Raw genomic sequence first — 72089 nt, 5'->3', positions numbered from 1 at the left:
ACTAGATGGTATGGTTTTTACAAACTCTACAGATGTGGTTAAGTTTCTGTACTAAAGTATTCAAACCTGCAATTGAATGTTTATTTCTGTCTCATTGGAGTGTGTGCATAAATAGTCAATTGCTGCCTTTCTTTTGTTTTAACCCTTCCCTGAACAATTGCATCAGAGAGCAGTCTTTCTGGTGAAATAAAAAAAATCTATTATCAGAAAATGTGACAGGATATTCAATTTGCTTACATGACATACCAACATGAGGCTATGCATTCTAAGGACCCAAGTGTGTGTTCACTTAAGATTGATAAAAACACAATAAAATGCAATGCCCATTGGGGAGGCAGTTTTCTTGGTATAAAAGACATCTGGCATGATTATTTTCAGCTCTTCAGCTAATCCTCTAACTGTAAACTGAGGAAAAATGGGCCAAATGGCTTTAGAGCAAGACTGTGTTTTGGACTTGTGGAAGATTTAAATTAGTTTTATGGAAATGTTAGAGGCATTATTGGAAAACGCAGTGAGACAATTGTAATTAGTTTTCAGCCTGTCACATTTATAATCATTATCCCACTTTAGACATGGCAAATTTTCAGTCACGTTAACCATCACAACCATAGAGAAGCCACATCAAATACAGCCGGTTTTTCAATGTTTTGATGTGCCTTCATCCTTGTTGCCATGTGTTAGATGTTTGATACTGTATATGGCGTTGAGATGGAAAACGCACATGAGTCGTATGCATGCCATTCAGAGGTGGCCCTGCGAGAACTAATCTACTTGTCAGAGTTGACTGCCAAGCATATCTGCCAACACTCACTTTACAATATGACTTTATTCATACTGAAGATCTGGGACATAAACTGTTCCTGCCCACAAGAACGAAACACACCCACCAGCCTCGATGAAAAGGAGAGCTACATTAAAAGATGTGAAAATGCTGCCAAAACATTTATTCTTGTCCACTCAGATAGCCGCGTTTATCAAGGTGAGACCCAAATGCAGACACAGGAGGCAGATGGTTGGAGTCTTACAATGTTTATTAATCCAAAGGGGTAGGCAAGAGAATGGTCGTGAACAGGCAAAAGGTCAAAACCAGATCAGAGTCCAGGAGGTACAGAGTGGCAGACAGGCTCGTGGTCAAGGCAGGCAGAATGGTCAGGCAGGCGGGTACAAAGTCCAGAAACAGGCAAAGGTCAAAACCGGGAGGACTAGAAAAAGGAGAATGCAAAAAGCAGAACGGAAAAACCGCTGGTTAACTTGGAATCATACAAGACGAACTGGCACAGAGAGACAGGAAACACAGGGATAAATACACTGGGGAAAACAAGTGACACCTAGAGTGGGTGGAGACAATAACGAGGACAGGTGAAACTGATCAGGGTGTGACAGCGTAAGCAAAAGCTAAATTGTGTTGCTGCACACTGGAGCTGAAAAGATTGTGTTGATAAGAATGAAGCACAAGGTGCTAGTTCTTATAACTCCCAAAATGTTCTTACAATATTGAAAACTGACCTCGCATTCATGAAATGACATATTATATGTATGACACATAGAAACTGTATATGATTGTTTGTTTTTCCATACAACCCAAGATGTAGCATAGTCCTCGCCACATAGTAGGCGACACATATACAACAATATGTTTCTTTGTAAAATAATGGAAAAGATTTGAATAAGAAGTTAAAAACATTTTTTTTTGCTGAAATGTGTTATACACATTGCCATGTAGTTGGCAGGCAAACAGACACATTATTTAGCTGTTTAATATATGATACAACATTTTATATATTATGTAAAATTGTGTAGCTAACTCCAATCTCCTGAGATGCATTTGATAAAGGTTGTAACGGTCCAATCACAACAATAATAAAACACCCATGATTGATTGGGTTTAGGTAATGGCTCTTCATGGCTATTTAATAAATCTCCAATAGGCCAGTGACCTCAGTCTCCAACACATCATAAATCTATATAAACAAAATTGCAGCTTTATATAACACACATCATATGGCAAATATGTCTAATATCTGTTTGCTGCTATTTAAGGAATGCTTTCAGGTCACAAAGGCAAGGTTCCCATATGCATAAAATGCCACCTGTCGGAGCAATCTTTAGGAAGTAATAAATTCCTCTCTTGATTAAGAAGAGAGGAGATGAGGACATCTGCTGATGATTATAGTCTCATAAATGTACAATGAGAATACTCTTGATGTTGGGTGTAAGTGCAGAGTATACATCATGGTACACAAGGTGTGCTACTACTTACAGTAAGAGGATCCTAGATACTTATAATATTGGTTCACTTTTATCACATCCTCTGTTATTGAGAAGTTAGCTTATATGGACATGGTTATACATAGATTCATATTGTGGGCGTGATCATTTCATGATTGGTCACTTCCCAGTGATGAATGGTTATGAGTGCTTCAATGCATATTTAACTGTATTATTAATCCCATTTTGGAACAAGACTAAATTAAAACAATATCAAATCCAAAGTAATCTTAAAATGATTCATATAAACCAACAAATAACATTTGTGTAGTAATTGATAGGCCTCCGGGCAAAGAGAGGAGCTGCCTACCAAGACACAGTCCCAGTGTGTGCCACAAGGTGCAGAGTTTGATACTGAAAATATAAAATTACTGTTAGATTAATCATCACAGTAATTGTTGAAATATCCCCACAAACATGAAGGGACAGGAAGGATTCAGAGAACTGCTGGTGGTTTGCAAGTAGCCTACTTTATTATCCTTGAAAGAGAGGATGAGGTAAGACCAGTTAATCATCTTCGTTTATGATGCCTTTCCTTGTCGGTCTATTACTCAATATTAAGTGTAGCATAATCCTGTTTTAATGACTTGAGTGGGCAGTGGTTACTTCAATGCACTTGTAGAGAGTTTTGATACTTGTACTTTAGACATAAGCCCAGCATTGTGTTGTGGATGCATATTTCATTAAGTACAATGTTTCTAACATGAAATAATTTCCTGGGCAAAAATACATTGTTTTGCTGATGGAATAAAGACTACATGGCACACTATTGTAACTCGGTACTGGTGCCCCTCGCATATCGGCAAGTTATCGTTACTCATTGTGTATCTATTATGACTTTTTATTATTACTTGTTTTACTTTTCTATTAATTCTCTATTTGCTTTCTCTCTGCATTGCTGGGAAGGGCCCGCAAGTAAGCATTTCACTGTTAGTCTACACCTGTTGTTTATGAAGCATGTGACGAATAACATTTGAATTCTGCACCCAGAAGGGAAGCAAAAAGTTAGCAATGGCTTTCGGCATGTAATTATAGTGTCCTCTTTCTCCAAGGCATGTATCTCAGTAGTGCTATTATATACATAATTAATATGGAGATTGTCTCCAGATAATGAAAGAACATTTTGGATGGTAACATCAGAGATACTTAATGTGGTTGGAGATGGCACATTGTCATAATCAATCTGTGACATTATACCGGAGGCCGGTCAAAGGTCAGAGAAATGAATAACAAGAACAAGAAACCCAAGATGACCAAAGGCCTATTTACTTTAAACAGTCTTCTATTCATTTTCTAAATGCCATTAAAAGTGGCCCAGGGGAATGTTAAATATTTAATGTTGCCAATTAATAGCTTCTTAGTGGAATCAAGTTATTTGAATTAGTTGGAAGCCTTGCTCTCCTTTTTTAATTCTTCAGATTAGATTGTTTCATATTAAAGGAAATGAGTGTGCAGCTCTGGAAGAAGAGTAGTGAGGGAGGGATAGAGAGCGAGAGGGGAGGGAGGGACAGAGAGAGACTAAGGAACAGAGTGAGATAACAGTATGTAATGTTTGTATGTATGTTCAGGTAGGCCAGTAGCCTGTATAGTACATGCGCATGCATACAGCGCCTTCAGAAAGTAATCACACCCCTTGACTTTTTCCACATTTTAATGTGACAGCCTGAATATAAAACGTACCAAATTCTGTTTTTGGGTCACTGATTTACACATAATACCCCATAATGTTAAAGTGGATTTTTGTTTTTAGACATTTTTACAAATTAATTAAAAATGAAAAGTTGAGTCAAAAGGTATTCAACCTCTTCTTTATCACAAGCCTAAATAAGTAACAAATCACATAATAAGTTGCATGGACTCAATAATAGGGGTTAACATGATTTTTGAATGACTACCCAATCTCTGTACCCCACACATACAATTATCTGTAAGGTACCTGAGACGAGTAGTGAATTTCAAGCAGATTCAACCACAAAGACCAGGGATGTTTTCCAATGCCTCATAAAGGGCACCGATTGGTAGAATGGTAAAAATAAAAAAAGCAGACACTGAATATCCCTTTGTGCATGGTGAAACTGTTAATTAGGCTTTGGATGGTATATCAATACACACTGCCTTTACATTTTGTTAAATCATTTCTCTTCCACTTTGACATTATAGAATATTTTGTGTAGATTGTTGACACAAAAAGGACAATGAAATCCATTTCAACCCCACTTTGTAACAACAAAATGTGGGAAAAGTCATTGGGCGCGAATACTTTCTGAAGGCACTGTACATGTGTGAGTTGCTTGGTGGTTGGGCTAGGGGAATCAATCTGTATCAGTATCTAAATCATCAATAGACCCAATTAAAACAAAAAAGGCTGTCCGACAAAGAGGGTCAAAGAGGGATAAAGAAGGGGGGTTATGAGGGCATGGAACTCGATAGCACAACTCAAAAACAAACAAAAAAACACTTGTTTGCAGATTATTGTCTTAAATGGAGGCCTGGGAGGCCACTCTTTATGGTTGGCTTCACGTGTGGGCCTGAGCCCTGATGTAAACTTTCACTACCAATCCTCAAGACTAGCCACAGTGCTTTCAGTGAAAGTGAAGGGATGTAGTGTTTACAAAACATATTAGTTAAACTTCACGTGGTCAAAATCAATAAAGGTGTAGTCCCTTTTTAAACCCAAATAACATACTACTAACAAACACCTTACATATGAACTATCTCTGCAGTGCTTACACTAATTGTAACTGTTATTTAGCTGTTTTCTACAACGGCATAGTCAATATTTAATACTAATATTCTCTGGGAAACTGAATATATTTGTTGACTAACAGCATGGATGGCAGGGTTAAATATTAAACATCTAATTCTCGTTTAATATTTTCTCGATCTTTATGCAAATCAGGGACATTAGCATAATCACATTTGAGAAATACATCCTCATAAAGTGAAAAATGATAACCTATGTTTTAATACATTACCAAAAGTGTTCACATACTTTTGTATATACAGTGCATTCGGAAAGTATTCAGATCCCTTGACTTTGTCCAAATTTTGTTACGTTACAGGCTTATTCTAAAGCGGATAAATAAATAAAAAATTGCTCATCAATCTACACCCCATAATGACAAAGCAAAAACAGGTTTTTAGAAATGTTAGCAAATTTATAAAAAATAAAAAAGAGAAATATCACATTTACATAAGTATTCAGACCCTTTACTCAGTACTTTGTTGAAGCACCTTTGGGAGCGATTACAGCCTTGCGTCTTGGGTATGTTTGGCAAACCTGTATTTGGGGAGTTTTTCCCATTCTTCTCTGCAGATCCTCTCAAGCTCTGTCAGGTTGGATGGGGAGCGTCGCTGCACAACTATATTCAGGACGCTCTAGAGATGTTCGATCGGGTTCAAGTCTGGGCTCTGGCTGGCCCACTCAAGGAGATTCAGAGAATTGTCCCTAAGCCACACTGCGTTGTCTTGGCTGTGTGCTTAGGGTTGCTGTCCTGTTGGAAGGTGAACCTTCGCCCTAGTCTGAGGTCCTGAATGCTCTGGAGCACATTTTCATCAAGGATCGTTCATATTTCCCTTGATCCTGACTAGTCTCCCAATCCTTGCCACTGAAAAATATCCCCACAGCATGATGCTGCCACGACCATGCTTCACCGGACGGATGGTGCCAGGTTTCCTCCAGACGTGACGCTTGGCATTCAGTCCAAAGAGTTCAATTTTGTTTTCATCAGACCAGAGAATCTTGTTTCTCAACGTCTGAGAGTCCTTTGGGTTGTTTTTTTTTATCAAACTCCAACTGGGCTGTCGTGCCATTTACTGAGGAGTGGCTTCCTTCTGGCCACTCTACCATAAAGTCCTGATTGGTGGAGTGCTGTAGAGATGGTTGTCCTTCTGGAAGTTTCTCCCATCTCCACAGAGGAACTCTGGAGCTCTATCAGAGTGACCATCGGGTTCTTGGTCACCTCCCAGACCAAGGACCTTCTCCCCCGATTGCTCAGTTTGGCCGGGCGGTCAGCTCTAAGCAGAGTCTTGGTGGTTCAACACTTCTTCCATTTAAAAATGATGGAGGCCACTGTGTTCTTGGGGACCTTCAATGCTGAATAAATATTTTTGGGTACCCTTACCCACATCTGTGCCTTGACATAATCCTGTCTCTGAGCTCATCGGACAATTCCTTCGACCTCATGGCTTGATTTTTGCTCTGACATGCACTGCCAACTGTGGAACCTTGTATAGAAAGGTGTGTGCCTTTCCAAATCATGTGCAATCAATTGAATTCCAAATCAAATCAAATCAAATTGTATTTCTCACATGTGCCGAATACAACAGGCGTAGACCTTGCAGTGGAATGCTTACTTACAAGCCCATAACCAACAATACTTCTTAAGAAAAAGAAGTGTTAAAATAGATCAGAAAAATGTTTAAATAACAAATAGTTAAAGAGCAGTAGTAAAATAACAGTAGCAAGGCTATATACAGGGGGTACTGGTACAGAGTCATAGTGTGGGGGCACAGGTTAGACATAGATAATAACCAGAGAGTAGCAGCAGTGTAAAGGAGGGGGGGACAATGCAAATAGTCTGGGTAGCCATTTGATTAGCTGTTCAGGAATCTTATGGCTTGGGGGTAGAAGCTGTTAAGAAGCCTTTTAGACATAGACTTGTCACTCCGTACCGCTTGCCGTGCGGTAGCAGAGAGAACAGTCTATGACTAGCGTGGCTGGAGTCTTTGACAATTTTTAGGGCCTTCCTCTGACACCGCCTGGTATAGAGGTCCTGGATGGCAGGCTTTGCCCCAGTGATGTATTAGGGCGTACGCAAAACCCTCTGTAGTGTCTTGCGGTCGGAGGCCAAGCAGTTGCCATACCAGGCAGTGATGCAACCAGTCAGGATGCTCTCGATGGTGCAGCTGTAGAACATTTTGAGGATCTGAGGACCCATGCCAAATACTTTCGGTCTCCTGAGGGGGAAAAGGCTTTGTCGTGCCCTCTTCATGACTATCTTGGTGTGTTTGGACCATGTTAGTTTGCTGGTGATGTGGACACCAAGAAACTTGAAGCTCTCAACCTGCTCCACGACACCCCTGTCGATGAGAATGGGGGTGTGCTCGGCCCTCCTTTTCCTGAAGTCCACAATCATCTCCTTTGCCTTGATCACGTTGAGGGAGAGGTTGTTATCCTGGCACCACATGGCCAGGTCTCTGACCTCCTCCCTGTAGGCTGTTTTATTGTTGTCGGTGATCAGGCTTACCACTGTTGTGTTGTCGGAAAACTTAATCATGGTGTTGGAATCGTGCCTGGCCGTGCAGTCATGGGTGAACAGGAAATACAGGAGGTGACTGAGCATGCACCCCTGACGGGCCCCCATGTTGAGGATCGATGTGGCAGATGTGTTGTTACCTACCCTTACAACCTGGGGGCGGCCCATCAGGAAGTCCAGGATCCAGTTGCAGAGGGAGGTGTTTCGTCGCAGGATCCTTAGCTTAGTGATGAGCTTTGAGGGCACTATGGTGTTGAACGCTGAGCTGTAGACAGTGAATAGCATTCTCACGTAGGTGTTCCTTTTGTCCAGGTGGGAAAGGACAGTGTGGAGTGCAATAGAGATTGCATCATCTGTGGATCTGTTGGGGCGGTATGCAAATTGGAGTGGGTCTATGGTTTCTGGGATAATGGTGTTGATGTAAGCCATGACCAGCCTTTCAAAGCACTTCATGGCTACAGACGTGGGTGCTATGGGTCGGTAGTCATTTAGGCAGGTTACCTTTGTGTTCTTGGGCACAGGGACTATGGTGGTCTGCTTGAAACATGTTGGTATTACAGACTCAGTCAGGGACAGGTTTAAAATGTCAGTGAAGACACTTGCCACTTGGTCAGCGCATGCTCGGAGTACACGTCCTTGTAATCCATCTGGCCCTGCAGCCTTGTGAATGTTGACCTGTTTAAAGGTCTTACTCACATCGGCTACGGAGAGTGTGATCACACAGTTGTCCAGAACAGCTGATGCTCTCATGTATGCTTCAGTGTTGCTTGCCTCGAAGCGAGCATAGAAGTCATTTAGCTCATCTTGTAGGCCTTTGTCATTGGGCAGCTCGCGGCTGTGCTTCCCTTTGTAGTCTGTAATAGTTTGCAAGCCCTGCCACATCCAACGAGCGTTTGAGCCAGTGTACTATGATTCAATCTTAGTCCTGTATTGACGCTTTACCTGTTTGATGGTTTGTCTGAGGGCATAGTGGGATTTCTTATAAGTGTCTGTGTTAGAGTCCTGCTCCTTGAAAGCAGCAGCTCTACCCTTTAGCTCAGTGCAGATGTTGCCTGTAATCCATAGCTTCTGGTTGGGATTTGCACGTACGGTCCCTGTGAGGACGACGTCATTGATGCACTTATTGATGAAGCCAGTGACTGATGTGGTGTACTCCTCAATGCCATCGGAAGAATCCCGGAACATAATCCAATCTGTGCTAGCAAAACAGTCCTGTAGCTTAGCATCTGCGTCATCTGACCACTTCTTATTGACCGAGTCACTGGTGATTCCTGCTTTAGTTTTTGCTTATAAAGCAGGAATCAGGAGAATAGAATTATGGTCAGATTTGCCAAATGGAGGGCGAGGGAGAGCTTTGTATGCGTCACTGTGTGTGGAGTAAAGGTGGTCTAGAGTTTTTTTCCTCTGGTTGCACATTTAACATGCTGTTAGAAATGAGGTAAAACGGATTCAAGTTTCCCTGCATTAATGTCCCCAGCCTCTAGGAGCACCGCCTCTGGATGAGCGTTTTCTTGTTTGCTTATGGCCGTATACAGCTCATTGAGTGCGGACTCAGTGCCAGCATCGGTTTGTGGTGTTAAATAGACAGCTACGAAAAATGTAGATTGGTAAATAGTGTGGTCTACAGCTTATATTGAGATACTCTAATTCAGGCGAACAAAACCTTGAGACTTCCTTAATATAAGATTTCGTGCACCAGCTGTTGTTTACAAATATACAAAGACCACCACCCCTTGTCTTACCGGAGGCAGCTGTTCTATCTTGCCGATGCAGCGTAAACCCCGCAAGCTGTATTTTATCCATATCGTCGTTCAGCCACGACTTGGTGAAACATAAGATATTACAGTTTTTAATGTCCCGTTGGTAGGATATTCGTGATTGTAGCTCATCTATTTTGTTATCCAATGATTGTAAGTTGACTAATAGGACTGATGGTAGAGGCAGATTACTCACTCATCCAGAAGCTCTTTCCGGTCATAAGAGACGGTGGCGGAAACATTATGTACAAAATAAGTTACAAATAACGTGAAAAAACACACACAATAGCACAATTGGTTAAGAACCCGTAAAACCCGCCTTCTCCTCCGACGACGTTCAAGATGCCATTCAAAATGAATTTACCACAGGCGGACTCAAAGTTGTAGTTGTAGAAACAACTCAAGGATGATCAATGGAAACAGGATGCACCCGAGCTTAATTTCAAGGCTTATAGCAAACGGTCTGAATACTTATGTAAATAAGGTATTTGTGTTTTCTTTTAATACATTTGCAAAAATTTCGAAAAAAACTGTTTTTGCTTTGTCATTATGGGGTATTGTGTGTTGATTGATGAGGACATGTTTTTATTCATTCCATTTTAGAATAAGGCTGTAACTTAACAAAATGTGGAAAAAGGGGAAGGCGTTTGAACACTTTCTGAATGCACTGTATAGTGTATATATCTCAATGGTATATTGAAATGTTAATATTTTAAAAGTGGTGTGCAACTGTGAAAAAAGGAGGCCCATTTACATATGCACTTTTGAGCATAAGCTGTTCCACTCTACTTGACAAGATACAAAACCTGAGCTAAAACCTCCATGATGGAAAGCATCCAACAGCTTAAATGTGTTATCAGACATGAGAAATTAATTTAGTGGACCATGAAAACAACTGTAAACAGTCTCTTTGTGCCATTTGCCCATGTTACACACATTCCCCCTTGTTTCTTCATGGTATCACTTTTGGTATCACTTTTTTTCTTCTTCATGGTATCACCTCCCCAATACTGTATACGTGACAAGTAGACATTTGATTTCTATGGAAGAGAGGAGAGAGTAGAGAGGGAGAGAAAGAGGTAGGACATTATCTTCAGGCATTTAAGTGGAAACGGGGCCTGTTATAGCTTTGACGAGATATCGAGGTGGATAAAGACGTAGGAAAGGGCCGTTATGCTGCCGAGGGGACTATCTCTCTCTCTCCATCCCTCTTTCCCTCTTCACATCCACCTTGAACTTGTCAGGAGTTCAGCCGTCTCTGTGACTACGGTCCATACCAGGCTCCTGGAACGAGAGTGCGGTCACTCAAGCCCGTCCGACCTGCCACCGAACCAGCTCCATTTCACTAGGGCTAACTTACCTATTCATTTTCAATGGGACTTAAACTTTATCTCTCACCGTAACACAACATTACCTACCAAAAAGCTGGAAATGTATTATCAGCCCGCCCCAAAGCTTTGGGATTGCTTCCCTCATAAATAAGATCATTATACTAGTGGTAATCCCATTAAATAGATCATTTTGCAAATATCTAAATCCAATTAATAATGTGTTTTTCAGAGGGGGGTGCAGAAAACACTGCTCTTTAGAAAGCTGACATGCTGGGAGTCAAAGTCCTTTGTTAGTTGCCACTGCCTCTGTAGCTAGCGTGGTATTAATAAAGTACAAACTTGAAGCCTGAAGCCTCAGTCTAAAGGAAAACAGCAAGATAAAGGCTTTTGCTTATATTCTCATAAAATAAGACATCTATTGACATTCCTTAGACTATTTATCAACACATCTTAGACAGTGCTCAGGACATTCCACTCAAGCCATCTCTAGCTATTTGCTGCGAACATATTGTACATAAAACATTTGAAGTCATAAATCATAAAACACTGACATTTTCTCTCTATTACAAATACATGTGTACAGTTTAAAATTGTTATAATGGCATCAGATGATAGAACTCACGTAACCCTCATGAGCCAAGTCAAAAGTGTTCATCTTAGACCACATAGTTCAATAAATGAATAACCAACCATTGAACCATGCTAAACCATTTAGGTTTAAACTTAGGTAAACTTGGTTTATAAATTCGTCATTTATAGGATTAATGGGGATCACTTAATTGGGAATAGCTGAGAATTACGAAGTCATTGCAAAAACTCATCAGAGAGAATACCCTCTAAGTGTCCTTTAACAACCTCACTAACTTAGAGAATAATATTTTAAGATTTAGAAGTAATGGTGACACTTTACATTTCGATGCAGTTATAATGCATTGTAAGACTTTTATTGAGCTTGCATGACCCTCTTATAATGTCTCATAATCACTTCATAATGATCCTGACTAAATACCGACATAACAATTATAACACATTACAACAAAGACCCATGTTCTTTTAAAAGTTATAATGCACGGTCTGCAAGCTCTAAGTGTTACCAAAATAGAATTATAAATTATTATTATTTTATTTTATTAAAACAACATTACAATACAACATAAAGACAATATGAACGGCCGCTCCAATCAGTGGGTGCTCTGGTCAGTGGGTACGCTTTCCCCCACCAGCCCCGAGACGCCGGCAGGGCCTGAAGGGATTTTCGAAGGACGGGAAGGACAAAGCCCCGCCCGTCGTCCGGGTGGGCATGGAAGCGAGCACACCGATAACCACCAAGACATTTTCCGTTTACCAGGAAATTATACCGTATTCCAAGCAGCTATCAGAGCAAAGGATTTATTGCAATTTAACGATACAGTAGTTGTCCCTGAAGTGGTTTTGTATGTTACACTAAACTAATAAGTGTGTAATCCATTGAGAGATGATATCCTGAGCTTTTATTCTGCCTGAAGTGGTTGTTTTACCTTTGTAGAAATCACATCTACTATGGTGAGGCTGTTTTCTTCCCATGGTTTTTAATCGCCAACTGAAGCAGGTAAGAAAACACTGTTGTGGTGAAATGAATTAGTGTGGCGCGCCCCTGGGCGAAGTTAACACATTACACTCATTTCATCCAAAACATATGAAGTCAACTGCCAATGAAACAGCTGTATTTCACTGTTATGCATGCTGATTTGACAAAATGAAGGAACCTACAACCTTGAGAGATTAGTTTCTGCCTTCTGTTTTGGTATCAGTTGACACCATTGCAGTATTTCAAGCTAGGGATAAAATCAGGTATTTTCCATGAGAAGAACTCAACATACAAAGCTCTATTGCACCAACAACAATCAATGTGGGTGTTTGCATGCGTGTGCTGTGTGTGTGTGTGTGTGTGTGCGCGTGTATGCATGCATACGTGTGTGCATGTATGTGTGATTCCTCTGGGGAGTTAAACACTTTGGGCCACCGTCCCACCAGATCATATTACGTGATGCAGCCTAGGAAGGAGAGAGGTTTGCGCACTGCTGCAGACCCCTCTTCAGCATTCGAATGACAGTATAATTGGAAGTATCATTGTGGTAATTATTATTTTCATCTGAAGGGAAGTCTGCAAAGTGGGTGGGTGAAGAACCCAGGTTGAAGGTTGCCAGAGCCCTCCTCTTTCAGTCCCCCTGTTTACCTGTCTAATCTCAATGTTTCTCTAATGGAAAGAAGGAAAGACAGAACAAGAGAGAGAGAGAGAGATGTGGTGATTGAGGTCACCTCCCCCTTGCAGGGTCAAACTCAAGTTATACCTGGTGTCCAACACAGCACACAAACTCCGCTGAGCTCATCACACTAATTAAACAGACAGACATCCTCTCTGAGCTCCAATGGCCAATCGCTGCCAGCTAAAAAAGCAGCTAAAAAAGCATGGAGCCTGGCAGGGTGTGTGTTTGGGGTGAGCTGGGGAAATGCTACCTGGCCTTGCTCGGTTTGATTAACGTGGGGAACAATGGCGCTCTTGTGGGCCGCCAGCCCCACGCTCCACTTGGTTCTGGTTCAGAGCTCCCGGAGAGGGGACTTGATGTTCCAAGTTCATACCCACTAACCCACCCGCAACTAACCACCCCTCTATCTATTTCTTCCTCATCTCAGCCACTCTGTTCACTACGTCCATCTCCTCCATCCATGGATCTGTCGTGGTGTTTTGAACGTTGTGATATCATTTTAACACACAGTAGCAAAGGAATGTCCTAACGGACCTTAATCACTGATAAACCAATGTGGATGATAGTGTCCTCCATTTTCCAAAATGATTGGAAATGATTGTCATTTTAATGAGCACAACTCGTATTACAATACTACTGAGCTACTCTCTATGAGAGTTATATATTTTGGTTTAGTTCCATTATCTACTGTACTGTACTGTAATACTTGAACGAATTTGGTGACACCTACTTTATTTTCTTATCCTCCACATCAGGCAATTTAAGGGTTATCCTTCTATGTTCATTTACATTTCTCAACTTTGCTATTCATCACAAGTGGAAGAGAATAATGGATGTTTTCATCCCTTCTCTCTTGCTCCCGCCGTCTAACTGACAGCTAGCAATTATCTCTCAGGGATAAAATTGTCAACATCATCCTTCTCGGAGACTGACGGCATAATGTTATGTTTGTCAAAACTGGGCAGACATAATTAATTGCGGCACTTCTTCAACTCACAGAGAAACTCCTAGAACTCACTCCTCACTCTTAGGCTCACTGCCTCAATTGTATTAAAACGAGGAGACAAATTGAGCAACATGTTTCCAAAACAGACCCCGAAGCCTCATTTCACTTGCAAATCAAGGACGTTTTTGGAGGAGAAAAAAAAAAGAGAGAAGGTCCACAAAGGTTAGCTAGAATACAGCCAGCTCTGACTTGATGGGACTTCATGGAGCTATGTGACACTTGGAAAACATTGGAGACTTTCCATCTAATTTCAGGCTGGAAAATGAGCATGTGGAGCCCTAATGAGAACATATGGCCTGAGAGTATGGTGCTGGTCATCTACGCTGGGCTGTTTGGAGAAATCCTTCACGAGGATCTGCCATGCACTTGACTTGTGTTTAAATAAATAAACCTCGGCATGTTCTCAGGCATGCTACTGAGAGGGACAGTGAAAGCTTGGTTTGTTGGACGTGAATAGGACTTGGATGATCATTCCTCAAGTCGACTCTAAGATCATTTACAACGTTTATATTAAAGCTGGGCTACATGAAGAATAGAGGTAGGCTGAAGTGGTATTAGCATTCACAATTAAGTATCACCAAAAGAAAACTGCAAACCTGGAGCACTTCTGCTGAGAACCTTGAGAGCACATTGCTGCTGCATAATTGAGCTTGCTCTTGACACTATGTTAACCATACTGCTAACACTAATCTTATCAGAAAGGTTAACTCTGAAGCCTTGTTCACATTGGCAGTTTGAAGTGACTCAAATCCAATTTTTTTGTAGGGGGTTTGAAATCAGATCCAAATCTGATTCCTGGCCATGTGACTTGTGTCTGAACGGTCAAATCTGATTTATTTGCCATCAAGTGTTTTTTTTAGACTGTTATTTGGAATAACTTGTTGCTAGCTACTCTGTTTACAGTTTGACAAGAACATGTGGTAGCTAACTAGCTTGTTAATTGTTTACAAACAAATCAGTGAATGTGCAAAAAAGCTAAACAGCTACCTCGCTAACTAGTTGACTGCTGTAGCTAGCCAAAAAGGACTTGTTCGAAAGTTGGATCATCTTATCCTTTAAAGCTTTAAAGGTGTTCTTACACTATGATTAGGATCATTCAAAGCAACTGGGAAACATCCATGGCAGGCATTGTTGTCACCTTCTCTTGGTTGCAAAATAACTTCTGCGTGATAGGAAGCGCGAGCATCACCACCAATCAGCCTACACCACCGCGCACACCCGCCGTTACTATGGCAACTAGCATAACCATGTCAGCAAATGACTGTTGTCTGAACACACTCAAATCGGATTTGTCACTTGTGACTTTCTGTTTGGACAGTCCGTATTCCAAAATGGATTTGAAATACAAAACTGATTTGAGCATTATGGCCTGCAGTGTGAACAAGGCTTTAGAATATTTTAGTGTAGGTTTAAAATGGAGAGAGAGAGAGAGAGAGAGAGAGAGAGAGAGAGAGAGAGAGAGAGAGAGAGAGAGAGAGAGAGAGAGAGAGAGAGAGAGAGAGAGCGTGATGGGGCGGGCCCATCGATAAAAAGTTATTATTCGGTTTGGTGTTTATGGTATTGTAATCCTCCCTGGAAGCAATTTTGAAATGGAGTAAACTATTATTTATCTCAGATTAATTTGATTAAAGACCCTTTAAATCTCGTCTGCTGTGGAGTGCCCATGGAGCTTCTCTTTGTGCAAAGGATAAACACCAATGGATCTTTCCAGCCAGTCATCTTATGTAGATTAAAGGATTGTAATGAATTGGCTAATTGTTCTGTTGCTTAATTAGGCACCGCAGAGGAATAATTGTCTTCACTAAATGACCCTCATTTAATGTGCAAAGCACCAAGGTGTAGTTTCATTACCTCATTCATGCAAGCCACATTCAGCATAACTGCACTAGCTCACAATACAGTATTGCACACATAGGCAACATAACAGACAAATTACAAAATGGGGGCAAATTGTGGAATCATGCCATTGTTTTGGGTGAAAATATCTGTGTATCTGAGAAATCCCATCACCTCTTGTGTATTCTCTAATATACACATGGTGAAAAGGACAGTATTCACATCTGATTGACTGTTATGATCAAACACATAGTGAAGGGTAATAACTGAAGTTATTTACAATACAAAACATTACGAGGACCTGACTTGTTTGTTCACCTGCTGGAACTAAATAATGGGTAGTTTGAAAAACGGAACACTATAACGTAGAACTTTCAAATCAATACAATACAAGAAATATGCAAACAAATATCTGTGAATTAGCGTATAGGGCAAAACAGTCTAATAAACTATACAAACCATTTCAACAAAATAAGTTGTATTGAGTATTTTGCAGTTAAACATTGCATTTAAAATGTTTTTCAAAACCTTACATACAAACCCTTTATTTTATTATTCCTAACTAAAATGTACAGCTTTGTAATTTTGTTAGTTTGATCCAAGGTTCTACACAAATAAACCATTGAATTGTCACCTCCTTGGATGAAACTCCTCCACTCCGTGGCGTAGTTAGTGGAGTACCTCAGATCAATCCTTTGAACAAAAACAATTTTCGAAGAATTTTGAAGACTCCAAAAACTACGGTAGAGTATCGTCAGCTGAACCACCATGTGATGTCATGGCCTGCAAACAGGTGAATATGCACAGCCTAAACAGCAGCTTTCACACTTTCACACTTGAACAGTGGTGCTCTGTGCAGAACTACGAGGGTTAACTGTCGAGCCAGACACTCAAAGACATTGGCAGAACACTGAGTCGAAGGTAGCCCAAATATACAACGTTTTCCTCTCAAACCTCGGCTTGTTTAGCTGCTGGCAAGCAATACCAGCCGAGCTGAAGTCTGTACACAGTGTACATACAGTGGCATCTCTACTAGCACTCCTCATGCCCTCACTGTGTCTACCTTGGCACTTTACACATTTGATGGAAAAAGTGACACATTGTAGCTGACAAGTCAAGTGCCAGACAACATATTTATACATCTTAATTAGCAATAATGAGGGGTGCTATCTGCCAACATCTGATGCCAGTGTTGCCAAGCGTTGACTGTGTATGTCTGTTGTTTGCCTGTTACTACAGTAAATGCTAGATTCATTTACCAGAATAAAATGATTGGAATGTTTCGACTTCTTTGTTTCTCTGTGTAAATTGTAAATCTACATGATTTTATTCTGTGGAAATGAAAAAATGTCCATAGACTTGATTTGCTCGTAAGGTAAGTAAACAGTTTGAACTGAGGGAGAAAAAGACTTAGTTGTAACTTGCCTTGTATTCACACAGGATTATGAATTGTCTTAAATTATGATTTATATTGCTCTTGGATTTGACATCTCACACATCTCTTGTTTCAGCGGACCTGTTACGACAGGGCAGGGAGCCACGTTACTCTCAAGACATTTCCTCAGAGATCTCCATGATTTGAGGCCATGTTTTGACGTAAGCATGTTTCGATTTGCCAACGGTGATAACTTTCAGCTCTGCAGAGAAACAAGTTCTAACGACAGTTACGGAAACGAGGACAGCGTGGATTTGCTGTAAAATACAGCCACCCCAGTGACATGTGAATTTATGTCTGGGTAATTCCCCACTAGAGTAATTTGGCTGGTACATCTGCAGCTTAGCAGCATTCCAGCAGAGCTTCCCTGCCCTGTGAAGTCAGTGAGATGACTGATTGATTGTATTACTCCCAGTTTAGCGTGTGTTTATACTGAGCAAGCAATAAAAGTTCAAATGCAAACTACCTGCGAGCAACCTGCGAGCATAAGTCTGCTGCGAGACTCACAAACCCATGTTGATTATGCTAACCATTACTAGTATGTTGGTACCTTGACCGGTATGGCTGTGCAACGTGAATAAACATCATACAGATTCCACCCATCTAATTAACCTGACAGAGGTTAGAAGTGATGAAATGTCACTTCTGTCACATGTAGAACATTGGTTAACTCATCTTCAGTGTTGACCTGCTGTCTGAGAGATCATGAGCACCCCTAATGAAAATCCTGGTCGACAATGAGATCATCATTACCTTGTAGTTTGCACTCAAACTAGCTTTCCTACTGTGTTTCACACTAATATAATCCCTCCCAAGAGCCTTTGTGGTGCCAATTACAGGATATAAATGACTAAACACTACAGCCTGTAGTCTCCTCATTGAGCCAGCTCATGTTTCATAGCTTTTGGATGATAAGTCTCATCAGGCACATGCTGGTCACACAGTGCTAATAAGGAGAGAAGTCGCTCACCAGCTTGCTGAAGGATGTTTTTTTCCTGACACCTCCAGAATGGCAGTGAGTAGGCCTAGTTGCACGAGCTTAATCTGTTTCGCCACAACAGTTACACATTGATAGGGCATGGATCTGGGACGCTGCTGCTGTCAAGGTGTGGTGGAGCAGCCTTTCCATGGCTTCTGACAGGATGGATAGCCACAAAGAAAGTCACAAGGCCCAGCTGAAACGTGACACACTGACCACTGAGGCTGGACAGACTCAGTCCTTGGCAGGTGCTTTTCTTGCTCCATTGTTCCTAAAGGCTCTATCTTTTAATCATTATTTCTCGATGATACGCATATTGCCAAGAAATTGTGTGATATCTGCTCAATTTGTTATGAAAAAAAAGGAAGGGTAAATTGCAAGTAGCATAGAAATGAAACCCATGTCACTTTCTCATTGAATACTGTGCATTCTCTAACAGTTACGTCAGGATATCTACAGTAAGATCCTAAGGGAATACAAGTCAACGCGTGTACATTTTTAGCTTTAAAGACGTTAAATACTCATTACTTCAGCATGACCCTGTTACAGAGAGACATGGTTACAGGGTGTCATCTGGCTTTGTTCATCTGATCCTAGACCTGTGACAGCGATCAGAGGCAGACAATAGAGACACAATGTACAGGGCTCGGGTCTTGGCTGAAGTGAGCGGAAAGTAAGCTGCTGCGGCCGGGGGCCCCCGACAAAAAATTATTACTTTTTAAAATGATAATTATGTTTTTAGGAACTCAGTCATGTTCAGGGTTAGTATAGTATAATACGCAAGGTGGAATTTAGAAATTTGGTTGTGCATCAGCAGTTTTTCTCTCACTGACAGGCACTCAAAAAGCCCATGTCAGCTAAAAATGTTTTGATTGGTAAATTAGTCTAATCTAAACTTTGTAATAATCATGGTCAAATTATCGACTGTGCACACAAGGCATGGGCTCAGGGGCCCTGACGTCCAGGGGGCCCCCATTGATTTTGTTAGTCACTCTCACTCAGATATCATATTAACATGACATAAGTCAATGCAAAAAAGTATGGAATTGCAGGAAATTAGCTTTAAAATGACAAAAGCTTTTCTCCACCCCATGGAAAAATATGTACAATTGCAGGAAATTAGCTGTAAAACTTTTTTTGTCTCTACTCCATGATACAATTATTAGAATTGCAGGAAGTTAGTTATAAAATTGCAAAATGTTCACTCCACCCCTTGAATTATTTTGTACAAAACTTGCTTTAAAACTGCAACATTTTCTCTATGCCTCATGGCTAAACGTGTGTAATTGAAAAAAATTACAATGTCAAGTAGGGGGCCACTAAAATGTTTTGACTCCCCCAAACCAAGTCTCGTTTAGGGCCTCCAAAAGGCAAGGGCCGGCCCTGGTGACACATTTTACACCTGATATCTCTTGAACGCCTATTCAGATCAGCTAACTATCTTTTGTATGGAGCCATGGAGGCTCCATAGCGGGCGGGATTGACCTTGACATCTGGCCCCTGTTCACCTACCTTGTCTGGGTCAGCGGCCCAAATATAGGTCTACATTCTCCCTCAAAAGCACCTAATCCATCTAGTAAATTTCACCTCAGAAATTATTCATACCCCTTGACTTATTCCACGTGTCGTGTTATAGCCTGAATTCAAAACGGTTTAAAAATACATTTTTCTCACCCATCTACACACTGTACCCCATAATGAGAAAGTGAAAACAGTGAAAACAACGTTTGCCAATTTATTGAAAATGAAATACCAAAAAGTCTCATTTACATAAGTATTCACACCCCTGAGTCAATACTTTGCAGAAGCACCTTTGACAGCGATTACAGCTGGGAGTCTTTATTTATTTTCAAAATTATTATTATTTTCAAAATTCTTCAACCTTTATAAAATTGTTTGTTCATCATTGCTAGACAACCATTTTCAGGTATTGCCATACATTTTAATGTAGATTTAAGTGAAAACTGTAACTTGGCCACCCCGGAACGTTCACTGTCTTCTTGGTAAACTCTAGTGTAATTTGGCCTTGTGTTTTAGGGTATTGTCCTGCTGAAAGATCAGTTCATCTCCCAGTATCTGGTGGAAGGCAGACAATCAGATTTTCCTCTAGGATTCTGCCTGTGCTTATCTCCAATTCGTTTATTTTTTATCCTGAAAAACTCCCCAGTCCTTAAAGATTACAAGCATACCCATGACATGATGCAGCCACCACTATGCTTGAAAATATGGAGAGTGGTACTCAGTAATGTGTTGTATTGGATTTGTCCCAAACATAACCCTTTGTTTTCAGGACAAAAAGTGAATTGCTTTGCCAAATGTATTGCAGTATTACTGTCTTGTTTTATTCTGCACAGGCTTCCTTCTTTTCACTCTGTCATTTAGGTTAGTATTGTGGAGTAACTACAATGTTGTTGATCCATCCTCAGTTTTCTCCAATCACAGCCATTAAACTCTGTAACTGTTTTAAAGTCACCATTGTCCTCTGTGAAATCCCTGAGCGGTTTCCTTCCTCTCTGCCAACTGAGTTAGGAAGGACACCTGTATCTTTGTAGTGACAGTGTATTGATACAGCATCCACAGTGTAATTAATAACTTCACCATGCTCAAAGGGATATTTAGTGGCTGTTCTTTTTCTTTTTGCCCATCTACAGTGGGGGAAAAAAGTATTTGATCCCCTGCTGATTTTGTACGTTTGCCCACTTACAAAGAAATGATCAGTCTATAATTTTAATGGTAGGTTTATATGAACAGTGAGAGACAGAATAACAACAAAAAAATCCATAAAAACGCATGTCAAAAATGTTATAAAATGATTTCCATTTTAATGAGGGAAATAAGTATTTGACCCCTTTGCAAAACATGACTTAGTACTTGGTGGCAAAACCCTTGTTGGCAATCACAGAGGTCAGACGTTTCTTGTAGTTGGCCACCAGGTTTGCACACATCTCAGGAGGGATTTTGTCCCACTCCTCTTTGCAGATCTTCTCCAAGTCATTAAGGTTTCGAGGCTGACGTTTGGCAACTCGAGCCTTCAGCTCCCACAGATTTTCTATGGGATTAAGGTCTGGAGACTGGCTAGGCCACTCCAGGACCTTAATGTGCTTCTTCTTGAGCTAGTCCTTTGTTGCCTTGGCCGTGTGTTTTGGGTCATTGTCATGCTGGATTACCCATCCACGACCCATTTTCAATGCCCTGGCTGAGGGAAGAAGGTTCTCACCCAAGATTTGACGGTACATGGCCCCGTCCATCATCCATTTGATGCGGTGAAGTTGTCCTGTCCCCTTATCAGAAAAACACCCCCAAAGCATAATGTTTCCACCTCCATGTTTGACGGAGGAGATGGTGTTCTTGAGGTCATAGGCAGCATTCCTCCTCCTCCAAACACGGCGAGTTGAGTTGATGCCAAAGAGCTCCATTTTGGTCTCATCTGACCACAACACTTTCACCAGTTGTCCTCTGAATCATTCAGATGTTCATTGGCAAACTTCAGACGGGCATGTATATGTATTCTTGAGCAGGGGGACCTTGCGGGCGCTGCAGGATTTCAGTCCTTCACGGCGTAGTGTGTTACCAATTCTTTTCTTGGTGACAATGGTCCCAGCTGCCTTGAGATCATTGACAAGATCCTCCCGTGTAGTTCTGGGCTGATTCCTCACCGTTCTCATGATCATTGCAACCCCACGAGGTGAGATCTTGCATGGAGCCCCAGGCCGAGGGATATTGACAGTTCTTTTGTCTTTCTTCCATTTGCGAATAATCGCACCAAATGTTGTCACCTTCTCACCAAGCTGCTTGGCGATGGTCTTTTAGCCCATTCCAGCCTTGTGTAGGTCTACAATCTTGTCCCTGACATCCTTGGAGAGCTCTTTGGTCTTGGCCATGGTGGAGAGTTTGGAATCTGATTGATTGATTGCTTCTGTGGACATGTCTTTTTTACAGGTAACAAGCTGCGGTTAGGAGCACTCCCTTTAAGAGTATAAAAAACACCTGGGAGCCAGAAATCTTTCTGATTGAGAGGGGGTCAAATACTTATTTCCCTCATTAAAATGCAAATCAATGTATAAAATTTTTGACATGCGTTTTTCTGGATATTTTTGTTGTTATTTTGTCTCACACTGTTCAAATAAACCTACCATTAAAATTATAGACTGATCCTTTCTTTATCAGTGGGCAAACACAAAATCAGCAGGGGATCAAATACTTTCCCCCCCACTGTACCTCATAACCTCTCTGGTCTTTGTGGTTGAATCTGTGCTTGAAATTCAATGCTCAACTGAGGGACCTTAAAGGTAACAGCATGCGGGGTACGGAGATGAGGTAGTCATTAATAAAAATCAACTATTATTGTACACAGAGTCTATGCAACTTACGTTGTAAAGCAAATGTTTACTCCTGAACTTATTTAGGCTTGACATAACAAAGCCGTTGAATAATTACTAACTCAAGACATTTCAGTTTTACATTTTTTACTAATTTGTCTAAAAACATAATCCACTTCGACATTATGGGGTATTGTGTGTAGGCCACTGACCCCCCCCAAAAAATCTACATTTAATCAATTTTAAATTCAGGCTGTAAAACAACATGTGGAAAAAGCCAAGGAGTGTGAATACTTTCTGATGGCACTCTTAAGTGTCTTCGTGATTGCAGAGGGCATTCCCCATTCATCGACTCGTACGGGGTGATATTGATCCTCGACCGCGCCACCCATCAATTTTTAAAGGGGAGCGCAGGTGACCTGTATGTGGCCCCACTCTGGCAAGTGTCCTCTTTACCTTCACACCGTGCTGTCCAGTGGGCAAACTCCCTACCCAAGCTGTTGTTACCCCTGCCATTCACTTATTTTCATACATAACATGTTTGGTCATTTTTCTCAAATTTCAGCAATTTAATATACACTAATAGAATGATCGAACGGCTTTCATTTTTGGAAGTGTCCAGGCGACACGTGCCATCCAAAGCCTGGCCTATGTGAAACTTTATCTTCTGATGAATGTGTATTGGTAGCAGTGAGTGTTCAATTAGCTCCTCATTAGATCAGATGACACCTAACACATACTGTAAGGACCATTTAATCAATGATTATGACATATGAAACATACTATACCAAATTATGCAGCAATTCAAAAGTTAATAGCAACAAATACATATCAATGACTTTGAGATTGTCTTGGCGGAGGATGTAAAATGCATAACGGACCTAAAATAAATGAACTGAAAGCAGTATATAAACGAGCCACACCACACACTCAGTAACTTGGGATATTTTAGCAGTTGAACATTCATATAATAAGTGTTAAGAGGTGTGAATGAACAGTTTATTCACAGTTCATAGTCCCCAGTCTGAGTAAATCCCATCTCAGAAAGATTATGGGTAATGGTTTCCAACAGAGTATCGTAATTATTACAGCATGATAAAACATATTTGTCAAATATAATAAGCCATTCAGCAGACGATTTTATCCAAAGGGACTTACAGTCACTCATGCATACATTTTACGTATGGGTGGTCCAGAGAATCGAACCCATTACCCTGGCATTATAAGAGCCATGCTCTACCAACAAAGCAACAAAGAGCTGATTGTATTTACACTGAACAAAAATATAAACACAAAATGTAAGTGTTGGTCCCATGTTTCATAAGCTGAAATTAAAGATCCCAGAAATGTTTCATACGCACAAAAAGCGTACTTCTCTCAAAGTTTGTGCACAAATTTGTTTGCATCTCTGTTAGTGAGCATTTCTCCTATGCCAAGCTAATTCATCCACCTGACAGGTGAGACATATCAAGGAGCTGATTAAACAGCATGTTCATTACACAGGTGCACCTTGTGCTGGGGACAATAAAAGGTAATTCTAAAATGTGCAGTTTTGTCACACAACACAATGCAACAGATGTCTCAAGTTGAGGGAGCATGCAATTGGCATGCAGACTGCAGGAATGTCTACCAGAGCTGTTGCCAGAGAATTTAATGTTAATTTCTCTACCATAAGCCACCTCCGTTGTTTTAGACAATTTGGCAGTATGTCCAACCGGCCTCACAACCGCAGACCATGTGTATGGCGTCATATGAACTGTAATTCAGTGTGTGCAAGTAGTTTGCTGATGTCAACGTTGTGAACAGAGTGCCCCATGGTGGCGGTGGGGTTATGGTATGGGCAGGCATAAGCTACAGACAATGAACACAATTGCATTTTATTGATGGCAATTTGAATGCACAAAAATAAAAATATGAGATCCTGAGGCCCATTGTGAGGCCCATTTTCTTTTAAAGCTATCTGTGACCAAGAGACGCATATCTGTATTCCCAGTCACATGAAATGCATAGATTAGGTCCTAATTAATACATTTCAATTGGCTGATTTCATCATATGAACTGTAATTCAGTAACATCTTTGAAATTGTTGCATGTTACGTTTATATTTTTGTTCAGTATAGATAAATAATGTGTGTATATATATTAAAACACACACACAGTATTCCAAACATTAGGAACACCCACCTAATATTGAGTCTAACCCCTGCTTCCCCCCCAATTCGTCAGGGTATGGATTCTACATGGTGTCGAAAGCGATTCACAGGGACGCGGGCAAATGTAGACTCCAATGCTCCCCACAGTTGTGTCAAGTTGGCTGGGTGTCCTCTGGTGGTGATACACAAAGGATAGTGTTTAAAAGTACTTAAATCTTCCGTCTTGCCAATTCACCCTCTGAATGGCACACATACACAATCCACGTCTATATTGTCTCAAGGCTTAAAAATCCTTCTTTAACCTGTCACCTCCCCTTCATCTACACTGATCGAAGTGGATTTAACGAGCGACATCAATAAGGGATTATAGGCTTGTGTGTGATATATATATATATATATACACATACACACACACACCTTTTTTCAAAGAAGCAATATGTTATTTGTTAAAACCTTTTGGAGATTGGTTTGCTTTAGTTGCCTCCAACCAAACATGTTCCCATTGTTAAAATACTTGTACTTGAGCAGGTCAAAACTTCATTCCACAGTTCACTAATGATTTTTGTGGTATTACAAAATAAACATTTTGTTGAATACCACAATCAAAACATGTATTCACAGAGAGCAAGGAGAATTGTATAAATGTTTTACCCTAAAAACCTGGTAACAAGTTTTTTATTGAATTGGGTCCTTTATCTCCCTCTTGTTCTTAGTTCTATTGAGCGTGAACAGTTCTATTGAACAGTAAAACTGTAGTCTTTGGTTTTAACCTGACAGCTGTCTGAGAGCTGGGATGTAGCCTACTGCCTTTGGGTGCTGGCCGGGGTGACAGAAGAGGGGTCATATGTTAACTTGCTATTTGGAAAGGTGAAACAAAACCTGCACATAAAAGCACCAGTTTGTAAACAGAACAAGTGTTGCTTTTCCTGAATGATTTCACACACACTTCTTATACGCATAAGCAAATTAGATGCGAAGTTTAACGAGCAACCTTGCCACTCACAATTGTCTCACCACACCACTCGTTTTTTCCAGGGAAAGCATGGGAATTTCTCCGGAACAAAAACAGCCACTCAACGGTAGGCACAGAAAGTTGGACAAGAAATCCAACACAAATACAGTTCTATTCATGAAATCTGAGTACTGCATTGTATACCGAAATGTGTATAAGGACTATTAATACAGGAATGGAATGTAGGGAAATGACTTTCCTTTTTATTCAATGGACTGGTGATTACAATGTATGTACAGTGCATTCGGAAAGTATTCAGACCCCCTCACTTTTTCCACATTTTGTTACGTTACAGCCTTATTCTAAAATTGATTAAATAATTGTTCTCACCAATCGACACACAACACCCCATAATGACAAAGGGAAAACAGGGTTTTCAAAGTTTTTGCACATTTATTTCAAATAAACAGAAATGCCTTGTTTACATAAGTATTTAGACCCTTTGCTAAAAAGACAAGACATTGAGCTCAGGTGCATCCTGTTTCCATTGATCATCCTTGAGATGTTTCTACAACTTGATTGGAGTCCACCGGAGGTAAATTCAATTGATTGGACATGATTTGGAAAGGCACACACCGGTCAATAGAACAGGTCCCTTCCAACAGGACAACGACCCTAAGCACACAGCCAAGACGACACAGGAGTGGCCTTGGGACAAGTCTCTGAATGTCCTTGAGTGGCCCAGCCAGAACTCGGACTTGAACCCGATCGAACATATCTGGAGAGACCTGAAAATAGCTGTGCAGCAACACTCCCCACCCAACCTGACAAAGCTCGAGAGGATCTGCACAGAAGAATGGGAGAAACTCCACAAATACAGGTGTGCCAAGCTTGTAGCGTCATACCCAAGAAGACTTGAGGCTGTAATTGCAGCCAAAGGTGTTTCAACAAAGTACTGAGTAAAGGGTCTGAATTATTATTTTTTTTAAATACATTTGATAAAATGTCTAAAAACCTGTTTTTTCTTTATGGGGTATTGTGTGTAGATTGATGGAGGGGGGAAAACAATTTTATCAATTTTAGAATAATGCTGTAATGTAACAAAATGTGGAAAAAGTCAAGGGGTCTGAATACTTTCCAAATTCACTGTACTTTTGCAAGGATTTGTTCATAATGGTGTGTAGTGTACATCCACATTTGTTTCTGTATTTTGTTTGTGCCTACATACAGAAAAAGCACATTGTATTATAAATAATCCTGAAAATAAGCAATATAGCTGCATTAGTAAATTCATTAAAACAACTGGTATTTTCTTTAAGAAGTACAGTGTATTTATTGAAAAGAGCAATGCAATCATCTTGTTTGTGGCTTCCAATTTTGTTATCCAATGGATCACTGACAATTCCTAAAACATTTCTACTCTAAACACATTCATGTAAGTACATCCATGCCACATGCCAAAATTGTTTAAATAGTTAGGAAGCAACCAGCTTTTGGTGGGACAGTGTGTGAGAGAGAGATGGACAATAAAGATACAGTTCACACTGAAAGCTTTTGAAGCAGTCATGTCAAGCAGCACCATTCTTAGCTTTTTACATAATCTGCATTGTTGTCCCCAAAATTATACCTTGTATACCAACATAGACATGACATTCATTTTTTTTCACAATCAACAGTTTTCCAAACAAACCAATTTTTCCCCTCAACCCCACATGCCCTCACACCCCGACACAAACTTTTGCATAAAGTGAAAAATGGTATTGTCTTGTGCAAACTTACACCCGCCTTCGTGAACTGCAGCTAAGGTTAAAGAAATGCATAAGGAAAAGTTTAGTGCCGTTGCCACCATACAAGGAAGAGGTGTTTGGAGACACTCCTGCTCGTATTATTGTACAATCTCGAATTTGATCAAATACTGTTCTTTTTTCATACACATATATGAGCAACTGTGATGGCTCTCTAAACAGAAAGTGATACAATTGTATGAAGCTGTATTGCAAAAATAACTGACATGCAATTTAGGATGGAAGCGAACTGCAGAGTTAGTGAATCATTATCTGAGTGCTAAGTAAAAGGTACAAAGATGTGCTATGGAATTAACTAATGGAGAAAAGGTTAGAATATTAGCTGTATAGCAACACAATGACAGGATTTTAAATACTAAACAGAAACAGTGATTGTGGGCTTGAAACTGGTATTATAGTTGTATTATTTATTTGTAAGCGTAACAGCCTTCATAGAGTTCAGTGCTTTCAATGATGCCGTCTCCATGGAGATCTCTCAATGTAGTCATTGTCAGACTTCAACATCAACCTAGTTGTCGGATGCTGAAGAAAACACCTATTACCTCATTTAGCATGAAATGAATATGCCCCCCAAATCCTATACAGCCATTTGAACATTTAATAATATTGTCCTAGCTTTTTCACATGATTGAATTCATGAGATTTCATTATCATCACATTTTTCAATAAAAATGGAAGATTCATTGGAGCAAGAGTATTAGTTCTGCTATAAATGTCGCTGTAAAAATTCGAACAAATTACCTTTGAATTTACGGCGCAACACAAACATCTGTTGTTATTCGTTAGCATGTGTGTTACCCCATCTTATTCTGGATAAAGTCATTTCTGTTGCATCAAAACACATTCAAAGTCAAATACAAACAGCTAAATAATGTATATGTACATGAAGTCATTTTGAATTATGGTAAAAACAGTAGCTGAATAAAGGTCTGGATAAAGGTCAAATTTTAAAACATGAGGAAGAAATGTTGCTTAACTATAATCAGTATAATGAACGAGTGCACACTTTAGAGCCTACATTCAATAGAGGATGATTTAGATAAAGATTGAGAATAAAAACAATTTTTTGGGGGGGAGCTTTTTTCAAAAATAAAATAAATGTAAGAGGCTAAGAATCTGTACACAATAGGTGCAAGAAAACAAAAAAAGTGTGTCTCAGTGATGCTTGCTAGGACAAGCTTTATAAAAAGGCAGCTTTTGCATTTTGTGGAATACCATTAAATTCTCTTTGTCCTACTTTACTGTGACTGAATTGGGACGATTTTGCAGTAAACTGTGTTTGTTACTTAAGGAAAAAAAAGCAATGAGATAGCCCTTTTTAATGTAGAGTGAGTCATCCAAACAGTTCTGAAATTGAAGCCTCTGGCGGTTTTGAACTTCCGAAAAGGAATGTCGTAAAATTCTCACATGTTCACTTAGGACTGTATCCTGACTTGATATGTGGACATCCAGTAACTTTACAAATAAAGAATATAAAAATTAGAAAGTAAAAGTTTACCAAATAAAAAAAATAGTAGACAAGACAGGAAAAAGCAACAAAAATTGTCTAAAATGTGTGACTATGCAACTCAGTGTGGTCAATGTTTTAGACTTCTGAAGAATCAATAGTTCACAACAGGGGTCACAATACAATTAGTACACAACTTTTGTAACATTAATCTAAAATACCAAGCATATAACACTGGAAATGGCACAACATTCTACAAAAAGAAAAAAACGTGACAAAAATGTAAACCGTTCTGCTAATTAGGTGAGCCATGTTTGTCATCACCGGCATTTGCTCTAGGAAAAGAAGTACATCTTGAGGGGAAATATTTCAGTAACACAGTAATAGTTTGACCTACTCACAGCAATAAAGTAATAACTAAGCAGTAGTAACCTTTTTGAAAAGCATTACAGTGTATGTAACTATTAAAGAAAAGTAGACTCAGAAATATGACAACGTACAGAGCGGGGCAACTGCCTGCTTAAAGCATACATTGATACTTGGCAGTAAAGGTAACAGCAGAATTTGTGTAGGCTATGTAGAACAGACATTGTATGTGTTATGAAGCGATATGCCACGGTGACACAAATTATTCAAATTGAGGGTGGTCCGTTTTTTGACAAGCTGATACTGTTTGTTATGTCGTCGTAGTACTATTTATGGTAACATTTCATAACAGAGTTAGCCTACATTGGTTGTAAAACTGTCATGATACGTTATATATTTGGCCTTGCTTTGGACAGTGTGAAGGATGTATGACATTATTCAGTAAAACATGAAAATGTCATGAATAATCACATATAAATTGTAATGAACAGGTTAACTCGAGCCCTTGTTACAATCTGTACTGATAGTTTGGTTTTCTGGATGTGTTAAGTTAGTACACAGTGTATTACTAGTAAAATATAACCGATAGCCTTTGTGGAGAGCAATTAGTCAAGAGCACTTTGATCTGTCAATGGGCAGTGTAACATTTTAACAAAATCAATACATTAAAATCAGCCTGCAAATGCATTGCTATGTAGCTAGGTACCTTGATTATATTTCCGTCAAAATAGTTAAAACAATTCAAGCAAGAAATCAGTAAATCTAAAAACTAACAAAAATGTAACCACTTCTACCTAATGGAATCATATTTTCTCGCTGTTGACAAACAACGACAGATCACAAGTGTAGAACGGCTGTCACTCAGACGTGTTCCACTTGAGTACACAACATAATGATTCAAAGTGTAAACAATTTGTGGACACCAATAGAATATTAAACATGTTGCTAAATTATGATTGCACTTCATCTTTCTGTCTGTGTAAAGCCATACAAGTAGAGTAAAGCGAGAATAACTTGACCAATGGTTTATACACATTTTTGTATGACAATGTATGAGCCTACACTTAATGCAAATTAAGGTCGTACAATGCGCTTGATCCTAAAAACAAAACAATAGTCATCAAGAGTCACTGAAAAATCTAAAATAACAAACCCAAAAGCGATGACTTCAGAGTTGATATGCCGGACAATGGTAGCTCTTTGAATGAATTAACTTTGGTGTAAATATTAGGGAGGCTTCAATAGCAGTGTCTTTAGTTTGCCTCCACTCAATTACATTCTGCACCTGCACGATGCCCAGACATTCCATATCATCAAAATTGACCAGAGAATACAGTGTTGACATATTTTTTTAGTTTTCACTGCAAGGTCACAAAATTGGAATGCAGTGTCACATTGTTTTCGGATGCGTGCTTGGAAATGCATGCCTTGCGTAAAAAAATTCAGTAGTACCTACTCTCATAAGAGTACCTTTAAATAATATATTTTTGTACTAAGATGGCAAATGTCAACAGATACTGTAGGTCCAAACCATCCTAATGCCAAAAAGCTCACATCAGTCACAGACAGGCAATAACAGCATGTTCATACCTGCATATCAACACAATCTTGTATTGCAGTAAGCGCAGTGGCGGGCTGATTGGCAGAGTGTAGAGCTTGTGTCATAATCCTGCGTCTTGGTCTGAAGTGTAAACACAGTCATTAATGCTCTGCAGTACTCAACCACTTGACCACTGCCAACAGCACACGACTGCCTCTGGAGCATCTGGTAAACATATACTTGACTACATTCACATTATAAGAGCATCTGGGTTGAATAACGCATCAAGCGGCCATATTTGTTATGGCTATATGTTGGTTCACGCTTTCATATCAGACCTATTAGAAATTGCAAACCCTATTCAATTGACCCTTCACTAAGCCCGACCGCAGAATTTGGGGCAATCAATCAAAGCACTCCAATAGATAGAAAGTGTTGTCAAGACCGACCCCTCGGACAAGCTCACGTTTTAAAACGCAAGGAAGCCATTGAGGGCATTGCAAAAAGTGAGTTTATCCAAAAACAAAATGTTTAAAATGGCTAAATGACTGAACAGTGCACCAGGAGAGCTTGCTTCTGTGATTCCTGAAAGGCAGAGCCTGTTGGTATATTTTTTGATTCCCGAAAAAGTACTTTTGTTACATTGTTTGCTAGCTCAGTTGGTTTTTAGTACATCACTGGGACCGTGCTCCCACCCATCCAGGACATCTACTCGAAACAGTGCCTGAGGAAGGCCTGCAGCAACATCAAGGACCCCACATACCCCAGCCACGAGCGGGTCACCCCTTCACCGTCGGGGAGACGGTATTGGAGCATGAGGTCTGATACCAACAGGCTCAGAGACAATTTCTAAATAGAAGCCAAAAGAATGCCGCCCTATGGGGCTCCCCGAGTGGCTCAGCGGTCTAAGGCACTGCATCTCAGTGCTAGAGGCGTCACTACAGACCCTGGTTCGATTCCAGGCTGTATCACAACAGGCCGTGATTGGGAGTCCCATAGGGCGGCACACAATTGTCCCAGCGCCGTCCGGTTTGGCCATCATTGTAAATAAGAATTTTTTTTTAACCGGCTTGCCTAGTTAAATTTAAAAAATCCGGAACACTTGATCTGGACTGACCACCTGCACTGAGTCACCGCAACATGCCCTTACTCACGCGCACACCCACACAGATACACTCATCCACACCCCTAGACCATGACCTTTTGGTTTCTTAACAATTGTTTGGATACGTTTTAACACTTAGGCCATATATATTTTATTAACTGTTTAACGGATAATTTTTGGGGGGAAAAGTGAGGCATGCAATCAAATAAAAAAGTAGACCCTTTTATTAAAATACTACAGCAACCGTAGCCTAATAATGGACTAAGGTTACTCCTTGTGGTCCAAAGACCTTACATGTTCTGTTGGCAAATTGGCACTGGTAGCCAAAACATCCATCTTCCGTTTACTCACAGGTAGATATCTAATTAGGACAGGTACGCCTCGGTCTTCCTTCTGTTTTCCGTAAAAAAGCACGGTAACATGGAAATATGGCCGTGTGGGAACCCTAACCCCATAAACATTTAGTTTTTTGAAAATTATTTCTCACTGATATGAAAGATATGTTTATGTTTCACAAAACCGTACCGCAAGCGATGCATTTTAACGTTGAGAATGAGTGTCGGGGATTTAAACAAAACTCCTCCAGTCAGTTAGCAATTATAAATGGGGTACAGTAACCTTAGTTCCACACCTAGCGACTGGGCGTAGGTATAGGGCACCCCTCAACAGGAAAAACACAACTAGACAATCATTTGTGCCAGGTGTGATATCCCTCCTAAATAGCTCGGGCTAATGTTCCTATCGACCCAGTAAGGCCAGAGGCTAGTCTCTTTTTATTGGTATGCAACTGTTATGAAAGTTGTATTGTCAATTTGTTTTGTATTTAAACGCCACTTTAAACGTGTACATGACACTGCAACAAAACCTCTCCACGGGGACAATAAAGTCAGTAAAGTAAAACAACCTAATCAAGAGATTTTAGTCACTTGGAAAGGCTAAAAGAGGCATTGTTCAGTCAATCAGAGAAGTTGTATCTCTTTACTAGAAGCTCGAGGACATTATTATTTTTTAAATCTAAATCGTGCAATTTTCCAGTACAACTGATTTGAGAGAGGTGAAGAGGTGCATCCTTTAAATATTTAATTAAAATCTAGATAGCCTTAGTGTTAAAACGCAAATCTAGCTTGATGGTGGTTCTATGTTCAAACAACCGCTCCAGAAGCGGTCTGGGATTTTCATGTTACGTGTGTGAAAGTGCACTAGTGGGGCTATACCACGCCTGACCGTTTCCCAAGGCCTTTAATAGTGTATGACATGGATACACTATTAAAGGCCTTGGGAAACGATCAGGCGTGGTATAACCCCACTAGTTTGTTCTTCATCATCTCATAATAAACAGTGAACGTAGTCAACACAGTGATAGCTCATTTGAATCCCACTGGTTTCTGCTAAGGTATTCTGATGAATTTGTGAGATACATTATGTAATTTCCCATTCTTTCAATTCACCAGAATTTGAAAAACATAGGAATGCCATGCAAAGAACAGAGTAGGAGGTACAAAATGTAAAGGGATGAGTGGATCGACAGAGCAACTGATTCAGAGGTTAGTCTACATATCATAATGGGACAGCCATGGGGTTAGTTATAATGCAAGTCAAATATTTATGTCGGCGGATGTACTTCACTCCACAATAATATTCTGCTGGGGAAACTGGTGTAAACTCAAATCACAGCATACAAAACCTATAAGCTGCATCAATGCAGTTTCTGTAAAGAAATCAAAAACGACTGATTTGGCATTGGTCAATCCCCCTTATCTTCATTTTTTGTTCCATACCCACAATACATTTTAAAAAATGGCTAGGCCGTGACATTACTGTTACAAGCCTCTATTTTTGACCTTTCTCTACCTTGGCTCTACTTCTTTTTTGAGATTTTCCCCGCTTTCCTGTTGGGCTCGTAGGGTGTCCGTAGGATGCTCGGCGAATCCTCCATAACGCGGACCAGCAGGTTATCAATGTAGTCTTCCAGTTCACGGATATGCGCGTCCTTCTTTTTCACCACCTCCTTCTGCTTGATGAGCTCACGCACCACCTCGTCAAAAGACAAGTTGCTATAGGAGGCCACGCTCGGCTGCTTCGTCTCCTGCGGGGGGCAAACCACAGATATTGTGATGAATTCAACCATGATAGCACCATTTACAAATACCTCAGTAAAAGTGGATTACTCCAAATGCGGCTTGAGATACGAGACAATTACCAACAATTGCTCTCAAATGGGTATTATAGGTAGATGGTATAAATAGACAAAGCAAAAGGTAAAAATCGGTGCTAAAGAGTATCTAAAGCAAGACTAAAGGTAGGCTAGGCCAGGGAATCCCACGTATTATGGCAGATAGACTAATTGCCTAATTAAAGGTGTTTGAATAATGTTACAAACTATGTCATTACTGCACGTGTTTCTCTCTTATATCCAGGTGGCAATCAGGACTAATTGAGGGCCTGTGATAAGACATCACTCCAAAGGTTTGTTGGCACTGTCAACGCCATTGCATTTCATTTCAGGTGTTTGATCTGTTCAAGTCAATGGTATTCAATCAGAAAACGATAGATGGCTCGAACAATCAGTAGTCCTGTGGCGGGGAATCTGATTTGACGTTTTTAGTGTCAGTCCTGGGAAAATAAACGCGTCAACTCTCCTTCCCTATGTAAATGTTGAACCACATTATCCTCCTCCCACACCAGGAACGACTGAGACCTTGACCAGCTGGTGGACAAGAGCATCACATTAAGATTAAACTCCCTAGAAAACAGCAATAAAGATTAAAATGGGACTTTTTCGTTCCCAGGGGAAACAGCAGATTTCAGGAACAAAGGATCTGACTAATAAAAGACGAAAACAAAGATGCAACCAAACTATTTCAGTTGAGCTTTTTTTCTTTAGAGGAAAAAGTGTCTGTGTAGACCGTGCCGATCTCATTACAGGGGGGACAAGAGGAGCTGCAATCATTTTTAATGAGACGCCACGTTATCACTTCAACAATGGACATCCTCCCCCAGGCAGATACAGCGGCAAAGCCATTGACCTGTTTAAAATACTTCACTTATCAGTCTCCTCTCCTCCCTGTTCCCAAATCAAGCTGCCATCGCTGTGCGGTGTCTACGATGTGAAGAAGTGCCGGACCATATTTACCTGTATACAATATCTCTTCCTAGTATGCGAAACAAAGATAAACCAGAATGTGAGGGTCCCATCACTAGAGTCTATGTCCAAACAATTCAAGACTATGGCGGTGATAAAGCAGCCTGCACCTTTATTTCCATCATTTTCAATAGTGTGGACATGCTAGGTGTCCTGCATTCCTCCATCGTAAATAAGCTTCAAGTTATTTTGTCAGTGTTCTGGCAGGCCAAAGTTGAAAGTAACTCAGCAATATGCCTCTTGTTTTCAGTCAGAGAAAAATGTGATTTGGGGTTTAGCGACTGCTTACTCGGGAACTGAATATGCTTTTAGAAACAAAACAGGGAAAATATACTAAGAAATAGGCCTTTTGCACTTCCAGTCATCAGGACAACCAATTTTGCAGAGATTTTCCTAACATGAATCAAGTTACAAGCTCAGTTTAACTATACTGTATGAGCAATGGTGTCCAATTCACACACCAAAGAGCCCCAGACATTATATAAAGCTACACAGCCAGAAGCTGTAGTGGCTGGTGACAGAGACCTAGAAATGACCATGAACTAGCTAAGTGAAGACAGTTTTTCTGCGATCAGTAGTGAGAAGTAGATAAGGCGAGCACACTTGGCATTCTCCAGTTGTCTCATTACTACATCTAATGAGGTCTGCTTTGAGAATTTAAAAGCTCTGTTCTTTGAACTCTCTCCCTATCCTCCCCTCCTCTCTCACTGGTTTATTAGCAAGGGCCTGAAAGCAGAGGAAATAGAACTGCCAGTTCATTTCTGCTAGGCTCTGCAATAGAGTGGACGGAGGGGCACATGTGGCTAAGATAACTCCTCAACACCCACAACGAGAGGTGAGGAAAGCCATTATCAGAATCCCTGTTTCTCATTTCAACATCCCTTTGGACATGGCTCTCTTACCATGTTAAACTAATTCTGGAGTGTAATTGCCAGCAACTACTAGAATTATGCACCAGCAGAGCATGTTTTGTGCTTTTTATTTTTTTGTGTGTGTGTGTGGGGGGGGGGGGACAAAACTAAAGGTGGCAAATAACCCCCTCATCAATCCAATGACAATTTCACACATATTTATCCCTACATAGTGCTCCAATTATGGCACCAGTACGATATAATAGAACTTTACCTGACCTTAGAGAGACCGAAACTTCACACGGTTTTAAATGATGAGCCAATCAGAGATGCCGGTCGTTGTTTTCAGCTGTTAATTAGTTAAATTACACTCATCGTGACGTGTAAAAGACAGAAGAGACAGCAGCTCAGAGATCAACAACACAAACTGCAATGTCAAGTAAGATCAGGGAGAGCTACTCAATTAAAAAGTTGGCGGTGTTCTGAAACTAGGCCCATGCTTTTTGACGTTCTCTCACTTTATTTTTTTCTCCCCCCATGGTCTTTATGAAAGGGTTATTCATACCAATGTAAACCTTGTTTGAGATTAAATCACAAATAAAGTGTGTAAGGTGTGAGCTCTTACATTTTTCTTGCCATGTTTCTCTCTCGCCTGTCGGATGTCTTCATTGCCGGTGGGCTTTTTATCACTGCAAAACATCCAAGAATACGGAATTACAAAAATCATTAAAAAAAATAATACTAAAATCATGTTTACCAACACGGTTAAACCACCCTGTAACATCTTGCCTTAAACCTAAAATGACCACAAAAGGTAGTGTACGATGGTATCTGTAAAGACGATGGACTAGTGCCTACAGTGAGATAGGCCTAAGAGTTTAATTGTGTGACAGATCTCAGTGTGGCTAAGAGGGGTCTGTTATCAAGCCTAGCTTCTCTTAAAGCTACACTCCTTAACTGAAACAATAACAAGGCATTCTCACCGCCCCGTCTCGCAAAAAAGCTAACGGACCGGGGTGAAGAAACGTAACCACTCAAATTCATAGACAAGGCTATGGATACAAAGACTGACCATCCCATGATATCAAAATTATGGTTTTAACCATGTTGAGACTATACAGTGTTTCTTTACATTTCATTTGTTTACAAACATTGGAATAAATCAAGCATATATTTTGGGTTCTGATGGAGTATGACAGTTGACCTAAGCTCACATGGCATTTAGAAGTAATATTGTTCAATATATATATGATTATTTGTAAGTCAAAAATGGATGTAGCAACTAAGGATTCTAGCTTTAAAGGGGCAATCTGTAGAGCAAACAATAAAGTGGACACTCCACCACTGATTTGGTGAGGGATGGCGCTGGAGAAATGTAACCACTCACAAACTCATGGACAGAGCATCTGACCATCCAGGATATCAAGATTATAGTTTTAACCATGTTTTGAGGCTAGACAGTGTTTGTTTAAATTTACATTATCCACAAGGAAAGGATTAAAACAAATTTATATTTTGGGTTATGATGTAGTACGACAGTTGAACTAAGCTCATAAGGCATCTATAACTGATATTCTTCACGAATCAATGGGTACATAGAGTGCATTCGGAAAGTATTCAGACCACTCGACTTTTTCCACATTTTGTTACGTTACAGCTGTATTCTAAAATTGATTAAATAAAAAAATCCTCAATATCCCAAAATGACAAAGCGAAAACAGGTTTTTGGTGCTGGCCCCCCAGCACCATGTATGATATGTATGAAATTGTATGAAACTTTATGCATTCACTACTGTAAGTCGCTCTGGATAAGAGCGTCTGCTAAATGACTAAAATGTAAATGTAAATGTAAATGGTAACACCTGATTTACATAAGTACTCAGACCTTTGCTATGAGACTCGAAATTCAGCTCAGGTGCATCATGTTTCCATTGATCATCCTTGAGATGTTTCTACACAACTTGGAGTCCACCTGTGGTAAATTCAATTGATTGGACATGATTTGGAAAGGCACACACAGTTGACAGTTCATGTCAGAGCAAAAACCAAGCCATGAGGTTGAAGGCATTGTCAGTAGAGCTTCGATACAGGATGGTGTCGATGCACAGATCTGGGGAAGGGTACCAAAACATTTCTGCAGCATTGAAGGTCCCCTAGAACACAGTGGCCTCCATCATTCTTAAATGGAAGAAGTTTGAAAACACCAAGACTCTTCATAGAGCTGGCCGCCCGGCCAAACTGAGAAATAGGGAGAGAAGGGCCTTGGTCAGGGAGGTGACCAAGAACCCAATGGTCACTCTGACAGAGCTCCGGAGTTCGTCTGTGGAGATGGGAGAATCTTGCAGAAGGACAACCATCTCTGCAGGACTCCACCAATCAGGCCTTTATGGAAGAGTGGCCAGACGGAAGCCACTCAGTAAAAGGCACAACAGCCCACTTGCCATTTTCCAGAAAGCACCTAAAGGAATCTGAATACTTTCAAATGCACTGTGTGTGTGTACGTACACACACACACACACACACACACACACACACGGTCCCATGGTGTTTATACTTGCGTACTATTGTTAGTACAGATGAACGTGGTACCTTCAGGTGTTTGGAAATTGCTCCCAAGGATGAACCAGACCTGTGGAGGTCTACAAAAATTTTATTTTTTTCTGAGGGATGGTGTTCTTTGGCTTGCAAGCCTCCCCCTTTTTCCTCCAAACATGACAATGGTCATTATGGCCCAACAGTTCTATTTTTGTTTCATCAGACCAGAGGACATTTCTCCAAAAAGTACGATCTTTGTCCCCATGTTCAGTTGCAAACCGTAGTCTGGCTTTTTTATGGCGGTTTTGGAGCAGTGGCTTCTTCCTTTCTGAGCGACCTTTCAGGTTATGTCGATATAGGACTCATTTTACTGTGGATATAGATACTTTTGTACCCGTTTCCTCCAGCAGCTTCACAAGGTCCTTTGCTGTTGTTCTTTGATTGAATTGCACTTTTCGCATCAAAGTACGTTCATCTCTAGGAGACAGAACGCATCTCCATCCTTAGCGGTATGACCGCTGCGTGTTCTCATGGTGTTTATACTTGCGTACTATTGTTTGTACAGATGAACATGGTACTTTCAGGCTTTTGGAAATTGCTCCCAAGGATGAACCAGACTTGTGGAGGTCTACAATTTCTTTTTCTGAGGTCTTGGCTGATTTCTTTAGATTTTCCCATGATGTCAAGCAAAGAGGCACTGAGTTTGAAGGTAGGCCTTGAAATACATTCACAGGTACACCGCCAATTGACTCAAATTATGTTAATTAGCCTATCAGAAGCTTCTAAAGCCATTACATAATTTTCTGGAATTTTCGAAGCTGTTTAAATGCACAGTCAACTTAGTGTATGTAAACTTCTGATCCACTGGAATTGTGATACAGTGAATTATAAGTAAAATAATCTGTCTGTAAACAATTGTTGGAAAAATGACTTGTGTCATGCACAAAGTAGATGTCCTAACCGACTTGCCAAAACTATAGTTTGTTAACAAGACATTTGTGGAGTGGTTGAAAAACTAGTTTTAATGACTCCAACCTAAGTGTATGTAAACTTCTGACTTCAACTGTATATCCAATAGTTCTTCCAGGCTGTATGTAATAACACTTAAGATTTTCTGGGCTAACAATGTAAGAAACAATACATTAAACAAAAGCATAGTATAGTAGCATAGTTTCCTAAGGACTCGAAGCGAGGAGACCATCTCCGTCGGTGCCAAAATCTGTTTTATGTAAAATAGTGTGCTTGTCATGCCCTGATCTGTTTCACCTGTCTTTGTGATTGTCTTCACCCCACTCCAGGTGTCGCCCATCTTCCCCTGTGTATTTATACCTGTGTTTCCTGTCTGTCTGTTGCCAGTTCATCTGGTTTGTTCAAGCATGCCAGAGTTGTGTGTCTCAGTTCCTGCTTTTTCCAGTTTCTCTTTTATCATCCTCCTGGATTTTGACCCTTGCCTGTCCTGACCCTGTACCCTCCCACCTGACCACTCCGCCTATCCCTGAGCCTGCCTGCCATCCTGTACCTTTGCTCCACCTCTGGATTACCGACCTCTGCCTCACCTGACCCTGCCTGGCTGCCGTCCTGTACCTTGCCTCAACTCTGGATTATCGACCCCTGCCTGCCTTGACCTGTCGTTTGCCTGCCCCTGTGGTTACAATAAACATTGTTACTTCAAACAGTCTGCACTTGGGTCTTACCTTGGTACCTGATAGTGCTATAGCTTGGAAAACAAATAAATGTGACTCTGGATGACAACATAATGTCTCCATTATTAGGGCTAAATACGCTTTTGTTTTGTTTCCTTGACACGATACTAACGAGTATCGCAATACTGGTATTGTCCCGGCCCTAGTATACATAATGAATTTAAAAAGGTATAAAAATGGAAGTAGCAACTGCAAATTTCCCCTTAAGGCCAGTAATGACACCTGTATAGTATGATAAAGAAAACTTGGCCAACACGTGGATAACTATATGCTACCGCTGATATACACTCACCGGACATTTTATTAGATACATTTGTGAACCCAGTGGTGTATTGCTCCTACAGACAGTGAGTCACGTGGCCGTGGCTTGCTTTATAAAGCGGGCAGACAGGCATCGACGCATTCAGTTACTGTTTGATTGAACATTAGAATTAGCAAAAAACAAGTGACATAAGCGACTTTGTGAGCGTAGTATGATCGTTGGTGCCAGGCTCGTCGGATCCAATATATCTCAGAAAACAGCTGCCCTCCTGGGCTTTTCACGTACAACAGTGTCTAGGGTTTACCGAGAATGGTGCGACAAACCAAAAACATCCACACCAGGTTTCACTCCTATCAGCTAAAAACAAGAAGAAGCGGCTCCAGTGGTCACCCGATCACCAACACTGGACAATTGAGTGGAGAAAAAAACATGACAGCGAGTTCATTTTACTTGAGTGGCCTGCGCAGTCCCCAGAACTCAATCCAATAGAGCATCTTCGGGATGAGATGGAACAGGCTGTTCGCAGCATGAATGTACCGCCGTCCAATCTGCAGCAACTTCGTGATACCATTGCGTCAGCATGGACCAACATCCCTGTGGAATGTTTCTGACACCTTGTACAATGCCTTGAAGAATTAAGGCTGTTCTGAAGGCAAAGGGGGGTCCGACCCGGTACTAGATGGGTGTACCTAATAAACTGACTGGTGAGTGTATAAATGAGCAATATGGGCAAACATTATGTTTGACACTACATAAGTGTAACACAGGAACCTGATATGAATGGTTCAGTGAAACAGCTTAGAAAGGTACAGGTTCAGATAAGTCATTTTTTTATTTAACAAGGCAAGTCAGTTAAGAACAAATTCTCATTTACAATGACTGCCTACTTTGTGTTCTAAAAGCATGTTGCAATGTTTTGTAGTGGAAGTTCTAGTTGTATTAGCTACCTAACTTGTCCTGAATAAGACAGCTGACCTAACGTTAGCACACTGACCGCAAAAGCCATTCAGTTTTGGAAGTCTTCTAATATTTGAAACTATTCTAAGGGATCAGGAATACTGTGCAATACACGTGCATCTGGATCGTGTTCATTAAAGCAAACAATTGAAAGTGTTGGAAAATGTTTTTCAATGGAAAACGAAAAGGTCAGTTTCCTATTGGTTAAGCCCAGGTAGTCCCCACATGTTTCAGTAATTTTTTTGTTGTTGCCGTTTTATGCCTAATGAACATGACCCTGGCTTGGATACCAAACATAGTTGGGTGGACGTGGAAAGCTTTACCTTGCTTTGTAGTGTGAGCTGAAGGGGTTGGTTAGTTGGATGTCGCCCTGAGAGTCGCTGTTGAAGGGATTGGGCGAGCGCAGGTCTCCAGAGCTGCCCGAACGCCCCCCGTCGGTCTTGCGTCCCTCCTTCTTCCCGGTCACACGTTCAAGAAGGCTGACCTTCTCCTTCTTCTCCTTTTTCTCCCCTTGGTCCCACAGCTGGCCCTGCTCCACCTCAAATGGGTTACGGTTGCGTGGGAGGGTGGCGTACTTCTGCGGCAGGCCATCGCTGATATCAGTAAAAGGGTCACAGTGTTCCTCTGTGTTCTGGTAGCCTCGCACCTCACTCTGGGAGCGCCTGTGAGGGGCGGCACCACTCCCTTTCTCTATGAAACACAAACAAAATAACTGATATTTTCATGGAAATAATACTAATCACACACAAAAAAGGATGGCTCCTTAGGGGTACTAATCTGATACATGTTGACTAACACAGTGGTTCCCAAAAGGGAAAAGATGTATGCATGTATGACTCAGTCGCTTCGATAAAACTGTCTGCTAAATGGCTTACACACACACACACACACACACACACACACACTTGAAGTCGGAAGTTTACGTACACTTAAGTTGGAGTCATTAACATTTGTTTTTCAACCACTCCACACATTTCTTGTTAACTATAGTTTTGGTAAGTCGGTTAGGACATCTACTTTGTGCATGACATGTAATTTTTCCAACAATTTTTTACAGACAGATTATTTCATTGTATCACAATTCCAGTGGATCAGAAGTTTACATACACTAAGTTGACTGTGCATTTACACAGCTTGGGAAATTCCAGCAAATGTCATGGCTTTAGAAGCTTCTGATTGACTCAAATGATGTCAATTAGCCTATTGGCGGTGTACCTGTGGATGTATTTCAAGGCCTAACCTTCAAACTCAGTGCCTCTTTGCTTGACATCATGGGAAAATTAAAAGAAATCAGCCAAGACCTCAGAAAAATAAATTGTAGACCTCCACAAGTCTGGTTCATCCTTGGGAGCCATTTCCAAATGCCTGAATGTACTACGTTCATCTGTACAAACAATAGTGCGCAAGTATAAAAACCATGGGAACACGCAGCGGTCATACCGCTAAGGAAGGAGACGCGTTCTGTCTCCTAGAGATGAATGTACTTTGATGCGAAAAGTGCAAATCAATCCCAGAACAACAGCAAAGGACCTTGTGAAGCTGCTGGAGGAAACAGGTACAAAAGTATCTATATCCACAGTTAAACAAGTCCTATATCGACATAACCCGAAAGGCCGCTCAGCAAGGAAGAAGCCACTGCTCCAAAACCGCCATAAAAAAGACAGACAACGGTTTGCAACTGCACATGGGGACAAAGATCGTACTTTTTGGAGAAATGTCCTCTGGTCTGATGAAACAAAAATAGAACTGTTGGGCCATAATGACCATCGTCATGTTTGGAGGAAAAAGGGGGAGGCTGGCAAGCCGAAGAACACCATCCCAACCATGAAGCACGGGGATGGCAGCATCATGTTTTGGGGGTGATTTGCTGCAGAAGGGACTGGTGCACTTCACAAAATAGATGGCATCATGAGGTAGGATAATTATGTGGATATATTGAAGCAACATCTCAAGACATCAGTCAGGAAGTTAAAGCTTGGTCGCAAATAGGTCTTCCAAATGGACAATGACTCCAAGCATACTTCCAAAGTTGTGGCAAAATGGCTTAAGGACAACAAAGTCAAGGTATTGGAGTGGCCATCACTAAGCCCTGACCTCAATCCTATAGAAAATGTGTGGGCATAACTGAAAAAGCGTGTACGAGCAAGGAGGCATGGGCCAAAATTCACCCAACTTATTGTGGGAAGCTTGTGGAAGGCTACCTGAAACATTTGACCCAAGTTAAACAATTTAAAGGCAATGCTACCAAATTCTAATTGAGTGTCTGTAAACTTCTGACCCACTGGGAATGTGATGAAAGAAATAAATCACTCAACTATTATTCTGACATTTGACATTTTTTTAAATAAAGTGGTGATCCTAACTGACCTAAGACAGGGAATTTTTACTAGTATTAAATGCCAGGAATTGTGAAACACTGAGTAAAAATGTATTTGGTTAAGGTGTATGTAAACTTCCGACTTCAACTGTATGTATGTATGTATGTATGTATGTATGTATGTATGTATGTATGTATGTATGTATGTATGTATGTACACACACACACTAGCAGTCAAAAGTTTGGACACCTACCAATCAAGCGCTTTTCTTTATTTTTACTATTTTATACATTTGTAGAATAATAGTGAAGACATGAAAACTATGAAATAACATATGGAATCATGTAGTAACCAAAAAAGGTTTTAAACAAATCTAAATATATTTTAGAGATTCTTCAAAGTAGCCATCCTTTGCCTTGATGACAGCTTTGCAAACTCTTGGTCAGGGAGGTGACATTGAACCCGATGGTCACGCTGACAGAGCTCTAGAGTTCCTCTGTGGAGATGGGAGATCCTTACAGAAGGACCACCATCTCTGCAGCACTCCACCAATCAGTCCTTTATGGTAGAGTGGCCAGACGGAAGCCACTCTTCAGTAAAAGGCACATGATAGCCCTCTTGGAGTTTGCCAAAAGGCACCTAAAGGACTGAGACCATGAGAAACAAGATTATCTGGTCTGATGAAACCAAGATTGAGCTCTTTGGCCTGAATGCCAAGCGTCACGTCTGGAGGAAACCAGGCACCATCCCTACTGTGAAGCATGGTGGTGGCAGCATCATGATGTGGGGATGTTTTTCAGCGGCAGGGACTGAGAGACTAGTCAGGATCGAGGGAAAAATGAACAGAGCAATACAAAGTACAAAGATCCTTGATGAAAACCTACTCCAGAGCGCTCAGGACCTCAGAATGGAAGGTGAACCTTCACCCTAACAGGACAACGACCCTAAGCACACAGCCAAGATAACACAGGAGTGACTTTGGGACAAGTCTCTGAATGTCCTTGAGTGGCCCAGCCAGAGCCCGGGCTTGAACCTGATCAAACATCTCTGGAGAGACCTGAAAATAGCTGTGCAGTGATACTCCCAATCCAACCTGACAGAGCTTGAGAGGATGTGCAAGCTTGTAACGTCATACCCAAGAAGCCTCGAGGCTGTAATCACTACCAAAGGTTCTTTAACAAAGTACTGAGTCAAGTGTCTGAATACTTATGTGTATGTGATATAAAAAAGCTACATTCGCAAAAATGTATTAAAAAACTGTTTTTTGCTTTGTCATTATGGATATTGTATGTAGATTGATGAGGGGAAAAAACTATTGAATTCATTTTAGAATAAGGTTGTAACGTAACAAAATAGGCCTAACACTAGAAGAAGCTGCTGTCCTTACCCAGCTCCTCGATGGAGTTCATAGAGTCCAGCTTGGGGCGGAAGTGGGTGCCAATGAGGTCGGACATGGAGTGGGCAGCGGAGAGCTTATGGGAGCCGGCCAGTAAGGGTCTCTTGATCTTGGGCTCTGGCTGGGGCTGATGGTCCGGAGCATTGGGCTGGCGAAGGGTCTCCGAGTCACACATGGCGGAGCGGGGCAGGATGGCTGAGGAGGTGTCGGAGAAGCCACCATCGTGCTTGCGACCCTTCAGCTTGTCCTTGAGTTTAGTGAAGGGCGAGCGGGGCTTGTCCTTTATGGAAAGGTCGAACATGCTGGCTGTCATGTTGTTCCTCATGAACTGGATGCTGACCTGGATCTTCCCTCTCTCCTTCCTCTTCTTCCCTGGCCTGGAGTCCAAAGAGTACCAGCTGAAAGAAGGACATGGGGATAATTATTAGACAGGTAATTGTTGTTAGTGGCACATTAAAATGAAAACATCAAAGAAAACATCAGGTGCCTTAATGGGTGGTAAAACGTCACAAATTCAAGCTATTTGTTTTTGTTCTGAGATAATGCAGGTTTGTCAGAGCAACAGGGGTGGTTATATATTCATCCTTTTAAAAATGTATGAATTATGAACATGTTAAGACCTTTTTCCGCTTGGAAATATTGGTGTAAGTTTTTTTTAAATCAGTGGAAAATATAGGCCTATTATTTAATGCATCTAAATTCTAGGCTTTGTTTATGAAATATTAGCTTAAAAAAAAAAAACAGGCTAAAGTGATATGCTCTATCGACTGAGGTAAAAACGATTAGTAAACGTACAACACAGAAATCTGAGAGTACCTAAGTGAGTTGAGCCATTTCATTTTGAAGAAATTATTAGAAAAGTGGGGATCAAAAAAACTGTTTGAGTCCGACATTTCCCTGAGGAAGAGTAACAACTTGTGTATTCAATAAATTATTAGGGTAAAATGTCTGTGGTGGAAGTCCCCAATTTCACCTCAAATAAATCCACAGGCGACGTCACTTGAAGCTTTTCGTCTCCCTGTGAATACATATTATACGAGGGATAAACATAATTCCCTGCTAACTGTGATGGTCTGAATCTCGAAAAGAATGTTGAATAATATGGTTCATCAAGGCCATTCTGCTACTCTGCTCCTGTTTATTTAACCTCTTTGCCTTTTCTGCTGGAAGTAATACGATTGATGCCTTCGCTGTGAGAAAAAAGGGGTGACATTTGCACAAATCTGGCCTTTGTTCAGAACTGCGACGACAAGCAATTGGGAAATTACAAAGGCAATGGTGCAGGATAACCATGCAACTCATACATGCTGATGAGATTGCTGGCTTCTCCATTGCCTAGGTCTAGCCCAGTGGTCACCAACCTTGAGAGGCGAGATCACTTTTTAAGTCAGGCTGAGGTCTAGCGCTCAGAAAAAAAACAAAAACAAACAAAAAAAAAAACACACACACACACCTTAAAAAACGTAAGCCTATGCAACATACCCAATTAAAAACAGTTCTGTACCAATGATGTGTGTGCAATAGGCTATAGGCCCAAAACATTATCAATGCATATTGGCTATGCTTGAATTACCCTGCCAACGGCATTGCAATGTTGTTCTTCTCAGACAATTTTAACATTATATTTTTTTAAACTTGAGGTATATGATCACACCGGTAATAGATAATTTGCTGTATTACTTGCCGAGTGAGCATACATTTAAATAATTTGTTTTTTTCATTTTATTTTACTGATGGTGCCTGCATCTGATGGTCAATCTCAACGCAGGGAGACTGACAAAAAAGAAGACACCGTCTTCCAGCTGATGGCAGAGTTTGTACCTTCAGACACATGAAATGGTTCAAAATGGAGACACTTCCGACTACCCCGCACAGGGCAGCTGAATCAATCTACTACAAACAGCGTGAAACAAATATAAAAACACGAACGCAAGGCTTTATCAAAGACAGCCCAAAACTGCTTCTCTAATAGAAATCCCTGATCACACTTAAGGTGACGTCATCGGATCCAAAACGGTCGTTTCCCACCGAACTGCACATGTGCAGGCTGTCAAATCAAAAAAGGCACTCCTTCAATATAAAGTTGTTTTAGACAAACATTAAAATGTGTCAGTTTGTCACGATCACAAGGTTGGAGTAATAACATGTTAAACTACTTAAGACATAAGCTCAAATTTAGGTTGTGCCTTTAGATTTTGGGAAAATTAACAACTAACGAAGAATTTTGCACTTCTCATTGACTTCTCAAACCCCGGCCTGGTCTATTTGGTCTGTTTCACAACCGTTCCCGGAAGTCTCACGAAGTTGCGCTTCTGGGTTTAGAAACTCTGTGGCTTTATTGTTTTTTTTTTATAAAAATTATTGGCCATCAACTAGGAATGTCTTGGAGATCGACCGGTTTGTGACCACTGGTCTGGCCTTTTTAAACCAATGGTTTGTCGACTGCAACAATGTAGAACTGGGAACAAAGCTCACTCAAAATACAAAGTCAACATTTAAACCACCTCTCAAACAGCAGGTGCTCTGGTAAATTCCACAATTCCTCAATGAGCACAACCTCTCTCTGTCTGTTCAAGCTATAGGCTACTTCTGTCATTGGAAAAGTGGACAGGCATGATGTTTTTTTGCCCTAAACTGTGGCCAAAGAACCTCCATGGCAAGGGCCTCTTGGTCTAGCTAGCCTTATTCACATAGTGTGCTCTGTCCTTCGGAGCACGATCTAGGAGCCACAGCATGCTGCTGAGGGGGCCAGCCCTGTACTTCACATGGGTGTCAAGGCCAAGATAAACCTCCCTCTGCCTGGAACCACAATACTCCCACTCTACCCAGACCTCTGAGAAACTCCTCACAATCAACACAGGTGTGCGATAATTAGGGGCTGCCTACTTCAATGTCTAGATAGACTCTCCCCATGTGTCAGCTTGAAAATACAGTTGACGGACACAGCTAGTTAGCAAATTGGGACTGCTCCAGTATATGGATATGGCAGCAGAAGAGTGGGCCTTTGGCTCATTCTAGTTGGAGTCAGTTGTGTGGGATGACTAAATACTGGTACACTGACATCTCCACAACAGCTCTGTACTTGAATGACTGCAAACCCTGGAGGTGCATCAGCTCCGGCACCTTAAATAATTACTACCATCAACGGTTGCTTATGACACGTCGCAGTTCTCCCCAACTAATGGGTAAAGAAGAAGTGTGCTAATGTTTGCATGATGAAATGTACCAATGGCTAATTGACACCAGATCCTCTTGTGTTCCTGTTCCTCTGAGCAGAATGAAGGCTTACTCATCATGTAGCCTAGGCCTAGCTAGCTACAACACATTGTGCCAGTTATTCTACACAGCCAAAAATAACTTTACATAGCGCAACTGGATTGGGTGGAGCTGGTGTAGTGTTTTTATTTCCCATACATCTGTACCACTGGAAAAATATATATCATTTGAGTCAGAATTAGTAACAAGACATGTTTGGCCAGTTCCACCACATTCAGTTAGCATAGGCTAATGCCCAAAAGAGCACAACATAATGTTTAGCCTATGCCATGTCCATAAATTACAGTTTACCATCTCAATTCCATTATAAAGCAAGAATAAGCAAGGACAGTATTGCCATTTGTTGATTGTGTGATCACTGGAATTGAGGTGGAACAGTTTGCTGCTATTAGACAGGAAAGATAATCTGATGGCCTGCTGACTGCTGTTCTCGCTGGACTAGCTCACCAACTACAAAGGCTGCACCCAGTCAACTCAATTACAACATGAATGGCAGTCTATTCTCGAAAGACTAACCTCTTAATTCATTGTTCGGTGTCAACAAAGCACATCTTTTAACTAGCACAATGGCGTAGCCTGTGTCACAACAAGACAGATGTACAGGCTAGCAACTAGGGGCGAAACAGGTCACCAAACCCAGTTTAGTACGTATTGCTTTTTTGGGGTTACGGTTCGGTTTCGGTACAGCGGGAATAATAAACCAACAGTTACTGTAGTTCATTTTGGTTTATTTGAGAAAATACAAAAAACGTTGGTATTCCCGATTCCATAAATGATCGTGAGTCATATAATGACTGGTGAGAGCACAATCAGGAATACCAACACTTTGTATTTTCCTAAACGAAAACACACGATTACTCAACAACACTAAAAGAAAGTGCAATATGCGTGTGAAATCAATGTGCAAACATGGCTCAGACATTGTATAGGCCTATGGTACGATGTTTTCTAACAAAGATGAAAATATGTGCACTTGCAGCACAGTATCTCTCATCTCCCACTCTGGGGTAATGTGATGGGCTGTCATTAAGTACCTTTGTGTAGCACTGGAGGCCCATCCATCTGTAGTAAGCGCAACACAATGCACCATTGCTTATATAGAGCGGGTACTACCCGTTTGCTGAAAATTGGTGCGAGAGGGCGAAGTTCGCAATGGGCGCATATCCGCGGCTATAAACATGCCTATCGCTCTTGTAATTTATTTGGCACGGTCAGAATCAGCTGCGAAGGGCTGCTTGAATGCAGAGGGAAGAAAAAGTTGATGCTTTTTGCGTTTCCGTCTTGCTCAGGTGGTAGGGTGATGTCGACATAAATGTGTCAACATGTTTGAGGTGTTGGCAGTTGCATAGGCTATTCTCGTTGAACAGTGGCGACATAGTACTGTTAACTCTCTGTTCATCGCTGTTGTAATCTACTGGGAAGCCAAAATGTTTGAGAATCCTCCTGGTTTATCGACCCCCTCGTACAGGGCCCGGTTTCCCGATAGCGGTGGAATTTAGGCTTACGAGTGTTTCCACGACGCATCGTTCCTACAACGGCCGACATGCGTTTCCCAGTGCGTCGTTGTGCCCTGTGTCAATACGGATAGGATCAAAATAATTTCAGCACTGTTCTCTGATCAGCGTTCTCCCTTTCCAATCTTACCTTAACATTAGAATTATTCCACAATACTGACGACGAATCAGCTCCTAGAGAGCTATTATCACCTATGGCTACAAATATTGAGGTAGGGTTTTCTAATTCTTACCCCAGCGGTTCGCAAACTAGGGGTCATGACCTGATATGAAAATGGGTTTGCGAGATATTTAAAAAAAACAAAAAAAAAACAGCTGTTTTATAAATGAAATATTATATACTGAACAAAAATAAACCCAACATGCAAAAACTTCAAAGATTTGACTGAGTTACGGTTCATATAAGGAAATCAGTCAATTCAAATGAAATCATTAGGCCCTAATCTATGGATTTCACATGACTGGGCAGGTGCCCTTCCCCACCCACTGGAGAGCCAGGCCCAGCCAATCAGAATTAGTTTTTCCCCCACAAAAGGTCTTAATTACAGACAGAAATGCTCCTCAGTCCGTTTTTTTATTTTATTTAAAGGCACACGTAGCCTACATATCAATACATACACACAAACTATCTAGGTCAAATAGGGGAGAGGCGTTGTTTGATCTGGGGTTTTTTTAAACCAGGTTTGCTGTTAATTTGAGCAATATGAGATGAAACGGAGTTCCACACAATAATGGCTCTAAGAAAATACTGTACGCTTTCTTGAATTTGTTCTGATTTGGGGACTGTGAAAAGACCCCTGGTGGCATGTCTGGTTGGGTAAGTGTGTGTGTAAGTTGACTACGATTTTCAACACAAGTGATGCAGTCAGTCTCCTCTCAACTCTTAGCCAAGAGAGACTGTTATGCATAGTATTTATATCAGCCCTCTGATTATAATGAAGAGCAAGACGTGCCGCTCTGTTCTGGGCCAGCTGCAGCTTAACTAGGGCTTTCCTTGCAGCACTCGACCACACAATAATCACAATAAGAAAACTAGAGCCTGCAGAACTTGCTTTTTGGAGTGTGGTGTCAAAAAGCAGTTTCAACTGTTCTGCCTGCGGCAGTTCACATAACGTGCCAACTTGTCCCGGAACTTCTGATTTCGACTCTCTACCGCAACTGCTGTCTAACTCTGAATGCTCAACTATAAAAAGCCAACTGACATTTACTCATGGAGGTGCTGACCTGTTGCACCCTCTACAACCAATGTGATTATTATTTGACCCTGCTGGTCATCTATGAATGTTTGAACATCTTGGCCATGTACTGTTATGTCAACCCGGCACAGCAAGAAGAGGACTGGCCTCCCCTTAGAGCCTGGTTCCTCTCTAGGTTTCTTCCTAGGTTCCTGCCTTTCTAGGGATTGTTTTCTAGCCACCGTGCTTCTACATCTGCATTGCTTGCTGTTTGGGGTTTTAGGCTGGGTTTCAGTATAGTACTTTGACTGATGTAAAAGAGCTTTATAAATACATATGATTGATCTTTTTATTACGGGCAGACATCTGCCCATCTTTACAAAGTTTGAATGTAAACTCAGCAAAAAAAGAAAAACGCCCTCTCACTGTCAACTGAGTTTATTTTCAGCAAACTTAACATGCGTAAATATTTGTTTGAACATAAAAAGATTCAACAACTGAGATATAAACTGAACAAGTTCCACAGACATGTAACTAACAGAAATGGAATAATGTTTCCCTGAACAAAGGGGGGAGGGGGGGGTCAAAATCAAAAGTAACAGTCAGTATCTGGTGTGGCCACCAGCTGCATTAAGTACTGCAGTGCATCTCCAGTCCTCATGGACTGCACCAGATTTGCCAGTTCTTGCTGTGAGATGTTACCCCACTCTTCCACCAAGGCACCTGCAAGTTCCCGGACATTTCTGGGGGAATGGGCCCTAGCCCTCACCCTCCGATCCAACAGGTCCCAGATGTGCTCACTGGGATTGAGATCCTGGCTCTTCGCTGGCCACTGACATTCCTGTCTTGCAGGAAATCAGCCATACTGCTCGTTCTGTGCGTGGTGGCATTGTCATGCTGGAGGGTCATGTCAGGATGAGCCTGCAGGAAGGGTACCACATGAGGGAGGAGGATGTCTTCCCTGTAACGCACAGCGTTGAGATTGCCTGCAATGACAACAAGCTCAGTCCGATGATGCTGTGACACACCACCCCAGACCATGACGGACCCTCCACCTCCAAATCGATCCCGCTCCAGAGTACAGGCCTCGGTGTAACGCTCATTCCTTCGACGATAAATGCGTATCTGATAATCACCCCTGGTGAGACAAAACCGCGACGTGTCAGTGAAGAGCACTTTTTGCCAGTCTTGTCTGGTCCAGCGACGGTGGGTTTGTGCCCATAGGCAACGTTGTTGTCGGTCATGCCTGCCTTAAACAGGCCTACAAGCCCTCAGTCCAGCCTCGCTCAGCCTATTACGGACAGTCTGAGCACTGATGGAGGAATTGTGTGTTCCTGGTGTAACTCGGCAGTTGTTGTTGCCATCCTGTACCTATCCCGCAGGTGTGATGTTCGGATGTACCGATCCTGTGCAGGTGTTGTTACACGTGGTCTGCCACTGCGAGGACGCTCAGCTGTCCGTCCTGTCTCACTGTAGCGCTGGCTTAGGCGTCTCACAGTACGGACTTTGCAATTTATTGCCTTGGTCACATCTGCAGTCCTCATGCCTCCTTGCAGCATGCCTAAAGCATGTTCACGCAGATGAGCAGGGACCCTGGGCATCTTTCTTTTGGTGTTTTTCAGAGTCAGTAGAAAGGCCTCTTTATAGTGTCCTAAGTTTTCAGAACTGTGACCTTAATTGCCTACCGTAAGCTGTTAGTGTCTTAACGACTGTTCCACAGGTGCATGTTCATTCATTGTTTATGGTTCATTGAACAACCATGGGAAACAGTGATTAAACCCTTTACAATAAAGATCTGAAGTTATATGGATATTTACAAATTATCGTTTAAAGACAGGGTCCTGAAAAAGGGACGTTTCTTTTTTTGCTGAGTTTATATGTCTTAACAATGACAGTTTATAATCTAAGGTAACGCCAAGTAATTTAGTCTACTCAACCTGTTCAACAGCCACACCATTCATTCCCAGATGTCTAGAACTTAGGGAATGATTTGTACCACTACAATGCTCTTAGTTTCAAACATGTTCATGACCAGTTTATTACTGGCCACCATTCCAAAACAGATTGCAACTCTTTGTTAAGGGTTACAGTGACTTCATTAGCTGTGGTTGCTGATGCGTACAGTATATGGTTGAATCATCAGCATACATGGACACACATGCCTTGTCTAATGCCAGAGAGCTGCCCTGCGGTACACCACACTTTACATGTTTGACAGTAGAGACGCTATCATGAAAGAAAACCCTTTGAGTTCTATTAGACAGATAGCTCAATCCACAATATGGAAGAGGTTAAAGTTTTTTCAACAACAGGCTATGGTCAATAATATCAAAGGCTGCACAGAAATCTAACAGTACAGCTCCCACAATCTTTTTATTATCAATTTCTTTCAACCAATCATCAGTAATTTGTGTCAGTACAGTACATGTTGAGTGCCCTTCTCTATTTGGGCTCCCGAGTGGTGCAGCGATCTAAGGCACTGCATCTCAGTGCTAGAGGCGTCACTACAGACCCTGGTTTGATTCCAGGCTGTATCACAACCGGCCGTGATTGGGAGTCCCATAGGGCAGTGCACAACAGGCCCAGCGTCGTTCAGGTTATAGTTTGGCCGGGGGTAGGCCGTCATTGTAAATAAGAATTTGTTCTTAACTGACTTGCCTAGTTAAATAAAGGTTAAATCAATTTTGTTTTAAATTAGCATGCTGAAACTATGTTGTTAATTTGTGTACAGAGAAATGCCAGCTAAGAGCTGGCAGCAAGCTGATAGGTCTGCTGTTAGAACCAGTAAAGGCTGCTTTACCACTCTTGGGTAGCGGAATGACTTTGGCTTCCCTCCAGGCCGGTGGACAAAGACTTTCCTGTAGGCTCAGATTAAATATATGACAGATAGGAGTGGCTATAGAGTCAGCTACCATCCTCAGTAGCTTTGCATCTAAGTTGATAATTTTTCCACCTCTCCCACACTAACTTAACAAAATTCTAACTTAAAATGCTTTACTTTTATTATTAGTTTTTTTTATGCATGAATACGATGGCTCACTGTTCATTGTTGGCATTTCCTGCCTAAGTATGCCCACTTTGCCAATTAAGTAATCATTCAAATAAATTGGCAACATCAAATGGTTTTGTGATGAATAAGCCATCTAATTCAATGAAAGATGGAGTTGAATTTGCCCATAATTGAATGTAAATTTCATGTAAAGTGATCTTGGCTTCATAATACAGTTTCTTCTTCTTTTTGTTGAGTTTAGTCACATAATATCTCAATTTGCAGTAAGTCAGATGTGCAGCCAGACTTATTAGCCACTCCTTTTGTCCCATCTCTTTCAACCATACAGTTGTTCAACTCCTCATCAATCCATGGAGCCTGAACAGTTCCAACAGTCAGTTTCTTAAAAGCTGCATGTTTATTAATAATTGGAAGAAGCAATTTCATAAATTCATCAAATGCAGCATCTGGAGGCTGCATATTACTCACATCAGACCAACAAATATTTTTTACATCATCCACATAAGAGTCACAGCAAAATCTTTTGCATGATCTCTAATACACTATTTTAGGCCCAGCTTTTGGAACTTTGGCTTTCCTGGATATAGCCACTATATTGTTTTCCAAGATGGCGTAGCAGTCGGACGTCTTGTTTGTCTTGTCCCGCATATATATCCTTTTCTTTGTATATATTTTTTTCTATCTTTTAATTTACATCTACGGACGGAACATACTCTCCTGCAACCCCCCCTCACCCAATGTAGTACGGATCTGCTATTTTTTACACTTTAGAACCAGAACCGCCATCAGAAGCAAGCCAGCTAACTAGCTAGTAGTCAGTTAACTCAGCCCGGTCAATTCCTGCCAGTCTGCACAGCGCGATATCAACCCAGAGCATATTGGACTGCTTTTTCTCTACCACATCTCCAGATTCCTACAGCAAGCTCTGAACCTTTACACCGGATCATCGCATCTAGCTAGCAGCTATCCGAGTGGCTACTCCTGGCTAACGTCTCTGTCCCGAAGCAAGCATCAGTTAGCCTGGAGCTAGGCCCATCTTCTGGCTAGCTGAAGAGGTCCATCAGCCAATTCTTGGGCTACAATACCTATTTTGCCTGGACCCTTTTACTGCCGACACGAAGCCCCGCCAATCCATCATGACTGGTCTGCCGACGTAACCGTCCGAGGGGGTTTCAACAGGCTCTCCCGTTGCGACGTCCCCGAAGGCCCATCTGCTAGCCCCGGCCCGCAAGCTGTCCGAATCGCCGTGTCTCCAGCTCGCCTAGCTACTCACTGGACCCTATGATCACTTGGCTACACATGCCTCTCCCTAATGTCAATATGCCTTGTCTATTGCTGTTTTGGTTAGTGATTGTTGTCCTATTTCACTGTAGAGCCTCCAGCCCTGCTCAATATGCCTTAGCTAGCTAGCCCTTTTGTTCCAACCCCCACACATGCAGTGACCTCACCTGGCTTAATCAATCAAATGTATGTATTTATAAAGCACTTCTTACATCAGCTGATGTCACAAAGTGCTGTACAGAAACCCAGCCTAAAACCCCAAACAGCAAGCAATGCAGGGTGTAGAAGCACGGTGGCTAGGAAAAACTCCCTAGAAAGGCCAGAACCTAGGAAGAAACCTAAAGAGGAACCAGGCTATGAGGGGTGGCCAGCTTAAATGGTGCCTAAAGAGACAAAACCTCTCATCGTCACTCAATGCCTAGGTTTAACTCCACTGTATTCACATCCTACCATACCCTTGTCTGTACATTATGCCTTGAATCTATTCTTCCACGCTCAGAAACCTGCTCCTTTCTCACTCTGTTCCGAGCACACTAGACGACCAGTTCTTATAGCCTTTAGCATACCCTTATCCTACTCCTACTCCTCTGGTAATGTAGAGGCTAACCAAAGCCCTGCAGCCCCTAGCTTCACTCCCATTCCCCAGGTGCTCTCATTTGTTGACTTCTGTAACCGTAAAAGCCTTGGTTTCATGCATGTTAACATTAGACGCCTCCTCCCTAAGTTTGTTTTATTCACTGCTTTAGCACACTCCGCCAATCCGGATGTCCTAGCCGTGTCTGAATCCTGAAATTTCCATCCCTAACTAAAACATTTTCGACAAGATAGAACTGCTAAAGGAGGCGGAGTTGCAATCTACTGCAGAGATACCCTGCAGAGTTCTGTCATACTATCCAGGTCTGTGCCCAAATAATTCGAGCTTCTACTTTTAAAAATCCACCTTCCCAGAAACAAGTCTCTCACCGTTGCCGCTTGTTATAGACCCCCTTCAGCCCCCCGCTGTGCCCTGGACACCATATGTGAATTGATTGCCCCCCATCTATCTTCAGAGTTTGTACTGTTAGGTGACCTAAACTGGGACATGCTTAACACCCCGGCCATCCTACAATCTAAGCTAGATGCCCTCAATCTCACACAAATTATCAAGGAACCTACCAGGTACAACCCTAAATCCGTAACCATGGGCACCCTCATAGATATCATCCTGACAAACTTGCCCCCTAAATACACCTCTGCTGTCTTCAACCAGGATCTCAGCGATCATTACCTCATTGCCTGGGTGCGTAATGGGTCCGTGGTCAAACGACCACGCCTCATCACTGTCAAACACTCCCTAAAACACTTCAGCAAGCAGGCCTTTCTAATTGACCTGGCCCGGGTATCCTGGAAGGATATTGACCTCATCCCGTCAGTAGAGGATACCTGGTCGCTCTTTAAAAGTGCTTTCCTCACCATCTTAAATAAGCATGCCCAATTTAAAAAAATGTAGAACTAAGAACAGATCTCAGACGATCTGTTCTTGTGAATGATGAAATGCTCAGCCTGCACCCTTCTACTCTTGCTCGCGTGTTCATATCTCGTTCGCTTCGGTCCTGCAATTTTCTCTTGGTTCACCCCAGACTTGACTGCCCTTGACCAGCACAAAAACATCATGTGGTGTTCTGCATTAGCACCGAATAGCCCCCGCAATATGCAACTTTTAAGGGAAGTCAGGAACAAATAGTCACTTAGGAAAGCTAAGGCTAGCTTTTTCAAATAGAAATTTGCATCCTATAGCACTAATTCCCAAAAGTTTTGGGACACTGTAAAGTCCATGGAGAATAAGAGCACCTCCTCCCCTCCCATCTGCCCACTGCACTGAGGACAGGAAACATTGTCACCACCGATAAATCTACGATAATCGATCATTTCAATAAGCATTTTTCTACGGCTGGCCATGCTTTCCACCTGGCTACCCCTACCACGGCCAACATTTCAGCATCTCACATCGGCCAACATCTCATTATCCGCCAAAACTTTTTGCAACCCCTATTACTAGCCTATTCAACCTCTCTTTCGTATCGTCTGAGATCCCCGTCTTCAAAGGGGGAGGCACTCTAGACCCAAACTGTTAGACCTATATCCATCCTGCCCTGCCTTTCTAAAATCTTCGAAAGCCAAGTTAGCAAACAGATCACTGACCATTTCAAATCCCACCGTACCTTCTCCACTATGCAATCTGGTTTCGGAGCTGGTCATGAGTGCACCTCAGCCACGCTCAAGGTCCTAAACGATATCATAACCGCCATCAATAAAACACAGTACTGTACAGCCGTCTTCATCGACCTGGCCAAGGCTTTGGACTGTCAATCACCGCATTCTTATCGGCAAACTCAATAGCCTTGGTATCTCAAATGACTGCCTCGCCTGGTTCACCAACTACTTCTCTGATAGAGTTCAGTGTGTCAAATCGGAGGGCCTGTTGTACGGACCTCTGGCAGTCTATGGGGGTGCCACAGGGTTCAATTCTCAGGCCCACTCTTTTCTCTGTATATATCAATGATGTCGCTCTTGCTGCTGGTGATTCTCTGATCCACCTCTACGCAGACGACACCATTCTGTATACATCTGGCCCTTCTTTGGACACTGTGCTAACAAACCCCAAACGAGCTTCAATGCCATACAACACTCCTTTGAGGCCTCCAACTGCTTTTAAATGCAAGTAAAACTAAGTGCATGCTCTTCAACCGATTGCTGACCGCACCCTCCCGCCCGACTAGCATCACTACTCTGGGCGGTTCTGACTTAGAATATGTGGATAACTACGAATACCAAGGTGTCTGGTTAGATTGTAAACTCTCCTTCCAGACTCACATTAAGCATCTCCAATCCAAAATTAAATCTAGAGTCGGCTTCCTATTTCGCAACAAAGCCTCCTTCACAAATGCTGCCAAACATACCCTCGTAAAACTGACTATCCTACCGATCCTCGACTTCAGCGATGTCATTTACAAAATAGCCTCCGACACTCTACTCAGCAAATTGGATGCAGTCTATCACAGTGCCATGCGTTTTGTCACCAAAGCCACCAAAGCCCCTGCGACCTGTATGCTCTCGTCGGCTGGCCCTCGCTACATATTCGTCGCCAAACCCACTGGCTCCAGGTAACCTATAAGTCTATGCTACGTGAAGCCCCACCTTATCTCAGCTCACTGTTCACCATAGCAACACCCACCCGTAGCATGCGCTCCAGCAGGTATATTTCACTGGTCACCCCCAAAGCCAACACTTCCTTTGGCCGCCTTTCCTTCCAGTTCTCTGCTGCCAATGACTGGAACGAATTGCAAAGATTACTGAAGCTGGAGTTTTATATCTCCCTCTCTAACTTTAAGCATTAGCTGTCAAAGCAGCTTACCGATCACTGTACCTGTACACAGCCAATCTGTAAATAGCACACCCAACTACCTCATCCCCATATTGTTACTTAACCTCTTGCTCTTTTGCACCCCATTATCTCTACTTGCACATCATCATCTGCACATCTATCACTCCAGTGTCACTGCTAAATTGTCATTATTTAGTCTCCATGGCCTATCTATTGCCTTGCCTCCCTACTCTTCTACATTTGCACACACTGTACATAGATTTTTCTATTGTGTTATTGACTGTACGTTTGTTTATGTGTAACTCTGTTGTTTTTGTTGCACTGCTTTGCTTTATCTTGGCATGGTCGCAGTTTAAATGAGAACTTGTTCTCAACTGGCCTACCTGGTTAAATAAAGGTGAAATTAAAATAAAAAATTGTGATCACTGCATCCAATGGATACGGATACAGCTTTAGAACAAAGTTCTCCAGTATTAGTAAAAATGTGATTGATGCATGTGGATTATCTTGTTCCTGTAGTGTTTGTAAACACCCTGGTAGGTTGAATGATCGTGATATTTAATCTGCTTCTTCATATACCACACCTGTCAGGTGGATGGATCACGTTGGCAAAAGACAAAATGCTCACTAACAGGAATGTAAATACATTTGTGCAAAATATTTTAGAGAGGGCCTCCCGAGTGGTGCAGCAGTCTAAGACACTGCATCGCAGTGCTTGAGGCGTCACAACAGATCAGGGTTCAATCCGGCCGCGACCAGGAGACCCATGAGGCGGCGCACAATTGACCCAGTGTAGTCCGGGTTAGGGGAGGGTTTGGCCAGGATGTCCTTGTCCCATTGCGCTCTAGCGACACCTGTGGCGGGCCGGGTGCATGCACGCTGACACGGTCACCAGTTATATGGTGCTTCCTCCGACACATTGCTGCGGCTGGCTTCCGGGTTAAGCGAGCAGTGTGTCAAGAAGCAGTGTGACTTGGCAGGGTCGTGTTTCAGAGAACGCATGGCTCTCGACCTTCGCCTCTCCCGAGTCCGTACAGGAGTTGCAGCGATGGGACAAGACTAACTACCACTTGGATATCATGAAATTGGTGAGGAAATGGGATAAAAAGACCATTAAAACTCATGGTACGCTTATTCAGTGCTCTTGTCCGCATTAAAAACAAATATCGAAGCAGGTTGGATGTGACAGGAGAGATGAGGTGCGCGCTGTCAACCTCACCCTCTGACTTTGAGAAGATCTGACGCGACATGCATCAAGCACACCCATTAGTGGCGGTGAGATAAGAAACAATGTCAGACTAATTTGAAATTGACTGTCATAGCCCCACATTAAAAGTATATGATTGCGAGTTTAGAATATAAAATCAGAAATACTGTTAGAATGTTTTCCAATTGACTGCCACATTAAAACGTTTGCAATGCTGACCACAGAGACACATCATTGGTGATTAGGGCCAGTTTTTCCAAACCATCAAATGATTTAGGCTTGTCTACCCCACCCTCTGAATCATGTTCCATATTATAGCTGTAGGTTAGTCCTGTGACATGAGCAAGACAGTTCCGCAAATCTAACCTACTTCTTCCTGTTGGCAGTTCCTTAAACATCAAATACAGAACTAGGAAACCAAAGGCTTAGCATTGTTTGTTGTGACTAGGGATGCTTTACAGCCCATGTGTTTATACATGTGGGGTTGAGAGCAGAGAAGACAAATTTCCTATTTAACAGTTGGACAAAAAGTTATATTGTATTAGGCGTAATGTTCTGAAACTTCCTTGAAAGGCATCAAAAACATTAGTTAGATGAGTTTGTGATACTTACTCAGTTTTCCTTCTCTCCTTGTTATCAAAAATGTCATTGAGATTGATGGTACTCTGGCCCAGGAATTTATCCATCCCCACCAGGGACCTGTGCATCACGATGAGGCATAGTTCGTAGATTTCTGGGTTGCCCTCCAGAAGCAGACCTGGCAGTTCAAAGGAGGCTTCTTCTCTCCACACTGGGCTGAGTGTTTTCTCTGCCACAGATGTCGAGTACTTCTCCTTTCCCAGCTGAATGATAGTGTAGGCATCGTTGGTGCCATTCTTACTCTTAGCTTGTAGGTCAGTTGCTTGAAGAACAGTGGCTTGGACATGAGTTGGGAACCACTTTTGGGACTGCTCTACTAGTGACATGATCAGCTCTGTTTATGTGTGGTTAGCAAAAACAAATGTATGTGGAGGTGAATTGACCTTAAAGTGACAACAGAGCATGCAAACAGTAACTACTTATTTCTTAGTACATGATGTTCATGTAGATTGGTGATTCGTAGGCAAAGATAACTTAAAGTGCTTATTGGTCATACATTTATATGTACAGCTAGTAGCACATCTCAATAGTTAGCAACTAACTAATTACTTCAGTCCATTTTACACACTTGTCTTTTGTGATTATCATATCACAAATGTCCAAGCCACTGTTGTTAAGCAAGTCACCTGAAAGCAACATGGGAGAGAAGAGTACATTGTAAGCAGTTGTGCAGGTTGACTAGCATTAGTTAACTAGCTAACGTATGTAATACATATGTGCTGTCTATGATTCAAGTTAAGCAGGCCAACTAACGAACAAGCTAAACAGCTGACACCAATAACCACTGCTAGTTTGGCTTAAGTATTAGCTAGCTATTTAGCTATACAGCAAAATAGCGTGTTTTTCAGTTCTGTTGGGTTTGTCATATTGTGACAGACAAATCGTTATTCATATACAATAATAACGTGTTGCAAAGTAGTAGCATTGATTACTAGCCGTACATTGGATTGGACAGCTGATTGTTAGCTTGTTGGTTAGCAAACTAAACAAGCTTGCTCAATACTGTACCTCGTCATTTTCTCCAAACTTGCGACATTTTGCCATCATGTAAATCCATTCGATTGTTTAACATATTTCACAAATAAAATGCAAATTGATTTATTGGAGGTAGATCTCGTGATTTTACAGCCTGCTTGTACCAACCAAAAACTCTAATTTCCTTGTTAGCCAACTACATCCGCAACAGTCACAGGTGAAAGTTCAAGCTCCTCCTCTGTTGCCGTAGAAACGAACGGGGTTACAGGAACATGTTCATATTTGTACATGCCCTAGGTTTATTTTTTATTTCTATTTATTTAATTAGGCGAGTCAGTTCAAAACAAATTGTTATTTACAATGACTTGCTACCCCGGGAAAAACCAGACAACGCTGGGCCAATTGTGAGCTGCCCTATGAGACTCCCAATCACCGCAGGAACTGTAGTGACACCTCTTGCACTGAGATGCAGTGCCTTCGACCGCTGCGCAACTAGGTACATAGCAACTAGGTACAGAAAGGAGCCAAGACTGTGGAAGAAGAATGTGCCTTTTCGAAAAAGCAGGAAACATATGTCCATGCGGTTCTAATGTAGGTGATACAGTTTTCTCGATTTGGAGAGAGTTGGTGCATGCCGAACATGGAAAATGCATGACAAAGTGTTTCATTAGAGTGGTGAATCCAATCATATCGTAACTAACAGTAATTAATTAAAACAAGGAAGTAATAATGAAACAATAGAAAGTATGTGTCTTTATGATTTACAGCACCAAATATCTGGTTTCCACTAGTTATCACAGCCTTCTAAACCCGCCTTCTACAATTTCTCAGATGATGAACTTTACCCTAACCTCAACCCCAACCTTAACCACACGGCTGAATTTATTTCTAATCCTAACCTTAAATTAAGGTTAGGGTAAGGTTTAAAATCTGAGAAATTGTAGAAAGCGGGGTTTATGACTTTGTGGTTGTGACGACCCAAATCTCTACGATGTATGGTTGTTTATGACCACAAATAACAATAAGAGTAGCGACCCTGTGTTTATAAATGTGGATATAGACTTTGCGACTATAGCATGATGTTGTGGCGCAGTTGATGCCACGCGGGGCTACGGGCCATAAGGTTGAGAGTTCGCTGACCAACACCGACAAGGTCACTCTCTCTGTTTCATAGCACTACAATCAGAGCCAACTGCAGACAATGATCAACTAGGGGAATAATCAGATTTTCAATATTTTGATGTCATATTTATAATTATGTAAAATATATGCAACAAATGATCCACCAACAGGTTTCTGTGCCAATGCTCCACACAACCAATAAACACTTCAATATCATGGTTTGCGTTTTCAACACCACAATAAATAGACTATGTCAATCTCGACAAACAGAAAATACATCCCTCTCTACCTTGAAGGTGTGGCTTGACAATCTCCAAATGTCATTAAACTTTTTGGTGTTTTGTAACAGATGTCTCTTTCCATTCATCAATTGACAACCGCACAGTTTGGATTGATTGATTGATTTTATTTGTCAGTAAAAAAAATACATATACACACAAATATTTTTTTTAAGTGACCAGGATTGCACAATAAAGTCAGGGATTTATTTCCATTGTGGTCCCTATTTTTTTCACATAGATACATATACAATTACATACACTACATTACCAAAAGTATGTGGACATCTCATTCCAAAATCATGGGCATTAATATGGAATTGGTCCCCCCTCTGCTGCTATAACAGCCTTAACTCTTCTAGGAAGGCTTTCTACTAGATGTTGGAACACTGTGGTGGGGATTTGCTTCCATTCAGCCACAAGAGCAATAGTGAGGTCGAGCAGTCGGCGTTCCAATTCATCCCAAAAGTGTTTGATGGGGTTGAGGTCAGGGCTCTGTGCAGGCCAGTCAAGGTCTTCTACACCGATCTCAACAAAACATTTCTGTATGGACCTCGCTTTGGCCACGGGGATATTGTTGTGCTGAAACAGGAAAGGGCCTTACCCAAACTGTTGCCACAAAGTCGGAAGCACAGAATCGTTTAGAATGACATTGAATGCTGTAGCATTAAGATTTCCCTTCACTGGAACTAAGGGGCCTAGCCCGAACCATGGAAAACAGCCCCAGACCATTATTCCTCCTCCACCAAACTTTACAGTTGGCACTATGCACTGGGGCAGGGAGCTTTACACCACTCCAGCGGACGCGTGGAATTGTGCATGGTGATCTTAGGCTTGTGTGCATTGCTCGACCATGGAAACCCATTTCATGAAGCGCCCAACGAACAGTTCTTCTGCTGACGTTGCTTCCAGAGACAGTTTGGAACTGCAACCGAGGACAGACGATTTTTATGTGCTACGCACTTCAGCACTCGGCAGTCCCATTCTGTGTGCTTGTGTGGCTTATCACTTCACGGCTGAGCCATTGTTGCTCCTAGATGTTTCCACTACACAATAACAGCGCTTACAGTTGACAGCGGCAGCTCTATCAGGGCAGAAACTTTACTAACTGACTCGTTGGAAAAGTGGCATCCTATGACGCTGCCACATTGAAAGTCTCTGAGTTCTTTAGTAATGCCATTTTACTGCCAATGTTTGTCTATGGAGATTGCATGGCGGTGTGCTTGATTTTATACACCTGTCAGCAACGGGTGTGGCTGAAATAGCCGAATCCACTCATTTGAAGGTGTGTCCACATACTTTTGTATATATAGTGTAGATACAGACACATTACAGAGACAGAGATGAAAAAAATGATCAACCTCCAGATGAGTATGAGGGGGGAGTTCAAGTACAATTCTTACAAGCTTGTTTGGCTGGTGGCTTATTCTTTAGATATTTGGGGCTGCTGGTGAACCATGACGTGCAGGCATAATCAAAGTGACACTGGACTTGCACACTTGCCAGTCTTTAGGGTGTCTATAGCTAGGTTTCCATCCAATTGGTGACAGATTTGTGAATATTCAAAATTCTTCATAAAAACAATATGACATTTCCTTTAGGAACATTTTCCGCCGGACAACATGACAGGGACAATTTTAATTTACCAGACATTTGAGAACTTTAATGGACATCCATATGAATTTAGATTCAACCTGGCGCAGCCAGCACCATCAATAATCAAGGGATGTTAGCCAAATGAGCCACATTTACTTGTCCTTAAAACAGCCTATAAGAATATACAAAATCACTACTCCTTGTATTTCGATGTGTAGCATATGCAGAACTTTACAGACTATTTTTAGGCTACTTTCCTAAACAAAAATTTGTCCACCTCATGGTTCAGCTGTCAGAGATTTGAGCACTTAATATATCAGGAAATTGCATGCAAATGCCTGTAGGCATAGGTGTCCACTGTATAATATTCATATTTGAATATGTTAGTTGCGGTAAAAAAAAAGATTATATCGACTAACCCCTGTATATATCCTCGTTATTGTTGTTTTATTGTGTTACTTTTACATTTTTTACTTTATTTTATTTAGTAAATATTTATATATAAAGGAAGAACAGCGTAGGACTAAACCCAGAGAGATAGAAATATGCCGTTGGGATGCTACGACACCGCCATTTATTTTATTTATGTCAGATGGCTACTGCGTCTGCTATACAGATATAGACGTACAGAATGAGTGTAATTCGTTCAGTTCCGATCCAAATCTTTTATTTAAAGATAAGCATTATTTTGTTAGATTACAGGAGTAACTCTGGTAGGCCTGAAACAGTCTTCCTCACCTCAAGTTCAATCGTCGGAGTCAGTTGGAGTGCCGGGGCACACTGCCTTCATATCATAGGCCTGCAGTAGCTAAAGCTTAATAATAGCTACACCACAACAAACCTTCACAAACGTTTCTAAACTTTATTAGGGTAATATCGAAAGTAAGTCAAGCCATTGTTTATAGGGAAAATAGGAGCAGAAGAGTGAAAGTACACACTAAAATACACCCTCCCCAAAATAAACAAAAACAATTGACAACCCTCTCCTATTTTGGACCACCTCTCCCCACAGTCAATATTGATCTGTCCCTAAGTGAACTAAATGACTATCGCCCTGTTGCACTCACTTCTGTCATGCATTTATTTTTTCTCTCGCCCTGTTCAATTATGTCCTGGACTTCCTGAAGGGCTGACCCCAGGTGGTGAAGGTAGGCAACATCACCTCCGTTACGCTGATCCTCAACACGGGGGCCCCACAAGGGTGTGTGCTCAGCCCCCTCGTGTACTCCCTGTTCACCCATGACTGCGTGGCCACACACATCAAGTTTGCAGATGACACAACAGGGGCAGGCCTGACTACCAACAATGATGAAACAGTATACTGGGAGGAGTTGAGGACCCTGGCGGAGTGGTGTCAGGAAAATAACCTCTCCCTCAACGGCAACAAAACTAAGGAGCTGATCGTGGACTTCAGGAGACGGCAGAGAGAGGACACCCCCCACCATATCGACGGGAGCACAGTGAAGAGGGTGAAAAGCTTTAAGGTCCTCTGCGTACACATCACTGACAACCTGAAAGGGTTCATCCACACAGAAATTTGCCCCTAAGACCCTCACAAACTTTTACAGATTGAGAGCATCCTGTCGGGCTGAATCACCGCCTGGTACGGCAATTGCCCCGTCTGCAACCGCAGGGCTCTCCAGAGGGTGGTGCAATCAGCCCAACACATCACAGGGGCACACTGCCTGCCCTCCAGAACATCTACAGCACCCGGTGTAACAGGCAAGTCAAGAAGATCATCATGGACATCAGCCACCCGGGCCACATCCTGTTCAACCCGCTACCATCTAGAAGGCGGTGTCAGTACAGGTGCATCAAAGCTGGGACCAAGAGACTGAAAAACAGCTTCTATCTCCAGGCCATCAGACACTTAAATAGTCACGGCTAGCCGGCCTCCACCCAGTACCCTGCCCTGAACTTTAGTTACTGTTACTAGCCGGCTACCACCCGGTACTCTACCCTACACCTTGGAGACTGCTGCCTTATGTACATAGTCACTTTAATGTTTACATGCTTGGAGGTGTCTCTAAGCAGAATAGAAAGAGGAGTGTGAGGACCTGGTGCACAACTGAGCTTAGAGGACAAGTACATTAGTCTCAACGTCAACAGTATAGAGGCGACTCCTGGACAGAGAAACTCTGCTTAGAAGGCCAGCATCCCAAGTCACCTCTTCACTGTTGACATTGAGACTGGTGTTTTGCGGGTACTATGTAATGAAGCTGCCAGTTGAGGACTTGTGAGGCGTCTGTTTCTCAAACTAGACACTCTAATATATTTGCCCTTGATGCTCCAGATACTCCGCTAGTATTAAGAAGGCCAGTTTTATTGCTTCTTTAATCAGGACAACAGTTTTCTTCTGTGCTAACATAATTGCAAAATGGTTTTCTAATGATCAATTAGCCTTTTAAAATGATAAACTTGGATTAGCTAACACAACATGCCATTGGAACACAGGAGTGATGGTTGCTGATAATGGGCCTCTGTACGCCTATGTAGATATTCCATTTAAAAAAATCTGCCGTTTCCAGCTACAATAGTCAGTAACAACATTAACAATGTCTACACTGTATTTCTGATCAATTTGATATTATTTTAATGGACAAAAAAATTGCTTTTCTTTCAAAAACAAGGACATTTCTAATTGACCCCAAACCTTTGAACAGTAGTGTGTGTTAACATGAATTCTGATTATTTCCAGGATTACATGACATCCTGAAATATATGTATATATCTTTGTTAGAAATAATACTATAGTTCCCTTGATGTTGTTGCATCTCAGTGTAAGTGTTAGTGTCACCACAGTCCCTGGTTCAAATCCAGGCTGAATCACATCCAGCTGTGATTGGTTGCACACAATTAGCCTGGGTTTGGCTGGGGTAGGTCGTCATTCTAAATAAGAATTTGTTATTAACTGACTTGCCTAGTTAAATAAAGGTAAAATAACCCAGAAAATATATAGTGATGCTGAATGTAAAAAATGGCTCAACATACCTCACTCTCCTCTACGTCTTAACCAAATGCACCTGCCTATGTCGGTTTTATTGTTCTGTCATGAACAGTGCAGTATGCACAGTCCCAGAGATGGAGCTGGGCCAGATTATTACTCTTATATAGAGTTCATCTTTAAATGAAATGCTATGGCTTAGTGAAATATTAGGCTGTATTAAACATGCTTCAGGCCGCTTTAAATAAGAAGGTACCTTTTCGCCCCGGCCATTTTATGTTAAGTCTGACTTCAAACACCAGAAAACAGAAGGGGAACCATTGGAGTAAAATGTAAGACTGACAGGGTGAGGAATTTTGTGAAGTAGGCTACTTATTATGTAAGAAAAGCTAGCAGAAGACCATATACTATAAAGATATAATGTTACAGTATAAGAAATAAATGTTTTTGGGACCAATAAGATACTTGAATTACCAACCAGCTGCTTTCCTTCTCCTCTTCAGCCTATATGCTCGATTCTGTTCTATGTTCATGGTTGCTTCAAGTGTATTTTTATATATTGTGTTGTCAGGATGTATATAGTGAAATAGCATGATTTTGCATCAGTGAGTATATACTGCCACGGTCATGACACAGATCCTTAAAGGCCCAGTGCGGTCAAAAATTAGATTGTCCTCTGTTTTATATGTATTTCCAGACTATGTAGTTGGAAGAATACTGTGAAATTATGAAAATGATGGTAATGCCCATTTAATGTAAGAGCTATTTGAAAAGACCACCTGAAATGTCAGCCTGTTTTGGTGAGACCAATAAGAAAGAGAGTTCCAAACCTCTGCCAAAAACAGCTAGTTTTCAGTTTTCCCCTCCCCACTTGGATCACTCCCAGACAGTCATAGCAAAATTCTTGATTGAGAAATTGCACTTTGCTAAGAAGCGACTGTTGTTTCTTTTTAACCATTTTAATCAAAAACAATAATAATAGGGTACTTAATTGTTACCCAGAAATTATTTGATATTGAGATAAAAATGGCTACATTGTACCCCATACCCGGAGTAAGTTGTGCCAAGAGACCCCTTTTTATGGACAAGCTATGTGTTCAAAACTTATGTTTACATGAATTCTGATTATTTCCAGGGATACATGACATACTGAAATATAAACATGAAAGGCATTGTAATCCAATATCACCTATATCCTTTTATTGTTTTCCTCTAAATAAATATAAGGAAACATCCTCACCGAGCTAAAGGCTAGAGCTACCGCTTTGAAGGAGTGGGGTATTAATCCGGACGCTTATAAGAAATCCCACTATTCCCCCAGACGAACCATCAAACAGGCAAAGCTTCAATACAGGACTAAGATTGAATCCTACTACACTGGCTCTGACGCTCGTTGTATGTGATAGGGCTTGAAAACTATTAGGGCTTGAAAACTATTATGGACTACAAAGGGAAACCCAGCCACAAGCTGCCCAGTGACGCGAGCTTACCAGATGAGCTAAATGCCTTTAATGCTGGCTTTGAGGCAGCAACACTGAATCATGAATGAGAGCACCAGCTGTTCTGGATAACTGTGTGATCACGCTTTCCATAGCCGATGTGAGCAAGACTTTTAAACAGGTCAACAGTCACAAAGCCGTGGGGCCAGACAGATTACCAGGACGTGTACTCAAAGCATGCGCTGACCAACTGGCAAGTGTCTTCACTGACATTTTCAATCTCTCCCTGACCGAGTCTGTAATACCTACATGTTTCAAACAGACCACTATAGTCCCTGTGCCCAAGAAAGTGAAGGTAACCTGCTTAAATTATTACCGCACCATAGAACTCACATCGGTAGCTTTGAAAGGCTGGTCATGGCTCATATCAACACCATCATGCCGAAAACCCTAGACCCACTCCGATTCGCATACCGCCCCTACAGATCCACAGATGACGCAATCTCAAATCGCACTCCACACTGCCCTTTCCCACCTGGACAAAAGGAACACCTATGTGAGAATGCTGTTCATTGACTGCAGCTCAGCATTCAACACCATAGTGCCCTCAAAGCTCATCACTAAGCTAAGGACCCTGGGACTAAACAATTCCCTCTTCAACAGGATCCTGGACTTCCTGATGGGCCGCCCCCAGATGGTAAAGGTAGGCAACAACACATCTGCCACACTGATCCTCAATACTGGGGCCCCTCAGGGGTGCATGCTTAGTCCCTTCCTGTACTCCCTGTTCACCCACAACTGCGTGGCCAGCACGACTCCAACACCATCATTAAGTTTGCTGATGACACAACAATGGTAGGCCTGATCACCTACAACGTTGAAACAGCCTATAGGGAGGAGGTCAGACACCTGGCAGTGTGGTGCCAGGACAACAACCTCTCCCTCAATGTGAGTAAGACAAAGGAACTGATCGTGGACTATATAAAAAGGAGGTCCAAACAGGCCCCCATTAACATCGACGGGGCTGTAGTGGAGAGAGTCGAGAGTTTCAAGTTCCTTGCTGTCCACATCACCAACGAACTATTATAGTCCAAACACACCAAGACATTTGTGAAGAGGGCATGACAACACCTTTTCCCCCTCAGGAGACTGAAAAGATATGGCATTGGTCCCCAGATCCTCAAAAAGTTCTACAGCTGCACCATCGAGACCATCCTGACCTGTTGCATCACCACCTGGTATGGCAACTGCTCGGCATCTGACCGTAAGTGGCTACAGAGGGTAGTGCGTACGGCCCAGTACATCACTGGGGCCAAGCTTCCTGACATCCAGGACCTATATACTAGGCGGTGTCAGAGGTAGGCACAAAAAATTGTCAGAGACTCCTGTCACGCAAGTCATAAACTGTTCTCTCTGCTACCGCACGGCAAGCAATACCGGAGCGCCAAGTCTAGGACCAAAAGGCTCCTATCTCAGCTTCTATCCCCAAGCCATAAGACTCCTGAAGAGCTAATCAAATGGCCACCCCCTTTGTTTTTATACTGCTGCTACTCGCTGTTTATTATCTATGCATAGTCACTTTACAAATTACCTCAACTAACCTGTATCCCCGCACATTGACTTGGTACCGGTACCCACTGTATATAGCCTCGTTATTGTTATGTAATTTTCTTGTGTTACTTTTTGATTTAATACTTTTTGATTTAATTGAGTTTATTTACTAAATATTTTCTTAACTCTGTTTCTTGAACTGCAATGTTGGTTTAAGGGCTTGTAAGTAAGCATTTCACGGTAAGGTCTACACCTGTTGTATTCAGCGCATGTGACAGATAAAATTCGATTTTATTTTATACACCGGCATGTATAAAAACATCAAGTCATAAATTTAAAGAACAGTAATGTATGACCTCAGTCTATACGTTCCAGGTGAACAACACTGAAGCCACATAAACTGTCCAACATGTAAAGAATACCTCTATTGCAAAGCAGCCAGGTCCACATGTTGAGCAATATTAGGCATCCCCTTTAATGTCCACAGTCTACCAAGGGTCTCACCACGGTCAGACAGATGGTTCTGGTTTAGCCTCCTTTCTTCAACACTATATAGGTTGTATTACATTTATTATACACTTTAAAAAAGTATCTGGCTGCAAGATTTTCCATCTGTTGGAGGCAACACAATATACTATGAAGAAAGTATGAAACCCGGTAGGGAGAGGTGAAATCGTTGTGATGTCAGTGCTGCTCTAAATTTGGTACATGTCTAAGTTGCAGGTTAACGTTTATTGGAATCAGCCTTGTCCTTGAGGCAGAACTGAGTGATTTCCACCAGCTACAATGTCAAAATTGTAAAACTTAATGAAAACAAAAATGAGCTTTTTGGTCTTAATTTAAGATTAGGTTTAGACATTAGGGTTAGCAGTGTGGTTAGGGTTAGGATTAACATTTAAATGACTTAAATGACAGATTTAATGACTTTGTGGCTGTGCCAGCTAGTGACCACTCTGCAGAACAAGATTCATGACAAAAAACGATAACCTGCATCTGAATTCGGGATGGATGAGTGATTTAAAAGGGTGTGCTTTTAGCTGAGCAAACATTTAGATCACAGGTGAAAATGTAATATAAAAAGAAGGAGAAAGGAACACAAATCACATCTAGCATTACTCTCTGGAATGTTTTTGTGCACAGGTTTGATATATAGTGGTGCAGATGTGCGACTGGTGCATGGCGAAGAAAGCTAAAAAAAAGTTGCTAAATCAGGGGAAAGCGTCAGCTTGGTGACTCCCAAAAAGGTATTTTCTTAATAACCCCTGATTCACTAGTGTTTATCAGGAAGGCATCCCTACTTACTCGCCTTATAATTCCCTTTTGGTATAATGGCAGAAATGGGTGCAATGAAGGCTGATGCACAGAGTGGTTCTGGCCATGCACACAAAATAATAATTTTGTTCAATAATTCCATGAAAGGCTGAATATACACTACCGTTCAAAAGTTTGGGGTCACTTAGAAATGTCCTTGTTTTTTTGTCCATTAAAATAACGTCAAATTGATCAGAAATACAGTGTAGACATTGTTAATGTTGTAAATGACTATTGTAGCTGGAAACGGCAAGTTTTTTATGGAATATCTACATAGGCGTACAGAGGCCCATTATCAGCAACCATCACTCCTGTGTTCCAATGGTACATTGAGTTAGCTAATCTGTAACGGCCGTCGTAGGAAGTGGACCAAAATGCAGCGGGTATGTGAATGCTCATATTTATTTTATTACGAACACCACACAAAAACGAAAAAAATG

The 72089-nt window shown here is 41.5% G+C and overlaps 1 protein-coding gene across 1 annotated transcript; it reads right to left on the bottom strand.

The window, feature by feature from the left end:
• Positions 1-32861: 32861 nt before the first annotated feature.
• LOC115153014 (rab11 family-interacting protein 2) lies at positions 32862-61629 on the bottom strand. The gene is made up of 6 exons (XM_029698013.1): positions 61442-61629; positions 60407-61059; positions 44959-45365; positions 41577-41943; positions 36422-36485; positions 32862-33889 (listed from the first exon to the last, which is right to left on the bottom strand). Exons 2-6 carry the CDS (start codon positions 60757-60759, stop codon positions 33662-33664), a joined length of 1419 nt encoding a protein of 472 aa, XP_029553873.1. The 5' UTR covers positions 60760-61059; positions 61442-61629; the 3' UTR covers positions 32862-33661.
• Between the last annotated feature and the right edge of the window lie 10460 nt (positions 61630-72089).

The sequence above is a fragment of the Salmo trutta genome, chromosome 18 (genome assembly GCF_901001165.1).
Source record: "Salmo trutta chromosome 18, fSalTru1.1, whole genome shotgun sequence".
In the NCBI taxonomy this organism is placed as follows: Eukaryota; Metazoa; Chordata; class Actinopteri; order Salmoniformes; family Salmonidae; genus Salmo; species Salmo trutta.
The sequence above is the reverse complement of the archived record's forward strand: the minus strand, read 5'-3'. Positions and strand labels throughout refer to the sequence as shown.

Coding starts and splice junctions, on each gene's coding strand:
- LOC115153014 (XM_029698013.1), bottom strand. CDS start 60,759: ATGTCACTAGTAGAGCAGTCCCAAAAGTGGTTCCCAACTCATGTCCAA. Junction 45,366..60,406: donor AAGGAGAGAAGGAAAACTGA/GTAAGTATCACA, acceptor TCCTTCTTTCAG/CTGGTACTCTTTGGACTCCA. Junction 33,890..36,421: donor AGAAACATGGCAAGAAAAAT/GTAAGAGCTCAC, acceptor TGCCCCCCGCAG/GAGACGAAGCAGCCGAGCGT.